General features: G+C 37.2%; 4 protein-coding genes and 1 long non-coding RNA gene across 6 annotated transcripts; 3 read left to right on the top strand and 2 right to left on the bottom strand.

Moving 5' to 3' along the window:
- Nucleotides 1-14709: 14709 nt before the first annotated feature.
- On the top strand, nt 14710-15617 carry LOC128168610 (pyridoxal phosphate phosphatase PHOSPHO2-like). Its single transcript, XM_052834774.1, has one exon. The coding sequence runs from the start codon at nt 14710-14712 to the stop codon at nt 15451-15453; it is 744 nt and encodes a 247-aa protein (XP_052690734.1). The 3' UTR covers nt 15454-15617.
- A 6641-nt stretch (nt 15618-22258) lies between these two features.
- Nucleotides 22259-24973, top strand: LOC128168602 (uncharacterized). The gene has a single exon (XM_052834771.1). It carries the CDS (start codon nt 22259-22261, stop codon nt 24971-24973), a length of 2715 nt encoding a protein of 904 aa, XP_052690731.1.
- Nucleotides 24974-25291: 318 nt separating this feature from the next.
- Nucleotides 25292-26617, top strand: LOC128168601 (uncharacterized). The gene has a single exon (XM_052834770.1). It carries the CDS (start codon nt 25292-25294, stop codon nt 26615-26617), a length of 1326 nt encoding a protein of 441 aa, XP_052690730.1.
- Nucleotides 26618-34840: 8223 nt separating this feature from the next.
- On the bottom strand, nt 34841-38661 carry LOC128168603 (uncharacterized). Its single transcript, XM_052834772.1, has 3 exons — nt 36915-38661; nt 35554-36483; nt 34841-35075 (listed from the first exon to the last, which is right to left on the bottom strand). The coding sequence occupies exons 1-3, from the start codon at nt 38575-38577 to the stop codon at nt 35011-35013; spliced, it is 2658 nt and encodes an 885-aa protein (XP_052690732.1). The 5' UTR covers nt 38578-38661; the 3' UTR covers nt 34841-35010.
- A 22159-nt stretch (nt 38662-60820) lies between these two features.
- Nucleotides 60821-66887, bottom strand: LOC128168606 (uncharacterized). 2 transcript variants are annotated; one of them, XR_008241418.1, is made up of 6 exons: nt 66794-66887; nt 66351-66470; nt 64884-65142; nt 63409-63472; nt 62251-62439; nt 60821-61684 (listed from the first exon to the last, which is right to left on the bottom strand). It is a non-coding gene; the product is annotated as an uncharacterized LOC128168606 (long non-coding RNA). The 2 variants fall into 2 exon arrangements; XR_008241419.1 differs by having other exon boundaries at nt 60821-62439.
- Between the last annotated feature and the right edge of the window lie 5202 nt (nt 66888-72089).

Raw genomic sequence — 72089 nt, 5'->3', positions numbered from 1 at the left:
GGGCGCCTAGCGCCCAAACTAGGAGGTGTACCATCTAGCTGAGACCGGTTCCTTGGGGGTACGGGTGTCCCCTGACGGAATCCGGTTTCAAAAGGGGCGATATAAGCACCGATTTCCGGCGCCAGGGCGCTGAGTTGACCCTATCATACAGGTTCCATACATTATTGTAGGGTCTCTATACAGGGCGCCTAGCGCCCAAACTGGGAGGTGTGCCATCAGGCCGAGACCGGATTCCCGGGGGTACAGGTGTCCCCTGACGGAATCCGGTCTCAAAAGGGGCCCAATTGACACCGATTTCCGGCGCCAGGGTGCTGAGTTGACCCTATCATACAGGTTCCATACATTATTGTAGGGTCTCTATACAGGGCGCCTAGCGCCCAAACTAGGAGGTGTGCCATCTAGCTGAGACCGGTTCCTTGGGGGTACGGGTGTCCCCTGACGGAATCCGGTCTCAAAAGGGGCGATATAAGCACCGACTTCCGGCGCCAGGGTGCTGAGTTGACCCTATCATACAGGTTCCATTCATTATTGTAGGGTCTCTATACAGGGCGCCTAGCGCCCAAACTAGGAGGTGTACCATCAGGCTGAGACCGGTTCCTTGGGGGTACGGGTGTCCCCTGACGGAATCCGGTTTCAAAAGGGGCGATATAAGCACCGATTTCCGGCGCCAGGGCGCTGAGTTGACCCTATCATACAGGTTCCATACATTATTGTAGGGTCTCTATACAGGGCGCCTAGCGCCCAAACTGGGAGGTGTGCCATCAGGCCGAGACCGGATCCCCGGGGGTACAGGTGTCCCCTGACGGAATCCGGTCTCAAAAGGGGCCCAATTGACAGCGATTTCCGGCGCCAGGGTGCTGAGTTGACCCTATCATACAGGTTCCATTCATTATTGTAGGGTCTCTATACAGGGCGCCTAGCGCCCAAACTAGGAGGTGTGCCATCAGGCCGAGACCGGATCCCCGGGGTACAGGTGTCCCCTGACGGAATCCGGTCTCAAAAGGGGCCCAATTGACACCGATTTCCGGCGCCAGGGTGCTGAGTTGACCCTATCATACAGGTTCCATACATTATTGTAGGGTCTCTATACAGGGCGCCTAGCGCCCAAACTAGGAGGTGTGCCATCAGGCTGAGACCGGTTCCTTGGGGGTACGGGTTTCCCCTGACGGAATCCGGTTTCAAAAGGGGCGATATAAGCACCGATTTCCGGCGCCAGGGCGCTGAGTTGACCCTATCATACAGGTTCCATACATTATTGTAGGGTCTCTATACAGGGCGCCTAGCGCCCAAACTAGGAGGTGTGCCATCTAGCTGAGACCGGTTCCTTGGGGGTACGGGTGTCCCCTGACGGAATCCGGTTTCAAAAGGGGCGATATAAGCACCGATTTCCGGCGCCAGGGCGCTGAGTTGACCCTATCATACAGGTTCCATACATTATTGTAGGGTCTCTATACAGGGCGCCTAGCGCCCAAACTGGGAGGTGTGCCATCAGGCTGAGACCGGTTCCTTGGGGGTACGGGTGTCCCCTGACGGAATCCGGTTTCAAAAGGGGCGATATAAGCACCGATTTCCGGCGCCAGGGCGCTGAGTTGACCCTATCATACAGGTTCCATACATTATTGTAGGGTCTCTATACAGGGCGCCTAGCGCCCAAACTGGGAGGTGTGCCATCTAGCTGAGACCGGTTCCTTGGGGGTACGGGTGTCCCCTGACGGAATCCGGTTTCAAAAGGGGCGATATAAGCACCGATTTCCGGCGCCAGGGCGCTGAGTTGACCCTATCATACAGGTTCCATACATTATTGTAGGGTCTCTATACAGGGCGCCTAGCGCCCAAACTAGGAGGTGTGCCATCTAGCTGAGACCGGTTCCTTGGGGGTACGGGTGTCCCCTGACGGAATCCGGTTTCAAAAGGGGCGATATAAGCACCGATTTCCGGCGCCAGGGTGCTGAGTTGACCCTATCATACAGGTTCCATTCATTATTGTAGGGTCTCTATACAGGGCGCCTAGCGCCCAAACTAGGAGGTGTGCCATCTAGCTGAGACCGGTTCCTTGGGGGTACGGGTGTCCCCTGACGGAATCCGGTTTCAAAAGGGGCGATATAAGCACCGATTTCCGGCGCCAGGGCGCTGAGTTGACCCTATCATACAGGTTCCATACATTATTGTAGGGTCTCTATACAGGGCGCCTTGCTGTAGGATTTTTTTAGAGAAAATATAGTACGCAATGTAATGTTTGTTTATTCGGATATTAAATTATTTTTTTTGGTTTGTTTGATTGTATATCAAAGTATAACAGTCATAGTTCTGATTGTTTAACTTCAATTTCTTTGAAATGCTTTTTTACGATTTTTGCGAACTTCTTTGTCCTACCAATTCCAATTTTAGAAAGGGGGTTTCCGATGTTTACAGTTTCCACATGCCTCTTTAGCTAACCACGTCAAATATTGAGCGTATCGAATAGGGATATAATTATATTGAAGAAACAAATTAATTATTCTTATACTAAGAAATGGCTTGTAGTACGAAATTTAGCGATTTGTTTTGTAGTGTGTGAATCTTATTTCGCTATTCAATAATCGTAATAGTTAGTTGAATTTACTCAATATTTTGTACACGATAATTTATATATGTAATGTAATATTATTATTGGTGGACTTAAAATAAAGAGTTCGCAGGAAACCAAGAGGCGCGGTTACAGTAAAATATTTTAAATTCAGATAAATTATTCTTGTTTTTAAGTAAATACATGAAGTAGTTAGGCTTATCTATCAAATCTATCAATTTATAGCTAAGGTTATAATTATATCACCATAGACGATGAAATCTTGGGGGGTGGGGGGGGGGGGGTGGGGGTGGGGGGTTAGCTTCGCCCACCTTCCACCCCACCACCCAATTCCCTCGGTTTAGGATTTGCTTTAATGATTTAATTTCTTTTTCTATTTTTCTTGATTGATTTCGGAAAAGTCTCCTTCTCAAATTTGCTACTATATTACACAATCTGTTTCTAATTGTTTTAATTGAAGGATACGTCGGTCCTATCACACAACAGGCCGTGCAGACAAATTGAACACCGCGCGTATGCGCGGTATAATAATTTGTTTGCTAATTTGTTAACACGGCCTGGTGTGGAATAAAACCGACGATATCCAAAAAAAAAAAAAAACCATTCAATGCTTATATTTATGTTTGTTTGATATGACATTGCTTATTGTATAAGCATTATTAATACGTTTTTTGTCAGGGATATTAATAATTGATAGAACAGCCGTAAAACATGTTACGTGTATTTAGCGCGCTTCCGTGACTGAAAATATGGTGTAAAAAAAATTAGAAAAGATATGATTTAACAATTATATTACAAAATTACATGTACGTATCAAAACAGTAATGTCCATTTAAGTTTCATTTATTGCCCAATAATTAATATTTTCAAAATGCGTGATGACGTTTACTTGTGTTTGTGCATAATTATGTTTATCCGTCGTGTGATTTATTGAAAATTGAACGTCACATACTTTCATTGCTAGCACAAGGGGAAATATACACCGAATTTGGATAAACATGAATGGAGTAAAAATGAAATTTAAAACAAGAACAACCCACTTTTAAAATCGCACTTAAATTGAATTGAATAAAATGCCATGCATGACTGCACAAGAACGTACAGCAGTTGGCATGGCCCAAGTAGGGCATAGTTCAAGATATGTTTGTTTCTTTTAACAATATTATCCAGAAATTCCATGAAACCGGACGTGTTGACGACCTCGTTGCAAGCCAAAACGTCGTGTATTGACACATCAACAGGACCGCTACATTTTGGTAATTCACTTCCGGAATAGAAACTTTACAGCATGCGCAACTGCACGTCGTACTTTTGGAATGCATGAAGTCTCCAATTAAGTAACCAAACAGTGCGGGACAGACTGAGACAGGGAGGATTGCATGCAAGGGGAACTTATGTAGGCTTGTACGTTGTTGTTAGCGGCTTAGCCAGACACAGACAACATTGGTTAGCTTACGCAAGATGTCAAGTGAGGTATACACGTGCTAAGTGGGGTCGATTTCTCTTCACTGATGGGTCCATATTCAATTTGCGGCAATCAGGATGGACAGATTCGTGTGTATTGTACAAGGTGGACGTTAGAACGACGTTAGAGAAAGAGGGCAATTTGCTGGTGGCTTAGTATTGGTATATCATTAAACAGGCCGAGGGAAACTGCCATCTTCACCAAACCTAGATGGTGCGTGGTATCAAAACAAGATTATTCAGCCAGTTCTGATGCAATATAATATCAAACTCCACACTGCCAGAACTACACAGCAGATGATACAGGGACATAACTTCCGCTTACTTGATTGGCCGCCATGAAGTCCTGATTTTAACCTTATGGAGCATGTATGGGACGATATAGACATGAGATTTAGACAGCTTCCCCAGCCACAGAATTCTGCGGAACTTGAGAGAGACTTTATACACTCTTGGAATAACCTTCAGTTTTAATTCAATTACGTATATTCTATGGAAGCAGATGTCTTTGTGTTATTTGTGCGAATGAGGGAGACACACGTGGTATTAGTGCTGTGACTTTTACATTCCATATTACCTACTCGTTTCTTGATTTTGTAATAAAGCCCTTAAATAAAGTCAGATTGAGGTTTTAAAAATTGTTCACTTACTTTTTGGGAGTTGATTTTAATCAACTCTCCTATGCACTTACTCGGGCAAAGCGAAAGTGAAACAGTGTTTGGACCTAAGCACAAATCAATACCGCTGACAACACTTAGTTCTTGAAAATAATCGATAAGTTCGATGCTATGTATTCTGAAGCATTGATTTTCAAGAAAACTTATTTATTAATACCATGAAAATAATAAGATTTTAAATTGTACAAACAGTTTAAATATTTTTTAAAGTCGTATGTATTCCTACGCTAGAGTTTAATGTAGTCTCGTTCAACCAGACGCTTGGCTGTCCCCGTTAATATCCGACAAAACAGTCTCTCTTGCTTGTCGGAGATAAACGGAGACAGCCGAGCGTTTGGTTGAACAAGGCAAGAGTTCAATCTTGCCCGGATCCATACAATTTCTCAGAAATATTTCGATTACTGATACTACTTGCCATGCAAAATCACATATCGTTGATTTTGAATAAATGATAATCGATAAAATCAACTCCTGTCAGTTCTTCAGTACTTTGATTATTTTTTACACTTAATAATAGATATGGTCAAAATAATAAAAAAAAATAAGAATAGTGTACTACAAAAAATTTCGAAAATATTTCTAAATAGGCTTAGTGGTCTATACAATTTAATCATCAAATCTACCTGAAAATTTTAGTAATGATTTGTTTGGTTATAAACTATAATAAAGTAAAAAATTCTACATATTCTAGCTTCTAATTTTGGTTGTGATACTATATCATTTTACAGAGCTCTTCTTCCAAAGGAGATCAATAAGGTAAAAAAATTGGCACGACCATCCAGTTGCAATAAAACGCAAAGTCAAAACTAAACGTATATTGCCTAATGAATTCCACTGTCAACTGCGAATTGCTTACTGTCGACTGCTGGCTGCCAACTGCTTACTCCCAAATGTTTTCTTTAACACTTTACTGGGTTAAGCGCATGTGCAGACATTCATTTGAGGATGGATGGATTGGTAAATTGACTAGGCTAGCGTTTGTTTTATTTTACACATATTAAACACATATTAACAATCACCTGCCAACCCTAAATCACCACATTCCATATCAAATCACAACTAGCGAGCGAGCTAGTGTACTGCATGATCCTACTATTTTTATTATACCTGATCACGTGACCCGAAACCTATTCACGTACGTATGAAAACCCATCACGCACTTAGTTTTTTTAAATACTTTAAAGTACATTAACTCGTGATTACCACTTTTAAAAGACATGAGAGATAATGGAGTTTTTGATTTTTCTGATGCTATCCATATACATGTAGAATGTTTCAGATTTTGTTTCATTCTTCTCATCCAGAATGACCTTGAGAGAGTAATGGACTCATGGAATAATCATAAATATAAAACAAAACACACTTTGTCATTCGGGTCGTCCATCTTTTTTGTATAGAAACCCAGAAGTATTTGGCTTTTCCGATATGAAAAAGGATGTAGACTTAAACATTCTTGATATGTTTGAAAATACTCGGGCAACTGAAAATGATTTTGTAATAGGCTCATCTAACGAGTTTTCAAAAATTGCTCTAGAACCATAACACTGGAGTCGGAAGCAAATTGAAAAAAAAGTGTGGGGGAGGGGCTAGACTAATCCTCAGATATATTGAAGAAAAAACACTAATTCCCCAAATCATGAAAATCCTAATCCTTGGGGGGGGGGGGGGGGGGGGGGGGGGGGGGGCTAGTATAGTATGCCTATGACTCCAGCTTCTCAATCTTTCAAGGTAAATTTAGGAACAATTATCTTTGCTGCGAGAAAAAGTGGGGGGCTGAACCCTCTATGGTGCTATGTCCCTAATGGTTAGGTCTAACTTTGCCAAAAAAGTGGGGGGGCTCAGCCCCCCTAGCCCCCCCCCCCCCCCCGGGTTCCGATGCTTATGCGTAAACGATGCTGCATCTAAATCTATAGCCCCAAACACGTTGCACGAGGCTATGGAACTTTTTTGAACCTTATAACGTTTTAATTTCTGTAAAAATCAAAAAATCAAATTTCTGCCAAAACACTTTTTTAAAGTCATGGATAATATTAATCTCTCATTCCGACCAGCGCAAATTCTTTGCAGGAAGTTGCGCATGGGGATACTAGTGATAATATTGCGTACAGAGCAATGCAAATCAGGATTTCAAATAACAACAAAAACAGTGAGAAAAACTAATTAACGTTTTAATGAATCTCTATCAATCTTAGCACATGTGATATATATTTTTATATCACGATTATCACATTTCTGATACACTGAGATATCGGCTATTTAAATTTCGTTGTATCATTGACCGTCAGAAGGTAAATTTATCGCAATGATCACGTAAATTACGACGCTTTCCAAACGGAGATAACAATCAAAGTACTGAAAGTACTGAAAAGCGCTAACATAGCTCGGTTCTAAAGAAAATTTACTGTGTGCAAGCTTAGTTAGAAATGAGACTTAATGTTAATTAATATTAATGGAAAGTAACTAATGCCAGAAGAGTCGAAATGGCGTTTAAGTTGTACTCATTCAAAATGTATCCTTATTTAATTTAATTTGGTTAAGTTATTAGATCGAAATATAGTCAGAAACATTAATCAAAATGTGGAATTAAATGCCTTTATTTCTGAGACAAGACCATCCACAAGCAATTGTCAGTAAGCAGTTGGCTGAGTAAGCAGTAAGCAGTTGGCAGTAGGCAGCAAGCAGTTGGCAGCTTACAGTTGGCTGTCGTATAAGGAATTCCATAAATATGGACAAAATTGTATACATCAGCCTATTCATTAATCTTACTAAGTAAAATGCAAAGAAACACAATAAAATTTATTTTACTTAATATACGTTTTATTATTATTTTTGTTTCATAATTTGTCTCGAACAAACACTCGCTCTTTTTAAGAAAAGCAAAGCTCCGAAGAAACAGTCACTTTTTACACTTTCATATCGTATAACTGTCGGCCGGTAATGAGAATGATTAATTTGTTCCACATGTTTATACAGTATTGATTTTTTTAAGTTGCTGAATTATAACAAAGTCGAACTAGTAGTACTACACACATGTACCTCAAACACTATGGCAAAACATTCGCATAAATTTCATTTAGAACATACCCTTAATGTAAATACACCAAAGTACAAAGTGTTCACCCAGTATTATGTTTTTACTTTATGAAAAAACCCCATATGTTTGTCTTGGTCTTGATTACGGGTGACTGCATTCCATTTCTTAACTTTCAAATAGTTAATAATGATGTATTGACCTTAAACTTTAGCTGAGATCCGAGACCTTAAACTTTGCTGGATATCACGAACACTTCCGGATTGGATGGATTTTGCTTAGAGCATTCAGAATGTTTCAGGTTGAAGAAAGAAATGAAGATACACTTATGGAAAAGAAGAACTATGTGAAAACAAATTTTTTCTTCGGATTGATTTGTATTCAAAACAATGTCGAGAACAAAATAAAGAGCAGATTTAAATTGAATAAAACCTGTCTTATGAACCATCCAAACACCAACATTCCAACGGCTCTGGCTCTTACCTCTATGATCATTTTGCCCATTTAAAGGAATAAAGACTAATATCAATCTTAAAACGTTGGCAAATTATATTACGAAGGCACAGAAATTAGAATATAATGTACGGTTAGATAGCTTTTATTCATCTTGAAATATATTGACATTTTTTAACTTTGCCTTAAAATCAAATGTTGTATTTCAACAATCACAATCACAACTGATGTGTTATAAAGCTTAAATCAGTGTTAAAAGTTGTAATATACACATATTTAAGCATTTTTTTAAAGATATGGTCTCATAAATGCAACGGTGTGTACATACAAATTGAATAACGCGCGCTAGCGCGTAATGAAAATTTGTTTGCACTCACCGTTGCAGTTATAAGACCACATCTTTCATATACATGTAATAATGATTTAATGCTTATATTTACCTTTTTTTAAATTCATTTCCTTTCGACAACTATAGTTTCTTTTTAAAAACCTCGGCCTTATTTAACGAGCAATGTGCAATTAACGGAAGAGCCATTGGAACAGCCGAATTATGAGGACAAAAATAGTGCAATCGCTTTGAATACAATAATAATACAATCTTGTTTTTCTTTTTGTTATTTGATAAAAATACTTTTGATATACCATGAAATTTATCAATTGAATCCATTTAACAGGTAAAGAAAATATTTACATCAATGAAATATCAATCAGCGTAAGTAAAACATCAGGTTGTGATCCGATTTGAAGTCGCGAGGAGAGTCAGTCATATTCTTTGAGAAATACTAAAGGAAGGTTGAATGTATTCATACGCACAACATTTGGTGATTGGGTCTTCTGTGTTTTGCGTAAATATTACTCAAATTGATCAATGTAATTTATTAGGGGGAAAGAAAGTGAATGTAAATATTTACATATATTGAATATACTCAAATCAAAATATTTTAGACATCGAAAGTTAGAGAAAAATCGGGCTAGGCTATGGAATTTGCAGCTTACAGTTGGCTGTCGTATATGGAATTCCATTATGTCTGCAAGAACTAGATTTTTAAAACTTTCTTGTTCTCCATTTGTTTCCTTTTTTTTGTTCAGAAAACAATTTGGTTTGCGGCCGTTCGTTTGATGCTTGCGTCAGTTTTTTCTACCATCGCCTTCTCACATTTGTTTGGCTGTCCTAGTCAGATTGCATTTTCATAAAAACTGAAATATTATATAGCAAACAATTTTTTGCATGCGTACTATGATTTAAATCTTTTCTCAAATGTGTCCTGTTCCTGTTAATTTTCAATCTATCCAGAGGTAAAAATACTTTAAAATGATATCGAAGATCTACATGTAGCCTTGATGGGGTTTGGATCCGGTTTCAGCTACATAACACCTCCTAGTTTGGGCGCTAGGCGCCATGTATAGAGATTCTATCTTAATGTATGGATGTTGTATGATAGGTTCAACTCAGCGCCCTGGCGCCGGAAATCGGTGGTTATATCGCCCCTTTTGAGATCGGATTCCGTCAGGGGACACCCGTACCCCCAACGATCCGGTCTCAGCTAGATGGCACACCTCCTAGTTTGGGCGCTAGGTGCCCTGTATAGAGACCCTTCAATAACGTATCGATTTTGTATGATAGGGTCAACTTAGCGCCCATGCACCGGGAATCAGTGTCAATGTGGCCCCTTATGAGACTGGATTCCGTCAGGGGACACCCGTCCCCCGGAGGATCCGGTCTCGGCCTGATGGCACACCTCCTAGTTTGGGCGCTAGGCGCCCTTCAGGAGATTCTATCTTAATGAATGGAACCTGTATGATAGGGTAAACTCAGCGCCCTGGCCCTGGAAATCGGTGCTTAAATCGCCGCTTTTGAGACCGAGTTCCGTCAGGGGACACTCGTATCCCCGAGGAACCGGTCTCAGCTAGATGGCACACCTCCTAATTTGGGCGGTAGGCGCCCTCTATAGACACCGTACAATAACGCATTGATTTTTATGATAGAGTCAATTTAGCGCCCTTGCGCCGGGAATCAGAGTAAATATGGTCCCTTATAAGACTGGATTCCGTCAGGGAACAACTGTCCTCCTGAGGATTAGGTCTCGGCCTGATGGCACACCTCCTAGTTTGGGCGCAAGGCGCCCTGTATAGAGATTCTATCTTAATGAATGGAACCTGTATGATAGGGTCAACCCAGCGCCCTGGCACCGGAAATCGGTGCTTATATCGCCCCTTTTGAGACCGAATTCTGTCAGGGGACACACGTTAACCCGAGGATCCGGTCTCAGCTAAATGGGATACCTCCTAGTTTGGGCGCTAGGCGCCCTGTATAGGGACCCTACAATAACGTATCGATTATGTTTGATAGGGTCAACTTAGCGCCCTTGCGCCGGAAATCGGTGTCTATATGGCTCCTAATGAGACTGGACTCCGTCAGGGGACACCCGTCCACCGGAGGATCCAGTCTTGGCCTGATGGCACACCTCCTAGCTTGGGCGCTAGGCGCCCTGTATAGAGATTCTATCTTAATAAATGGAACCTGTATGATAGGGTCAACTCAGCGCCCTGGCCCCGGAAATCAGTGCTTAAATCGCCCCTTTTGAGACCGAATTCCGTCAGGGGACACCCGTACCCCCGAGGATCCGGTCTCGGCCTGTGGCACACCTCCTAGTTTTGGCGCTAGGCGCCCTGTATAGAGACCCTACAATAATGTATGGAACCTGTATGATAGGGTCAACTCAGCGCCCTGGTGCCGGAAATCGGTGCTTATGTCGCCCCTTTTAAGACCGGATTCCATCAGGGGACACCCGTACTCCCGAAGATCCGGTCTCGGCCTGATGGCACACCTCCTAGTTCGGGCGCTAGGCGCCCTGTATAGAGACCCTACAATAATGTATGGAACCTGTTTGATAGAGTCAACTCAGCGCCCCGGCGCCGGAAATCGGTGTCAATTGGGCCCCTTTTGAGACCGGATTCCGTCAGGGGACACCCGTACCCCCGAAGATCCGGTCTCGGCCTGATGGCACACCTCCTAGTTTGGGCGCTAGGCGCCCTGTATAGAGACCCTACAATAATTGTATGGATGTTGTATGAAAGGGTCAACTGAGCGCTCTGGCGCCGGAAATCAGTGCTTATATCGCCCCTTTTGAGACCGGATTCCGTCAGAGGACACCTGTACCCCCGAGGATACGGTCTCGGCCTGATGGCACACCTCCTAGTTTGGGCGCTAGGCGCCCTGTATAGAGACCCTACAATAATTGTATGGATGTTGTATGAAAGGGTCAACTGAGCGATCAGGCGCCGGAAATCAGTGCTTAAATCGCCCCTTTTGAGACCGGATTCCGTCAGAGGACACCTGTACCCCCGAGGATTCGGTCTCGACCTGATGGCACACCTCCTAGTTCGGGCGCTAGGCGCCCTGTATAGAGACCCTACAATAATGTATGGAACCTGTATGATAGAGTCAACTCAGCGCCCTGGCGCCGGAAATAGGTGCCAATATCGCCCCTTTTGAGACCGGATTCCGTCAGGGGACACCCGTACCCCCAGGGATCCGGTCTCGGCCTGATGGCACACCTCCTAGTTTTGGCGCTAGGCGCCCTGTATAGAGACCCTACAATAATGTATGGAACCTGTATGATAGGGTCAACTCAGCGCCCTGGCGCCGGAAATCGGTGCTTATATCGCCCCTTTTAAGACCGGATTCCATCAGGGGACACCCGTACCCCCGAAGATCCGGTCTCGGCCTGATGGCACACCTCCTAGTTCGGGCGCTAGGCGCCCTGTATAGAGACCCTACAATAATGTATGGAACCTGTTTGATAGAGTCAACTCAGCGCCCCGGCGCCGGAAATCGGTGTCAATTGGGCCCCTTTTGAGACCGGATTCCGTCAGGGGACACCCGTACCCCCGGGGATCCGGTCTCGGCCTGATGGCACACCTCCTAGTTTGGGTGCTAGGCGCCCTGTATAGAGACCCTACAATAATGTATGGATGTTGTATGATAGGGTCAACTCAGCGCCCTGGCGCCGGAAATCGGTGCTTATATCGCCCCTTTTGAGACTGGATTCCGTCAGGGGACACCCGTACCCCCGAGGATCCGGTTTCAGCTAGATCGCACCCTTTCTAGTTTGGGTGCTATGAGCCGTTTTTTATTTCTATATAATGCAATCGGGTTCGAAAAGCTTTAATTCATAGTCGATAAAAATACATGAAAATTCGTTATTGGCAGGTAGCTTATTGGCAGCTAGCTTGACTTTAGTAAGTTTTTTCTTTCATCCGAGTTTCCCGCAAAAATTGTAAAAGTTATACCAATTTCGATCAAATCCGGATAATAAGAATATACATGTTATGATATCTCCGAGTATGTACAAATTCCGTCTCCACAATCAGAAAACATCTGCCGTTTCTCCGTAAATTATTTTTTGTGGGGTTTTTTTCGATCACTAATTATAACCTGAAAGATTATAATAAATAGAATTATCAACAAAGATATTTTTATTTTCATTCAAAAAAGCTGACCCCTCATTTTCGGGGGGAGATTTTACAAGTAAAACCTATACCACAGTGACGTCGAAAGCAAATTGAAAGGGGGGGGCTAGACAGATCATCAGAAATCTTGACAAGAAAAAAAATGATAAATTCCAAAATCATGAAAATCCTAATCCGTGTGTGTGTTGGGGGGGGGGGGGGGGTTCCACTGAACGCCAGTAACACGTCACAGAACTGTGTTATCAGAGTGAGTCTTCGGAATTATTTCTTATTTCTTCGTAACTTTCAAGATTTCTTATACAGAATTAATATGTACGCTATTTGGGTTAAAAAAAATATTTCTTATGCATTTCATGCACATGCATACTTGGTGTGTGAACTGATTTATGGATACATAACTATTCTCTTGTCTGAACTTTCTTCCATAATTAGTAAAAAGCCTACAGACCTAGGTACTTTGTAGTTATCTGTAATAAGGTACATACATGTATTAACTTTAGACAAATTGAAACAAGGCATATACATGTAGTAGATAATAAGACCATGATTACAATGTTCCAGTTAAAAATTATATAAGTATTTGATTATATAAATATTTATGACAAGGGTGCTTTAAAGAGCAGTGAGCTACTATTTTCATAGGGCTTTTTTAAAAAGTGATAGGGTAGACCGAACATTCAGAAATAAACTCGAGAGCGCCCCATAGTTTAATCAATGTACAAAAAAATATTCATCCCTATACTTAAACATCAATTTAAAATTATATAAAAGCATCTAAAAGTTTCATAAGGTAAGCTAAATTGTTTAAAAAGGGATGCCTGATCTGAATGAGGGAAGAGTAGGGTTATGGATTTAAAAAAAAATATAATGTTTCAATATTTACTAGTATTTACATTTTTTGGCATTCTTTTCAGTGGCGTCAGAAGCAAATTTAAATGGGGGGGGGGGGGGTAAACTTATCAAAAATCTTGACAAGCAAAAAAAAATTACATTTGGTTATGGTAATGTTTATCTTTGAAAAAAAATAAGGGGGGAACTAAGCCTCCCCTAGCACCCCCGCCCCCCTCCGTTCCGACGCCTACATGTATGCTTTCAGAATAAACCTTGAGGCTTCCCATTTTTCTTGTCTGCCTGCAGTACTTCAATCAAAGTACTGAAGTACTGAAAGCCGGGCTCTTTTGGTGTGCCTATATGCATATTGTATAGTAAAGACTGAAAATCTCTCTCTCTCTCTCTCTCTCTCTCTCTCTCTCTCTCTCTCTCTCTCTCTCTCTCTCTCTCTCATGCTTTTAATGTCGGCAAAGCATGAGAGAGCGACCAAATTTTGTAAGCGGCTATAAACAAAAAATATGTCTGTCCAGTAGAAGTTAAAAAGTTCAACAGTTCCTGCCTTGAATTTTGCAACAAGCATTATATATTCAATCCCCGTTTCTTCATCGCGCAGCAAAGTAGTTCATGGAAATTCATGCGCATTGTATGTGTCCAAAATGCATAGTAATGTTTTAAAAACACGTTATTAATAAGAAAACTATAAAAAGATAGACAATTCATTAGAAATTTTAAAAAAGAAACAAAATGCCAACACTTTTGACAAAACGTGGTTCTTTGTGTAACTACATGTATTTGGTACAGCGGAAGCTTTACCTTGACGCTGTTTGGTTTTTGTTTATTTGTGCTATTTATAGTAACATTGGCGATTTGCCTGCCTATACCCAGGACTCTGCTTTCAGCAGAGCCCGGCTAAAAATAAAAACGTTACACTAACAAGAAGTGATTTTTTCCTTCAATACTGTAGAAAAAATGTTAAAAGTTTGTTGACATATTATGCAGTAGCTAGTACATGTACTTTTGAAAGAAATATTTTCAAATTATTTATATTCAAAATGTTAAAGACTTATTTACTAGGTATTTGAAACTGTTTAAAAAGTGTCATGGCAACCAAAATAAGTGTTACAGAGTGTGTACAGAAATTGAATATTTTAATGGATACCAGTTATTTATAGTGGGTGAAACTATTCTTTATTTTCTTTTCTTTTCATTCTCAGATGACTTCAGAAAAAATCCTGTTTGTGTTTGACTTTGATCACACGGTGATTGATGATAATAGTGATTTGTATTGTAAACGACTGGCCCCCGGCGGAAAGATTCCCCAGGAGATCGAGGAAACCTACAGTGACCTGGGTTGGACCCATTGTATGGGACTTATATTCGATTACCTCCACAAACATGGTGTTACAGAAAAACAGTACCAAGAATGCATGAATAAAATTCCGCTGACGGATGGCATGCGAGAACTCATCGAACACGTAACCGAAAAAGGCCATGAATGTATCATTGTTTCCGATGCGAATTCGGAGTTTATTGATTGTATTTTAACTGAAACTGGTCTTAAAAATGCTTTTTACCGAGTGTATACAAATCCTGCCAAATATGACGCTGAGGGAAGATTGACTATAGAATATTACCACACCCAGGACTGGTGTGATCTAAGTACTGTCAACCTATGTAAGGGTCAAATAGTGGTGGATCATAAAGAAACACGGGAGCGGGAAGGAACACAATATAAGTGTGTCGTACTGGTTGGGGACGGAAATAACGACTTTTGTCCCGCACTCCGACTGTCGGAAAAAGATGTGGTCTGTCCGAGAATTAACTACAGGCTCTGGAAGAAGATCCAAAAGTTGAAGTCTGAATCAGAGGAAGGAAACGATGGACTGAAAATACAAGCTCAGGTCGTAAACTGGACTTCCGGATTGGAAATTCTAGAATTTTTGAAAACATTGAATTGATAGCAACTAATGATTGATGGTTTTGGTGGTTATGGTGCAAGTAATTTTATGTGATTCAAAATTGTAAATACAATGTTATTTCAACAAATTAAAAAGGATGTGTATAATTATTGTTATTAACCTAAATCTCAAAAGTAAAAATTGAAATAAAAAGTTCTCTGCAATAGTATTCATTTGTCTGTCCATGGAAATCATTTACAAAGTATAATTACGAGTATGTACATGTCCTAGCTGTACCTGTAAGGATTGTTGTATTGTTGAGTCTTTCAGCTTCTATAGGGCCTTTTCATCTCTATTAAAGAATGTATATTGGTTATAACAGACATCCCTCTCCCTCTCTCCCCCCCCCCCCTCTCTCTCTCTCTCTCTCTCTCTCTCTCTCTCTCTCTCTGTCTCTCTCTGTGTTTTTCCTAAACTTGAAAGTACAATTTGACATACAATTCTATTTGTCCAGAGAATTACACAAAGGTACATGGTAGTGACAACAAAGTGACAACAAAGTGCATATTCCAAAATATACTTTGTAAGGGGTGGATGGGGGTTCAGGTGGGTATAAGTTTCTTTTTCATGGAGAGGGGTCCAAGATCTGCTCTCATTATATAACATTACTACATGCATGTGAATTTGATAATATTATATTTTTTTTCTGGTGTTGGGGGGGGGGGGGGGGTTTCTGACGCTGCCAAGGTCCTCACATGCTAATACATTGGGATGGTGACAATTTTCTGTTGGTTGACAGTTTTTAAGGATTTATTGGTATATTATATTATAGATTCACATTAAGGATCAAAGATCAAGTTTCATAATTTGATGTGGATTGACATTTTTGTGCTGGCACTTACGATAACCCTGATCATTCAGAGAAATTGAGCCACCTTGAATATCAACGATTTCATCCACATCAGCCATATACAGTTATATGGAATAATTCTTTGAATGACTTGATCACTGAATGTAGTTTCATCTTTATAAACTTCAATTTCAGACACAGTTTTTGAAAGGTAAGGGGCCCTTTATTTGCTTACAATTTTTGTGTTGATGCGCCAAATCCACAATACTTATTCCAGGGGTTATGAGCACAGGCTTATTTCTTTTTATAAATAAAGTATGATAATTTCTTGTGCTGTGATAAAACATATAGAATAGGAAATATTTTGAAGGTACCTCACTACACCTAGACTTATACTTTTTAAGACACTACGTCACAAGATGGATATTTGAGTGTTTTGTTAAACTATTTATATCATTTGATTGGGTTGTATATCATCGTAGGTCAGTGGTTAAAGTATTGGGCTTCTGAACCGCAGATGAGTTCGAATACGCCTGGAGCTTTTGTTCATGAGTACTAAATAAAATTTTCGAAAATGTAATTTTTCATCCAAAATTGCACATTTTTTTGCATTATTAAACACTTCTTATATATTATGATATCTATCATAATCAAGAAATTTTCTGCTGATTCGAGAAAATATTTAAAGGTGTAGTGAGCCACCTTAGTATGAAATATTTTTAATGGTAGGTGCCTCTGGGTTTGATTGATAATTGTGTTTGCTTTGGTTTAGGGGGGGGGGGGTGGATACCAATGCTAAAAATAATTTTACTAACTTTACAATGTGAAATTTACCGTGCCATTCTATATTCTAGAGGTTTGGACATTTTCCCCCTACTTTGCATTATGTCAAATGCTGTTGTATATTAATCAATTGCCATTTAAACCAATCGTGCATCACCACTGCTTACACTACAGCAGAAACAAACTAGTTAACAGTCAGTTTGCTGAATGGCAGAGCTCCATCAGATGATTATCTTGTGTGTGGGGGGTTGTATCAATCGTACTGTTGTACATGTATATCATGGATATGCTTTCGATTACGTTTGTATTATACATTTGCAATCCCTTAACTGTCCTCTCTGAAATACTATAGTATATAAATTACCTTTAGAACACTGGAATTCCTAAAAAAAACCTTTATATTTAGAAATTAAAATGCTTCTAAGGTTCATGGAGGGGTGGGGGGATTATGACAAGTTCTGGACTTCCTAAAGCACTTTATACTGCATTCAATTTAAATATGAGGACAGGAAACGCTGACTTTTAACCCTTATAGTAAGATATTAAGGAACACAACCAATTCTAGATTAAAATTGTATCGCAACAGACAACTTAACTTTTAAAGAAATGGGAGTGCTTTGTTCATTTTTTTTCACAAAATAGAAATGTCTCATATCAACAAAACTTTCATTATATCTACTAACCAAGAACAGCAGCACGTTTGTCTTATTTTTCAAGCCTCTTTAGAACCCCACCACCACTACCACCACCCAGCCTCCCCTCTCAAATTACAAGTTCCTAACTCGATAAATGATGATAATTCGATGTATATATTATTGATATAAACAGATGTGAGAGGATCGATCCAGCACATGTCAGTGTGAGGGTGTGTCGGGTAGTGGTGACCTCACAACAGATGGCCATCAGGAGAGAGACTGTGAGGGGACCAGCACACACCAGAGTCAGTGTGAGGGTGTGCCCAGTAGTGGGGACCTCACTACAGATGGCCATCAGTAGAGGGACTGTGAGGGGACCAGCACACACCAGAGTCAGTGAGAGGGTGTGACCAGTAGTGGGGACCTCACAACAGATGGCCATCAGGAGAGGGACTGTGAGGAGACCAGCACACACCAGAGTCAGTGTGAGGGTGTGACCAGTAGTGGGGACCTCACAACAGATGGCCATCAGTAGAGAGACATTGAATATCGAGATAATGGCAGAGAAACAGGTAAAACACTAGTGTATATATGAGTATATAAATAGAGTGGGACTGAAACTGAGAAAATCAGATGTGGACATCAATATGTTGTGGTCAAACAACCACTGAGTGATCATGGATATTACAAAACATGCCGCTGACAATAGAACCTTGATTCCCTCTGACGTCATCAAGATATAGAGAGAAATCCAGGCAGCGCTTCTCAAAATGACAGTTTCCATGTGTCTGTTATTATGTTCAGGTAAATAACAATATTATACAAGGTTCAGGTAGTCAGGTAAGAGTTTTAATTCGATTTTTTTTTTCTCATCTGCCTCCTCATTGGTAGACAAGATGATGGAACACCATACTAAATGGATAAGTGTGTCGTTTTGTAAATTTTGAATTTACTGGGAGGTAGCAAATTATGGTGTTCCGATGGGGCCACTTCGACCTTCGAACTTACGCCTTTAGGTCAAGGTGAAAGAGTGTGAAGGCGCAACGGCGAAGGAGCGAAAGTCCAACTACAAAGGAGCGAAAGTGCAAAGATGCGAAGGCGAAGAGGCTATACTATTATCGCACCTTTGCCATCGCATTTTCGCACTTTGCCGTCACATCTTCACACTCTCGCTCCTTCGCCATCGCATTCCCGCGCTTTCGCCTTCGCAACTTCGCACTCTCGCATCTTCAACCTAAAGGTAAAAGTGAGAAGGTCGAAGTGGCCCCATCGGAACATCATAGAAAACACAAAATGTACAACATGATTGTGATGTAAATTTTGTATTTACTGCCACCCGGTAAATTCAAAATTTACATGACAAGTGCTACCATAAATAAAATGCTTAAAGAATATGACAGTAATATCAATATGTAACGTGGTTGAGCCAGGCGATCTCCAAATAACACTCAAGACAGTTTCAATTAATGAATTTATTTACAAGAAAACAAATCAATAGAAATATTTACAAATTCTCACCCACTTTCACCCTCACTCACACACTCACTCTCGTTCAAAAACTAAATGCTTAAATCTAAACCCCAAAAATTAAATTCCCTTCTTGACATTTACTAATATAAATACTAAATAATAGACAGCTAAATGGTCTTATTCATAATGTTCAGTTTTCAAACACAATTATATTGTATATTATATTCTATTCTATATGTTGCAAAACGTTCACAAGAACACTTCTTGTCCACTAGTCCTATCGCTATAGGGGTTCACTTATCTCAACCATCGATATACGAACGTCTGCGCTGATGGTTCAATATACACAATCACATGTCCACCCTCATCACAATTTCTGGGGCTGTAGTCCTAGAGCTGGTTGTGGTGTGAGACAGTCCTATGGATCCAATCGTGTGCTACATCATCATCATGCTCATCGACCACTGTCACAACGCTACAAAGTCAACACTAATAAATCAACTGTATCAAAACATACAGTATATAAATCCATGTAGGCAACAACCATAGGCAACATTATTATATTACTATAGTATATGATATCTTATAGCTGTCTATAATGATTAAAATACATATGCATGGTAACATGTAAACAAAGTTTAAACCAATATGGATTCCACTTCCGGGAACTCACTTCCGCCCAACATACTTAATTCATTTTACACAAAAAATATCTCCACAGTAGAAAAATACGTTAAAAAGGAGACGAAAAATACAAATACAAAAGGCGTTTAACGTTATCGATAGAAATAAGAATGGGGTATTTAAACTTTCTCTCCACTGTCACACCTGATTGAACAACACATGTAAGTTTTGTGAATGCTAGCCAAGCTATATTTAGAAATAAGTTAAACGACAAAGTTTTACTTTATATGCAAAAATAACGAGAAAACATATCGAATGCACTGTACAGTACTCACCACGGTCTGTTTTCCGGGCCCGTGTTATGCAGTGATTCATGCAGCTGTATGGATAGACTTGCAAGTAGAAAAAAAAATCGTGCGCCCCTCTTGCAACACGATAGCACACCTGAGAAAAAAATGGCTCAATTATCCTACGTCACACACGATCACGTGTTTTATAGAATTGTGGGTAATACCCAGCCGGGTTTAAATACAGGGCCGTAAAGCTAACCTGATATATGTGATTGTTACATAATACCTTTGATAAAAGTCTCACAGAAATTTTAAAAACAAAGTCCGTATGAATGTATTACCAAGAAAATGTCGAATAACATGTATTATAATATACTTTCATGTTAAATACTGAAATCTGATTGGTTTAGACGCACTTGATAATCCGTTCTATTACATTCAGCGTAAGCAACACACTTGGCAACGGGTAACACAACGAAATGTTACATGCGCGTAAATAATGCGCGTACGGTTCGCCGTAGAATTCACCTCATTTCTATATAGAAAAAGTATTTTTTTTTTAAAAATAAGACATTCAGTATAATAAAATAAATAGTGCCTGTTTGGGAGGGTAACTGTTGAAATGGTCACCCCTCGAGAACCATTGTCAACCTCCGCTTCGCGTCGGTTGACAATAGTTGACAATAGTTTTCTCGGGGTGTGTTGTGAATACATGTATATATATCACAATTTCATGTTTATTTCTAATATGGACATAGATGTTTATGTTTACTTTCATGTTTTTATAAGTTTGATTAATCTCTTAGTAATGTTAATGTATGTCCGTTTTTGTCAGATCAAGGTTTTTTGTTAATGTTTCATCCATTTTCCGTTTTTGTCCGAGTGTTTACTTTTTGTCAATATTGAACGAGAGGAAGTAAGTTTAGCAGAAGACAGTTGGCGAGCAGGAGAGAGAGGAGAAAGGGTTTGAAGGTGTTAAATAGAAATAGAGTATAGTACAGAGAATAAAAGGTATAGTTAGGGAAAGGAAATAAGCATGATAAGTGATAGGGGTTAGATGGGTGGCTTTTACTTTTAGACAGTGCAAGAGAAGAGAGTGTGTTTTGGTGTCAGATTGTGTGAAGTGTGAGCAGAGGTGTATATATGATATGAATGTGTTGTGTGTCAGTTATCTTTAACAATGTGGTAGGCTATTCGTGTGTATTGTTTTCAGTCTAATATTGTGTTGTATTGTTGATTTATTTATATGTGTTTATCAAATGTATAAAAAGGAAAAGGGAGTTTTTATTCCAAGACTTCAAGAATAACTCCCACATTGATTGGTGCCGGAACCCGCTGTGAAGATTCTAGGAGCCTTTAAGTGTTCAAGACTACAGAAGAAAGATGTCAGCAACCTATTTGAAAGGACTTTGTACCAGGTACAGAAATCTTATAGAGACAGAAATTAAAAAAGGCTGATAAACTTTTGTCGATAAATGTATCAGAGGAAGATCCGACAGCTCTACTGAGAAATGCTGAAGCATCAGTGAGACAGATAAAGGAGTTCAGCGCCAAACTTAAAGAAACGATGGAGAAGTGGTCAATGGTGATAGAGGGCCAAGAGACTAAACAAGGTGAACAAGAGAAATTCAGTGAAATCAGTGGAAAGGTGTTCCTTTTATTAAATGAGGCAAATGATCGCTCTGAGCAGCTCATCATTCTTGAGAAAACACTACAAGAAAAACTTACAACTCTGAAGAAACCTCACGATATGTCAGACCCAAGACTAGATCACCTGATTCATTTACAAGCAAAGATGCAGGAACAAATTATTCATTTTCAAGAGCTGTCACTCCAACAACACAACCCAATGGCAGACTCAGTGGCAGTTAAACTTTCAAAGTTAGAACTACCTTCCTACAATGGAGATAAAATTAAGTTCAAGGAATTCTGGGATGGCTTTGAAGCTACTGTTCACAGGAATCATAAGCTCTCCAACATTGAGAAATTTAATTATCTCAGAAGCAAACTTACAGAAACAGCTCGACAAGCCATATCTGGACTTTCAATTTCAAATGAAAACTATGATGTAGCTATTTCTATTCTTAAGGACAAAGTTGGAGACGTGCAATCAGTTATCAACAAACATTATGTTGAACTCATCAATACTAGCTCAGTCAGCTACCAATGACACATCAAGTCTGCGTAAGTTACATGATGACATTGAGAGACACATGCGCAGCTTGGAAGCTTTACATCCGGATGTCAACCAGGATGTGTTCATCTCCATGATTACCTCGAAACTACCAAAAGAAACCCTACTGCAGCTTGAAATACAAAAAGGCTCACAGGAAAAGTGGACGGTGCAGAAACTGAGAGATTTAATGAAAAGTTACATCACAGTGACAGAATCATCAGAACTTCAAACTTCTAGTGTTGTAAGACATGAAGAGAGGCACACCACAGCTGAAGCCTTAGTGATCTCAACTAATAAGGAGTCAGCAATACGACGAAACCGACCAATGAGAGTTCCAGTAAGACCTACAGTGTGCACCTTTTGTGAGGGTTCTCATTGGACTGATGAATGTAGAAAGTACAGAACCATAGAAGATAGAAAAGAGAGACTCAAGGGGAAGTGCTTTGTCTGCTTGAAGCCTGGCCACAGAAGTAAAGAATGCAGAGTTGAGAAGACATGTTATCATTGTAAGCAGCATAGCCACCATAGAAGCTTATGTCCCAAGAAAATACCTTTCCGTCAAAGAGAAAGTTCACACCTGACTGAAGAAATAAGCACAATAGAAGAGACTTCAAAGTTTCAAAAGGATTCGGAGAATAGTTTACTATCATCAGGTGATATTGTTTTGATGCAGACAGCAAAAACAGAGGTTTCAAACCAATATAGAGAAAATTCAGAACCAGCTAGACTTCTTATGGACTCAGGATCTCAGAGAACATACATAACAGAAAACTTAGCTGACAGATTACAGTTGAAAAGCCATGCAACAGAGAGGATATCCTTGATAACCTTTGGTGCTGAAAGGCCTAAAATAGTGAAAACACCTAAAGTTTCCTTGAAACTGAAACTCAAGGATGGACATTATTTAAGTATTGATGCAAATGTTGTACCCACAATTACAGGAACAGTCCAGAGAAAACCAATTCCCAAAGACATTCAAGACAGATGTCAAACCCTGTGGAAAAATTTACAGTTAGCAGATACTCTACCAGTGAAGTTTGAAAACTCGACAGTTGACATCCTGATAGGTAATGACTATTACCTGGATTTGATACTATTAGAAAGAATAGAAATCCAAAAGGGATTTTACCTGCTTGCTTCTAAACTTGGATGGATTCTCACTGGAAGGACCCAAAGACAATATTGCGAAGATGAGGAGCAAGATATGATGATTACCAATGGGAATTTATCTCTCACAGAATATTGCCTCCATTCCAGAGTGGATGAGTGCCTATCGGTGAAACCATCCATTGATGATTTTTGGAATCTGGAGACAATTGGAATTCAAGATTCTCCTTACACTTCAGACGACGGAAAAGCCCTGAGAAATTTCAATAGCACATTGAAGATAGAAAACAACAGATACCAGGTCACATGGCCTTGGAAGGAAGAATTTCCAGATCTTCCAGAAAATAGAGAACTAGCATATGGGAGACTCAAGTCACTAGTCCACAAGCTGCAGAGTAACTCTGAGTTATTACATAAGTATGATGAGATAATTCAGGACCAGTGTAAAAAGGGGATTATAGAGAAAGTTCAGCGCAGCAATGGAGAGACAGGAATTAAACACTACATTCCTCATCATGCAGTAGTAGACTTAACGAAACCCACTACCAAAGTAAGAATTGTGTATGATGCATCAGCAAAGTCGCAGCCTAAAAACACCAGCTTGAATGAGTGCTTACACAGAGGACCAGTGATGCTCCATGACTTATGTGGACTTTTACTGCGCTTTAGACTAAAGAAGATAGCAATAGTCGCTGATATTGAGAAGGCATTTCTGCAAGTTGGTCAACAGGAAAAAGATCGTGATGCCACAAGATTTTTCTGGTTAAAGGATGTAAATAATCCCACGGTAGACAACAACGTACAAGTGTACAAATTTTGCAGAGTTCCCTTTGGGGTGATCTCCAGCCCATTCCTACTAGCAGCAACTGTAGATCATCACCTCAGTACTTATGAAAGCAGGACAGCAGAAAACATCCGGAGTAATATTTATGTTGACAATGTTATTACAGGAGTTGATACACTTGAAGAAGGAGAAACACTGTACGAGGAGGCCAAGGAAATCTTCAATAGCATGTCTATGAACTTGAGAGACTGGGCATCAAACGTTAAGGAGTTCTACAAACTTGTTCCTCCTGAAGATCAATCAACAAGAGAGAAGATGAAGATACTTGGAGTAATCTGGAGTCTTACAGAAGATGTACTCTCAGTCCCAGTTGGGAATTATGAAAACACGCCAGTACCAGTGACCAAACGAGAAGTACTACAAAGAGTTGCATCAATATTTGATCCTCTTGGATTTTTCACTCCAGGTACTTTAAAGGCAAAACTATTTCTTCAAGCGTTGTGGGAGAAAAATCTTGAATGGGATGAACAACTTGGAGAAGAAGATATCCAGCAGTGGAAAGAGATAGCAGCAGATTTAAGAGAAATTCCACAATGCCAGATTCCAAGATACTGTGGGCTCCCAGGAGAAGTTTCCTACAGACTTTTGTGCTTTTGTGATGCGTCAGCGAAAGCATTTGCCACGGCAGTTTACCTGCAGATGACCACTGACACTTCAAGCATCTGTAACCTAGTATTTTCCAAGACTCGTTTAGCACCCAAAAAGAAAATGTCCATGCCTCGTCTTGAACTTCTGGCTGTTCTCATTGGTGTGCGAAGCATAAACTTTGTAGAAATTCAACTGAAACTGGCAATATCTTAGAAAATACTATGAACAGATTCGCAATGTGTTTTACACTGGATTAAGACTAAAAAACCTTTAACAACATTTGTAGAAAACAGAGTTAAAGAAATTGAGAGTTGCAGTGATATTCAATTTCAATACGTTATCTCAAGTGATAATCCAGCAGATATTGCAAGCAGAGGTACGACAGTTGACACTTTAAGGGAAAATACCTATTGGTGGAATGGCCCAGCATGGTTGAAAAAGAACAAAGATGAGTGGCCTTCATGGAAGCCCCCTACCAGTGAAAATGACTTTGACAGTATAATTGGGACTGAGTACAAGAAACCGCGAGTAATGTATGAGACAAAACTATTAGCTGGGGAAGGTCCTCACGGATTCACAGAGACTGTTAGTGCTGAATATAAGAATCCATTTTGCATGGACGACAAGCGTTTCTCATCCTTCATGAAGCTAATAAGAGTATCAGCATGGATTCTGAGATTCATTAAGAGACTAAAGAGAGTGAAGTCATTCTCTGGTCCTTTGACTGAGACAGAGTTGAGCATGACAAAGACACTTTGGATAAAGAGTATCCAAACCCAGAGCTACAGTGATGTAAAACTTGCGTTAACAGAAAAGAAGAGACATAATTTGATTAACCAGTTAGGATTACCATTAGATCAAGATGGAATCATTAGATGTGTTGGCAGACTAGGAGCTGCACACTTGACTGAGGGAGCTAGGACACCAATTTTACTTCCTAAGAAAAGTCATGTAACAGATTTACTGATAGACAGTTACCACAGAAAATCCATGCCTCTTGGAGTATCTCAGACCCTGTCTATGGTTCGTCAGACATACTGGATTCCACAAGGACGTTCTGAAGTGAAAAGAGTTCTGCGGAAATGTACAATCTGCAAGAGACATGAAGGAGGACCATACAGAATGCCTATTATGCCGCCCTTACCTAGAAAGAGAGTAAATGAGTCCTCTCCATTTACCTACACTGGAGTAGACTATTTTGGTCCAATATATGTGAAAACAGACGGCGTCACCAAGAAAGTATGGGTGTGCTTGTTTACCTGTTTAGTGGTTAGAGCCATCCATTTAGAGCTTATGCAAGATATGTCCACAGAAGAGTTCCTTCATGGATTGAGACGATTCATAGCTCGATGGGGAAAGCCGAAGCAACTCATTTCAGATAATGCTTCACAATTCAAGTTGGCCAGTAATATCTTAGAAGAAACTTGGGCCTCAACAGTCAGAGATCCAGATGTTCAGAGCTATATCGCAAATGAAGATATCAAGTGGCAATTCATAGTAGAGCTTGCCCCATGGATGGGTGGTTTCTACGAGCGTCTTATAGGAATAGTAAAGAGATGCCTTCGGAAAACAATTGGGAAGCTGTGTCTTACCAACGAACAATTAAGAACTCTTGTAGCAGAGACAGAAGCAGTGGTAAATTCAAGACCATTAGTTTATGTAGGTGATGCCATCAACTCCAACATAATTCTTACCCCTGCTCACTTCCTGACACTGAATCCTAAAACTGGTATCCCAGATAGTAATGAAGAAGATACAGAGGATCCCGAGTATTTACCCAACATCAGCAGTGCCGAGAAGTTATTGCAGACATGGAAGAAAGGACAGAAACATTTAGATGCTTTTTGGAAAGCTTGACGCGATGAATATCTGCTAAGTCTACGAGAAAGAACAGCATACAGACTAAAAGAAAGAAGAGTCAAGCACAGCGAGGAACCACAGATTGGTGATGTGGTGTTAGTTAAAGATGACCTTCCTTGTGGAAGCTGGAAAATAGGACGCCTTTGTGAACTTACAGTCAGCCGAGATGGAGAGATTCGTTCCGGAAAGGTATTGCTACCTAGCAAGAAGACTCTCAATAGACCGTTGAACCTACTCTATCCGATCGAGTGTTCCAAAGATACAGAGACCAAAAACAGTGAGAACCCAGTGGAAAATCAAAGTACCGCAAGTAACAAGAGTATGACCTATGAAGATCAATCAGTGACCGAATCCAAAAATGAACCTGATGTCAGAGAGCCGCCGCAAATTAGACCCAAACGAAAAACCGCGCAAAAGGCGAGGGAGAAGATCAAAGACTGGTTAAATTCGTGACGACATTGTTGGTCGTGGGAGTGTTGTGAATACATGTATATATATCACAATTTCATGTTTATTTCTAATATGGACATAGATGTTTATGTTTACTTTCATGTTTTTATAAGTTTGATTAATCTCCTAGTAATGTTAATGTATGTCCGTTTTTGTCAGATCAAGGTTTTTTGTTAATGTTTCATCCATTTTCCGTTTTTGTCCGAGTGTTTACTTTTTGTCAATATTGAACGAGAGGAAGTAAGTTTAGCAGAAGACAGTTGGCGAGCAGGAGAGAGAGGAGAAAGGGTTTGAAGGTGTTAAATAGAAATAGAGTATAGTACAGGGAATAAAAGGTATAGTTAGGGAAAGGAAATAAGCATGATAAGTGATAGGGGTTAGATGGGTGACTTTTACTTTTAGACAGTGCAAGAGAAGAGAGTGTGTTTTGGTGTCAGATTGTGTGAAGTGTGAGCAGAGGTGTATATATGATATGAATGTGTTGTGTGTCAGTTATCTTTAACAATGTGGTAGGCTATTCGTGTGTATTGTTTTCAGTCTAATATTGTGTTGTATTGTTGATTTAGTTATATGTGTTTATTAAATGTATAAAAAGGTAAAGGGAGTTTTTATTCCAAGACTTCAAGAATAGCTCGCCACAGGGTGTCAATTTCAACAGTTACCCTCCCAAACAGGCACTATTCATATATTGCGGTGTTCACCGTCTCCCAATAGAGGTTGGTCGGTGGAACAGTTTACACTGGCACAAAAGAGTTTGTAATTTATTTACTGTAAAATTGATCACATTGAAAACGGGTTCCACTACCTTTTAGAATGTAACATATTATCTTCGATTCGAATATCTTAGCACGAAAAGACAATGTTCAATTATATACTCTATAGTTCTTTAATTTGTTGTAGAATCACAACTTTGAAAAACCTATATATTCATAAGTTTTTGAGATTGTCTATTCCTCACGAACATAAGGATTTAGTTTTGTTTACTATTACGGTTTCACCGTTTGTATACAGGTATATGTAAATATGACGGTTTATATGACTTGTACCCATTACTTTTTATTAGGATTGGGAGAGTAAATGAAATGATTTTAAAGAAAGCAAGTTTAATTATTGGAGGAGCCTGGTCCCGCCTCAAGTCTGAGTTTCAAATGTATGTATTTTCTTAAAGGATTTGATCTGAGAACCGAGTGTTCGGGATGTTAAAATGGTTGTATTGTTGATAACTTCTACCATTAATGAGCGTTTTAAAATAAAATTCTACCCCAACGTGGTGAAAAATAATCCTTAATTCAACAACTGTTTAATAAAACGCATTCTTTTTCAAGAAATCTTCATTACGTCCTAGAACGATGAACGAAGGCACGGCAAAGTAGGAAGGATGTTCATGTAGAAACCAGGCGAGTGTAGCAGGCACCAGGGCCCCCATCCACAGCGGCTGTGACGTCTCCGTTAAGTGCCGTGGTGAGCCAAAGCATGACAAGACTGAGAATCCTCGTCAGACCATTCCCTTTTTAAAGCAAAACTCTTCTAGATCTTAAAACGCTGCATGGAATTCCGATAAACTTTGTAGGTGTTAAGAAAACACTGTGAAGATGTTCATTCGACTTCATTAAGTTATATTGAATATAGTACATAATGAACAGTTTCTAAGCGGAACTCCTCGTAAACTGCTGCACGGAATTTCGTAAAGCCTTTGAGCTTTTTAGGACATAATGTGTGAATGTGCATAATACTAGTAATTATTAATTCCATCATATTTTGCGTTTCTGTACATTTCAATTTTTAGCTCACCTGAGCTGAAAGCTCAAGTGAGCTATTCTGATCACATTTTGTCTGTCGTCTGTCTGTCCGTCCGTCTGTCCGTCCGTCTGTCCGTAAACTTTTCACATTTTCAACATCTTCTCAAGAACTACTAGGCCAATTTCAACCAAACTTGGCACAAATTATCCTTAGGCAAAGGGGATTCAAAGTTGTGAAAATTAAGGGCCACAACCATTTTCAAGGGGAGATAATTAGAAATTAATGAAAAATTTCGAGAAATTTTCAAAAATCTTCTTCTCAAGAACCAGAAAGCCAGGAAAGCTGAAACTTGTGTGGAAGCATCCTCAGGTAGTGTAGATTCAAATTTGTGAAATTCATGACCCCCGGGGTAGGATGGGGCCACAATGGGGGGTCGAAGTTTTACATAGGAATATATAGAGTAAATCTTTAAAAATCTTCAGCTCAGAAACTAAACAGCCAGGAAAGCTGAAACTTGTGTGGAAGCATCCTCAGGTAATGTAGATTCAAAGTTGTGAAAATCATGATCCCTGGGGGTAGGGTGGGGCCACAATGGGTGGGGGGGGGTCGAAATTGTACATAGGAATATATAGAGTAAATCTTTTAAAATCTTCTCCTCAGAAAGTAATCAGCCAGTAAAGCTGAAACTTGTGTGGAAGCATCCTCAGGTAGTGTAGATTCAAAGTTGTGAAAATCATGATCCCTGGGGGTAGGGTGAGGCCACATCGGGGGGGGGGGGTGTTAAAATTTTACATAGAAATATATAGAGTAAATCTTTAAAAATCTTCTCAGAAACTAAACAGCCAGGAAAGCTGAAACTTGTGTGGAAGCATCCTCAGGTAATGTAGATTCAAAGTTGTGAAATTCATGATCCCTGGGGGTAGGGTGGGGCCACAATGGGGGGGTCGAAGTTTTACATAGGAATATATAGAGTAAATCTTTAAAAATCTTTTGCTCAGAAACTAAACAGCCAGGAAAGCTGAAACTTGTGTGGAAGCATCCTCAGGTAGTGTAGATTCAAAGTTGTGAAAATCATGATCCCTGGGGGTAGGGTGGGGCCACAATGGGGGGTCAAAATTTTACATAGGAATATATAGAGTAAATCTTTAAAAATCTTCTTCTCAGAAACTAATCAGCCAGGAAAGCTGAAACTTGTGTGGAAGCATCCTCAGGTAGTGTAGATTCAAAGTTGTGAAAATCATGATCCCTGGGGGTAGGGTGAGGCCACATGGGGGGAGGGAGGTGTTAAAGTTTTACATAGGAATATATAAAGTAAATCTTTAAAAATCTTCTTCTCAGAAACTAATCAGCAAGATGATTCTTTATAATTGTTAAAACTTTGGCTCCAGGACAATTCTTCGGCCTCACAAGAAGGTTCAGAGTTTGATGTAGCTAAATATCCCATATATAAACAATTGTAAAGGATCTTTTTAAGAACTGCAATACTCAACATGTGATATGACTATAAAATTGAAGCAGGCAGCTATTTTTTCATTAGAATTTTTTTGTATTACTGTATTGAGTTATTGCCCTTAATTTATTGATTCTTGATTATTTTGATTAATGCATCCACTGTTAACCAATTATTGTGATGATTATTTTTATACAATAATAAATATTCAATGTATATAAGTTGTTCTGCATAAGAAGTTTTGGGTTAGGTCGGATTAGTTTGTTTATTTTTGATTTCCAATTTTTAGATACTATGAATTATTTTAGGCCGGCACATAAATAGGGACAGTGTCTATTGCTTTAAGATGAGCGACTGTTTGGGGTTAAACTTGAACAGGTATGGACAGATTGAGTGTGTGAACATCCCTGCTCTATCTAATCTACGTGTTTTCTAACCTTCGATACAAAGTGTGCGGTCATTCCTGCCCTGTATCGCATTAATACAGGTGTGCAGTCATACCTGCTTGTATTGGTGGTGGTTGCGGCGGAGCACTAATGTATGGTCATCCCTGCTGGTGTTCAGGCCTTTCTAGCGCAAGTGTGCGGCACTCCCTGCTTGCGTTAGGTTGAGCTGTTGGCGCAAGTGTGCGGTCATCCCTGCTTGCGTAAACGTTCGTACCTGTTGAGTTGCGTAGGTGTGCGGTCATCCCTGCCTGCGTAACGTTGAGTCCCTATATATGTGCAGGAGCGGTGATTAAAGTCTGCTCTTGTAAATATTGGCAGCAAATCAGGGCTATCCGAGTTCCAAGGGGGAAAATGGATTTTATTTATACAGGATCTACATGTATTATTGTACATTGTCCAGATTGTTTGTATTATGACTCCATTAAGCTGACTTTATCATACCTATTGTTCCTCAGGTGAGCGATGTGGCCCATGGGCCTCTTGTTTATTTTATTGTCGTTAAAAAAACCCAGCATAGACATGCATGATTGCAGGAAAATTTGATATGATATATTTTTGAGGAGTTATGTCCCTTTTAAAATCAAATTATTTTGTTTATAAAATACATATCCTGCTTTTTATACCTGATAAATCATCATACTGAGGTAGATTTACAATACTTAGATGATTATTTTGATCCATTATTTTCTCGCATTATGACCGGTGTGAGATCGGTTTGTCCGGTGTGAGACAGCAGTGTGAGATTTTTCTGTCTTACACTGTGTATTAATACGCCGTTTTAAAACGTAAACAAACGTTGTCTGCTTTAGGGAAATGCACAATAGTGCATTGATATTATCCATTAAGTAATTGTGTTGCTTAATTAAATACAATTTTTTTATATTTTAATTGAAAAAACTGTTGTATGTTTTCATTTAACTTGCACTATTTGAAGCACGCGGAGGGATAAGCCGAAAGTAATCTTTTGAACGTCATAACAGAAAGTTGTCAAACATCATTTTTTTTAAGCTAATATAATGCGAGAAAAATAATCATTCATTATATACTCTTGTGGGATAGTGAAATTCCACCGAGGGGCCAAGATTCACGGTCTAGGACTCGGCAAAGCCTCGTCCTAGACCGTGAATCTTGAAAGCCTCGTCCTAGACCGTGAATCTTGACCTTTAATATTTAGGATACTTTTAGATAAATAAAACAAACTTTGCCCCAGATGGATTAGATTTTAGCAATGTGCCATTTAACTGACTAAATTAAGGTGGAATATTCTGTATAAATGTACACCATCCCTGATCCCTACATTTCATGTTAACTCAGTTCAATGATCAATATCATTTCTATCAGCTATACAATTGTATTAATTGGGAGTTGATTTTAATCAGCTCTCCTATGCAGTTACTCTGGCAAACCGAAAGTGAAACAGTGTTTGGACCTAAGCACAAATCATCACTGCTGACAAGACGTAGATCTTTAAATAATAAAAGATAAATTCGGTGTACTGTATGCCGTACCATTGTTTTTTAAAAGAAACGTATTTATAAATATCTTGAAAATAGTCATAGTTTATATAGTACGAACAATTCATTTGTTTTTTGTAGTTGCATGTATTCCTACGCCAGAGTTAAATATAGTCTCGTTTAAGCAGACGCTCGGCTGTCTCCGTAAATCTCCGACAAGCAGATAGTCTCTCTTGGTTGTCGGATATTAACAGAGACAGCCGAGCGTTCAATATTGCTTGGATCCAGACGTGTACAATTTTACGAAATATTTCGATTACTGATAAACAGTTTGATGGAATTAATTATATCTTTAAATATTACACAACATGATTCATACGTGGTTTTCTCGAAATTCCTGTCGGAAAAGTTCGAGAATTCATATTATAAAAATGTGCAAAATTCAAATACAGATTAGGAACTACTTGCGGGGCAAAATTACATATTATAAATTGAAATTTATTTAAAATTTTAAAGTTAATTTCAAAATTGATACTAATCAATAAAATCAACTCCCGACAGTACTTCAGTACTTTGATTTTCGATTATTAAAACATTGATCAAACATTTATGCTTGTACAATGGTTTTATGTATTTAAACTTCTCAAAAAATATTTTCAAATACTTCAAGTTGACAGACATAGAGATAAAGTGAAAAAAATGGGTGTACAATATTGAATAATTGTATTAAGAAGACATAAAATTTTGGAATCAACATATAAGTAAAACAAGATACATGTATATTTGATGAGAATTTTCATTTTAAAATCCAGTTGTCTGAGAAATCATTTTCCCAAAACAACAGTTCTGTTACATCACTGAATAAGTTTGCGTAGAGCTATAAACACACGGTCCGTTACATCACTGAATAAGTTTGTGTAGAGCTATAAACACTTGGTCTGTTACATCACTGAATTAGTTTGTGTAGAGCTATAAACATACGGTCCGTTACATCACTGAATAAGTCTGTGTGGAGCTATAAACACATGGACCGTTACATCACTGAATAAGTTTGTGTAGAGCTATGAACACACGGTCCGTTACATCACTGAATAAGTCTGTGTGGAGCTATAAACACATGGTCCGTTACATCACTGAATAAGTCTGTGTGGAGCTATAAACACGTGGTCCGTTATATCACAGAATAAGTCTGTGTAAAGATGTTTGTTACATCACTGAATAAGTTTGCGTCGAACTATAAACACACGGTCCGTTACATCACTGAATAAGTTTGTGTAGAGTTATAAAAACACGGTCTGTTACATCTGATAGTGTTATGCCATTGTCAAGTAATGGAAGTCTCCCTGATTTCTCAAACTTCTCTCTATTTTTCTGTTAGAGAGAATTGAAGTCTCCCAAAAATTTTGCTCTAGGTTGGTCCCTGCTTTGAAATTTCACTTACAAACCAATTCATCCAATGCAAAACAAGAGACTCTCAGACCTAGTGTCTGCATGCAATGCGCACAGTTGGAGTCCTCACAATCGGAGGTCGTAGTAATATATGGCAGCAAGAGTTGCCTCAAAGTACCTGGGCCAGCAGCTGACATGCCTTTTTTTTTCTTTTCTTTTTTCGTCCTCCGACTTGACTTTTCTTGGAAAAAAATCCGTAAAACTAAAAATCAAATTATGATCGCCTCACTGAATAAGTTTGTGTAGAGCTATAAACACACGGTCCGTTACATTACTGAATAAGTCTGTGTGGAGCTATAAAGACACGGTCCGTTACATCACTGAATAGGTTTGTGTATAACTATAAACACACGGTCCATTACATCACTAAATAGGTCTGTGTGGAGCTATAAACACGTGGTCCGTTACATCACTGAATGAGTTTGTGTAGAGCTATAAACACACCGTCCGTTACATCACTGAATAAGTCTGTGTAGAGCTATAAACACACCGTCTGTTACATCACTCAATAAGATACTGGTATTTGTCTCTACAGGAATATTTTGTCTGCTTCCATCAATAACTGTGTTGGATATTTAAATAGAAAATCATGGTCAGGAATCCACCATGTTTGTATTCAATAGCATTCTTCATATCTAATGGTGAAACAGGATATATGTGAGCCATTGCTCACTAGGGATACTCTGCTCTGATGTGAATATGCAAAATAAGCAAAGTCAACATTTAACAGAAAGCTGGCATCCGATTGGTACAGCTATATATCCCACAATATGGCATGCCTTAACAAATAGTGTGTTGAAATTTCAAGCAACTGCGATTAATAAGTGCTAAGAAATCTTTGAGGAAAATTTGTTTGAAAATTTTGGCTAAAATAAACAAAGTACTCATTTAACAGGAAGTTGACGTCCGATTGGTACAGAAATATATCCCATGATATGGCATGCCTTAACAAACACTATGTAAACATGTCAAGCATCTGCGATAAATAGTTGCTGAAATAAATGCGACAGAAATTTTTGTTACGGTCGGACAGACAGACGGACAGACAGACACACACACACACAAGGGTAAAACAGTATACCCGCTCTCCTTCGGAGCAGGGGTATAAAAAACACAAGTATAAATCTAAACACTAAGTATTATGAATTAATTAATATCTTATTTATATCTCCAGTCCATTTCCATTACATTTTATTCCACATATATACATATGTAGCAACAGACAGCCATGTTTGGATGATCACAAAGTGTGAAATAAACAGGAGTCAGTATTACAGTCCATGGGAATTATACACAGGTCAATTTCATCTGCAGATGTTGAACAAAGTGACAAACAACACGTGTGGTTTTGAGAGCAGACCAGATTTGTACAGAAACATTTACAACCTGTCAATATCCAAGCTATCTCCATTCTACGGCTGATGAGCTGAACATGGCCTCCCCATCAGGCCGGGGTCTGTGCTCATCTACAACAAGAGATTAATCTGTTAATTGATGAATCAACATCATACAGTATATATAAAACAGAGCTACATCTACAAATAAGTTTAAACTATTACACTGACACATGCTTTAATAGTTATGTAATTAATTAAATCATTTCAATCGACTTGTACTCGTAACAAAACAAAATGCAATTACATGTGTCACTATATTAACATCTGGTTTATTAATTACGCTGACCTGTTATATTAATTAACTAATTAGAATGACATGTGCACATCTTATTATAAATTACATTCAGTTTTTATTTATTTTAGATAAACAATGAATCCCAATGACTGGTAGATACAGCTAACCCTGTAACAATGAGCTGTTTATATTGACAAACAATCACACAGATTAACATGTCTTACGTGTATCTTATTGACTGATGATTAACACGGACTGTGTGTCTTAGTTATCTATATCTAATTAATGTGAATGATAATGACTCAGACTTACCTGTCAGAGCGTCCTGTCTGGTGATATACCTGTAGACACACACCTTGTTGTCCCACCATGGTCCTGATCCGACCCAGAGACGGTGAGTGTTGACATCATAACTCAGGCTCCATGGTTCAGCCATCTCTTGTGATTTTGTCAGTAGATGTGACAGGAACTGACCGTCCTTGTCCAACATCTGTACTGTTTTGGTTGTACCATCACACACCAGGATGTGTGACAGCGCGTCGGTACAAATTCCATATGGGCTTAGTCCTGATCCTAATGGAGGTCCTGTGTAGGAGAAACGATGTCTTCCTCCACGCTTTGTCACCACTACAGCACCAGACTCATAGTCATAGTCAGACACCACGACATCCCCATTGTTGTTCTCTGTTATATAGTTAGGTTCTCTATACAGTCCCCGTCCTGTGTTGCCGTGTTGTATGGTCTGTGTCAGTTGTCCACTCTGGTTGTACCGGGTTACATTGCCTGTGTTTGTAGGTATATAATGCATCCCGACCAGTAGATCCCCAGTGGACGGGGACCAGTACACACACCGTGGTTTCCATCTAGAGTCTGTTCTCTCTATAAATGTGGTGATTGTTTTCATATCCTTTGACAGTTTGTTGATGTTTTCATTCCTATCTATATAAATCAGTTCACTCTCACTGTTCTCTGTGTGGAATCCATGACCACGACATGAATCCTCCAAACGATGTAGAGGGACACCTGTTGTGTCTGTCAAGATGAGATGGTTTCTATCACTGACCCAGACCTGGTCTGATGTCACACAGGAAATGTGTAAACAATGATCAACACCTGTCACTGTGAGAGAGTGAAGTAACTCGGGGGGAGACATCAGTTTCAGCAGACACTGGTTTCCTTGCTGTGGTTTTTCTGTCCCTGGGGTTGGGATTCCATTCAGTGACTCCATCAAACGACTTTGATCTGCAAACATCAAACATTGAGTTCTTATTCTTTATTGTTACAAGCAGTAGATTAAGTTAATTCATTACATTGATTAAAGTAACTTAAATACTCTGATTAAAGTAATTATCAAACTCATTTAAATACTTTAAATTAATTCCTCTTGTATAACTTGTTTTCATAACCATGGTAATGCTTGCATCTTATTTCAATACGTTTGAGGAATATACTACGTATGGTAACATGTACATACATGTGGTAATGAATAACAATTACATGGATACATAACTAATGTATGAATTACAATCAATGAAATAGATATAAACTGAATTAACAATTTAATATGACTTGTGTGATATAACAAAAATAACTAAGGTATACTAAGACCTCATTGAAACCTGTATGATACCTAACACATATATTCTACATCAATGATAATGACTCAGACTTACCTGTCAGAGCGTCCTGTGTGGTGATATACCTGTAGACACACACCTTGTTGTTGAACCACCCTGATCCGACCCAGAGACGGTGAGTGTTGACATCATAACTCAGGCTCCATGGTTCAGCCATCTCTTGTGATTTTGTCAGTAGATGTGACAGGAACTGACCGTCCTTGTCCAACATCTGTACTGTTTTGGTTGTACCATCACACACCAGGATGTGTGACAGCGCGTCGGTACAAATTCCATATGGCCTTAGTCCTGATCCTAATGGAGGTCCTGTGTAGGAGAAACGATGTCTTCCTCCACGCTCTGTCACCACTACAGCACCAGACTCATAGTCATAGTCAGACACCACGACATCCCCATTGTTGTTCTCTGTTATATAGTTAGGTTCTCTATACAGTCGCCGTCCTGTGTTGTCGTGCTGTATGATTTGTGTGAGTTGTCCGCTCTGGTTGTACCGGGTTACCTTGTCTGTATTTCGACGTAAATACCACATCCCGACCAGTATATCCCCAGTGGACGGGGACCAGTACACACACCGTGGTCTCCATGTAGAGTCTGTTCTCTCTATAAATGTGGTGGTTGTTTTCATATCCTTTGACAGTTTGTTGATGTTTTCATTTCTATCTATGTAAATCAGTTCACTCTCACTGTTCACTGTGTGTAATCCATTACCTACATATAAACCACTACATAAATCCTCCACACGATGTAGAGGGACACCTGTTGTGTCTGTCAAGATGAGATTGTTTTTGTCACTGACCCAGACCTGGTCTGATGTCACACAGGAAATGTGTAAACAACGATCAACACCTGTCACTGTGATAGATTGATGGAACTCAGGACCAGACGTCACTTTCAGCAGACACTGGTTTCCTACGCATCGGTTTCCTCTCTCTGTGATTTGGATTGCACTCAGTGACTCCATTACATCCTCCTTGTTGAGTGACTCAGTCATGGAGAGCTGGCTGGTGTGGAGTGTAGGATGTATCTGGGGGAGGGCTGTCTTTATGGAGGAGAGGAATTGTAGCGGTCTGATTACTCTCCTCTGTTCATATATGTATACATATCTCTGTAGGCTGACAATGTGTATGATCATTTCTTTCTGCTGTTTTAAACATCTGTGTTTGAAATCAAAGTCACAGAACACATTACACATGAAATCGTTTTGAATATAGTCAATGAACTGCTTCAGTGTCTGGGCCTTTGTTAACATCTCTGAATGATAGAGGGATAATTGTGTGCGACAGGTTTTGAAATCAGTTTTGATTCGTGGCAGGAGAACAGGTCTGTAAAAGAGAGCCTCACTTCTGATGGTGTGAATGGTTCCTCTGTGTTGTTGTCGCTTTGCTTGATATAGTCTCGTAAGATTTATCCGCGAATGTGTTTTATGTTCTGAACAATGATAGCAGACAGGGAGTTCACAATTTTCACAGTTCATCTCAAGAAAGATGTAAAGATGTCTCATGCAGATCTCTTGTGTTGGGATGTAGTTGATTTTATCACGGTGTGACACAACATCATGGTCTATTGTTTGGAGATCTTTTACATGGTTCTCTTTACACTGGGGACACAGATCACATGGACACGATACACAATAGTACTCTGTGCCTCCCGGACATTTAGAACACCGATGTACTTTACATTGAGTGCTTGCTGTTTCCATTGTGTGGAGGGACTAAGTCTCAAAATCACAACCTGTTTAATTAAAAATAAAGTGTTTTAAATGAAGTCAACCACATTCTTTCCACATATCAATATCAAATTTTATATGAAATTTTTCCATTTAAAACATGTTTCTTTAATGTAATAATGTATCATTCCTACAAAGATAATAATGATTCACATAAATAATGATTCATCAATATAGCTCTGGTTACAAAAACACTCAACTTGTTAAAAAAATGGCCGAAAATACGATTGACATTAGAGAGAGGGAGAAAAAGAGAGAGGAGAGAGAACGAATTATCTCTCTGACCTTCTCTGTAAAACATGTTATCTTGTTTTCTCTTTCATCTCTATATCCATCATCTATCCTTTTCTCACCCTTTAGAACATTTTCCAGACAGAATTCTCTCTCTCTCTCTCTCTCTCTCTCTCTCTCTCTCTCTCTCTCAGGCTTAAGATGACTTTATACACCCACAGTTTATTTCAATTTTCAATAGAAGACCACAAAACACATACTTATCAAATATTAAAATAATGATACTATAGGTATTTTTAAAGCATTTTTTAATGTTTTTTCATGTTTTTGAAAATATTTTTCAAAAAGACAACTATTAACAAATTGAGAGAAATTTGTTTGTCATATGATGGATATTTCCTTCAGACAGATAAAAAACAAGAGGCCCAGGGGCCACATCGCTCACCTGAGCAACAATTGCCTTAATTCTGATCAAATTAGCATTACAGTATCAAAATATCTTGACAACTAAGTACTCTAAATCTTGCAAAAAAAAAATTGAAAATCTGCGAATTTTTATCCACCTCTTTCTTTTGGTAAATACCAAGCCCGTTTTGTTGTTGTACCTGTAAGAAGATTTTTCTCTATTCCTATATACCCCCCCCCCCCCATTTTGTGGCCCCACTTTTCTCTAGGGTATCATGGTTTCATCAAACTTATATCTGCATAACCTGTGCTTTCACACTAAGTACTGAGTTTTGGACCGACAAACTTTCCCAGAATATTTTTAAAGATTTTCTCTATATATTCCTATGTAAAAATTCAACCGCCATCACGGCCCCGCCCTACCACTAGGGACTGTGATTTTGAATTAACATTACCCGAGGCTGACTCTACACAAGCTAAAGCTTTTCTGGCCAAATGGTCTTTAAAAAGAAGATTTTTAAAGATTTTCTCCATATATTCCTATGTAAAAATTCATTCCCCACTGTTGCCTCACCATACCACTGGACTATTATTATAACAAACTTGAATCTATACGATTTGGAAATGCTTTAACTCAGATTTGGGCTTTCCTGGCCTAATATTTTTGAGATGAAGATTTTTTTTAGAGGTTTTCTCTTTGTATAAAAATGTATCCCCCATTGTGGCCCCGCCCTACCCCAAGGGATAATGATTTGAACAAACTTGAATCTACATTTTCTGAGGATGGGTACCCGCCAATTTGAGCTTTCTTGGTCAAATAGTTTTTGAGAAGAAGATTTTTAAAGATTTTCTCTATATATTCCTATGTAGAACTTTATCCCCCAATTGTGGTCCCACCCTACCCCCGGGGACCATGATTTGAACAAACTTGAATCTACACTATCTGAGGATGCTTCCACTCAAATTTGAGCATTCCTGGCCTTATAGTTTTTGAGAAGAAGATTATCTCTATATATTCCTATGTAAAACTGGATCCCCCAATTGTGGCCCCACCCTACTCCCAGGGACCCTGATTTGAACAAACTTGAATCTACACTACCTGAGGATGCTTCCATTCAAATTTGAGATTTCCTGGCCTAATAGTTTTTGAGAAGAAGATTTTTAATATATATTCCTATGTAAAACTTGATCCCCCCATTTTGGCCCCACCCTACCCCCAGGGACTATGATTTGAACAAACTTGAATCTACACTACCTGAGAATGCTTCCATTTTAATTTGATCTTTTCTGGCCAAATAGTTTTTGAGAAGATTTTTAAAGATTTTCTCTATATATACCTATGTAAAAATTCATCCCTCTATTGTGGCCCCACCCTTCCCCCCGGGGACCATGATTTGAACGAACGTGAATCTACACTATCTGAGAATGCTTCCACTCAAGTTTGAGCTTTCCTGGCCTAATAGTTTTTGAGAAGAAATTTTTTAAAAATGTTCTCTATATATTCCTATGTAAAACTTAATCCCCATATTGTGGCCCCTCCCTACCCCTGGGGACCATGATTTGAACAAATTTGAATCTACACTACCTGAGGATGCTTCCATTTTAATTTGATATTTTCTGGCCCAATAGTTTTTTAGAAGAAGATGTTTAAAGATGTTCTCTATATATTTCTATGTAAAACTTGATCCCCCAATTGTGGCCCCTCCCTACCCCCGGGGACCATGATTTGAACAAAATTGAATCTACACTACCTGGGGATGCCTCCACATAAGTTTTAGCTTTTCAGGCCAAATAGTTTTTGAGAAGAAGATTTTTGAAAAATAACATCAAATTTTCAAGAATTCTCAATTATCTCCCCTTGCAAGAGGGCGTGGCCCTTCATTTGAACAACCGTGAATCACCTTCACCTAGTGGTGCTTTGTGCCAAATATGGTTGAAATCTGCCTAGTGGTTCTTTAGAAGTAGATGTAAATGTGAAAAGTTAACAACGACGACGACGACAACGACAGACAACGGACAAATTGTGATCAGAAAAGCTCACTTGAGCCTTTTGCTCAGGTGAGCTAGAAATATGACACTTCTTATTGCTATTTAGTATTTCCCCAAAACATAATTTTTCATATTTTCTTACTCTGTTGACAATTCATCTGAAAAAGTTGCTTGATGTTATAAGAAATTGTATTTTAATAAATGTGACATAAATAATTGAATGAAAATAATTGCAGATAAACACAAAAAATATTTTGAAATTTTATTTGGTATGAAAGTTCCACAGGTAAGGGTTATCGTTCCTAAGTCCCAAGGCCTAAACACCTTGGGGACTTTTCATTTCTGAGTTGAATAAAATTTCCTAAACATAATGTTAGAATGATAAATACATACATATTTCCTTATAGGCCTGTACATGTATAAGTGAATATATTCGCTTTAATGCAAAACTAAGTCAAATGAATAACGGGGAAAATTGACTAGGTTAATAGGATTTATGTATCCCAACCTGAGAGAAATTCAAAGCAAATCTCCCATCCTTAAGGTGTCAATATTAATGTGCGTTAAAGTATATTATAATTGAAATATTTTCACCGGTTTCAAAATTTCTTTCACCGTATTCAACCAAACAATACGTTTTAGAAAATTTTAGAAAGTTAAAAAATGTTTTGTTATGAATGGGAATCAAACTCATGATCTACAGGTTTGTAGTGAACCCACTAACCCACTGCACTACAGTGTAACATTTCGATGATTGGAAATAAACTATTTAAAAAAATATACTTGATTTTATTGTTTATTTCGATAAACAACGTGAAGGTGTCACATACCATATTACTTGTAAGTAATGAATTTTCCAATTATCAAATTAAATCTATTCATTTAAAAAAAATTTCAAAAGAGCGGTCCCCATACATTTTGCCTCAGTTTAAATCAGACAGTACCGGAATTGCATGCTTTCAGATTTACTTTTTTGCGTACTGCGTCATCAAAAAGTGGTGAATACAGCCACCTTAACATGTACTCTTGTTTCTTTTCTTTCATATTCTATTTCTCTCTTTCTCTCTCTGTATATATCTCAGACTTTTATTGCTTAGCTTATTTCACATTCCTTAGTTCATGAATTCTATACTGGTACTGTACCAGTTATCGGCTATAAATTTACGTTTTCTTTGCGTTTCCTTATTTCTTGATATATTGGAATAAAACTTTCCATACTTTAAATTGTGAACTCTTTATCTATCCATCGGTTATATTACATCATCATTTAGAACCCAAAACATATTGTTTCTGTTCTTTTTAGCACGCCCCGAATTTGCCAAGGTTTTATGATTTACTGTATCAGTTATCGGCTTCGTGATAATAACTTAGTAAAATCCTTGTACATGTTGATTTATATTCTGCAAAGTGTAAATTGAATTATGTCCCTTGCGGGGTCAGCCTACAGGTCGTAGGGGTTATTATACATAAATAAAACTCATAAAATTATTCGTTTATTATCATACGGTAATACATAATTATACAATCAGGCATTCAACTGCGCCATGAATCTCTCGGAATATAGTGAGTTCGTTTTGTTTATAAATGTTATATGTAATGATATTATATGCCAAAATCAAAGAAAGGATATAATTACGTATCACAAAGAGGTCATATTCTATTTTTAACTTATTGCGTCACTTCCCCCACAGCTGAAAATGCAAAGATGTAAATTAGCGGTAAACAATGATCGTTAAAGCTCATGTTTAAAACATATTGAAGAAAGTTTTCAAGCAGACTTACTTTTCGTTATTTGAAACAGACGACTGAATTAAAAAATCTCGGATATTTGCGTGCTATAAACCCGAACCCACAGTTTAGCCAATAACTGGTACAGTATCAGTATCCCTTCTTAATATTTTTCTGCTTTCATACGTGCTTTCTGTTAGTTTACTTAATATGCAATGACAAGAGAAGTAACTCTTGTTTATGTTTTACTTATCTCCCCCTAAGGGAGCTCTTCATTCTGTAAAGTTACTTTTAGTGAACTTGTTGAATAAAGCACATGGTCTAACAATGGTAGCAGAGCGTGGTTAAAAGAAAATGGGCAATTCCTAGTGTTAAAAACAGTGTAAGCGAGGTGTGACATTAATTACTTGTTATTCAGAGTTTGATAAATATGAAAAACAGTGGTGTTAGTGGACTGAGAAAATGTCAACAAAAATCAACCCCCCTTTGTACAATCCTAAAATCAAAAGTTATGAACTCTTCAAGCAAGAACTTTTAGCATGGAAAGAGGTCACTGAGTTAGATAAAAAGAAACAAGGTGTTGCTATAGCATTGTCTCTTACTGAAAATGATGAGTCCCAGATAAGAGAAAAAGTGTTTGATCAGCTGAATTTGGAGGATCTCAAAAAAGAGACAGGTTTGAAAACATTGAAAGAATTTTTGGACAAACATTTGGCCAAAGATGATTTAGCAGATAGCTTAGAGAAATTTGAAGACTTTGAAGATTTTAAAAGGTCTGATGGACAATCTGTCGATGAATACATTTCCATTTTTGATGCTAAATTCAAAAAAATTGAGAAGAAAAATATGAAATTACCTCCAGAGATTTTAGCATTCAAATTACTCAAAAGATCACAAATTAGCAAAGAAGAAAGAATGATTGTGTTGACAGGAATGAATTTTGAAATTAAAGAAACTCTCTATGAGGAAGCTAAGAAATCCCTTAAAAATTCAAAGGTGAAACTTGTGAAGGACATTCTTCTACTACACCAATGTCCATTAAACTTGAACCAGCATTCCTTGCAGAGAACGAAGAAGCGCTGATGGCAGCTGGATATGCTAGAATGAGGAACAACAAATTTTATCGAGGAGGGGGAAGAAGTGAGCAGATGCGGGGCAGAGGATTTCAAAGTGGCCAAAGTAGAGGCTTTTATCGAGGTCAGCATGGGGGACAACCACGAGCAGGCAGTTCAGCAGTTAAAAAGAGTATGAATCCATCAGGACCAGATGGAAATGTGTTGACGTGCAAGTCTTGCGGGTCATATAGACATATCATGGCAGCATGTCCTCATAGTTGGGAAAATATGGCAAAAGTAAATGCATGTTCAACTGAAGAAGAAGAAGTCGTACTGTTTACAGGTTACTAACCAAAGGAAATAAGACACCTGGGAATGGAAGCTAGAAAATGTGCAGTCCTAGACAGTGCCTGCAGTAGGTCTGTGTGTGGTAGTGCATGGATCAACACATACATCGATTCACTCAATGATTTGGACAAAAATAGAGTTAAGAAAACTGAAGGCAGAAAAATGTTTAAGATTGTAGGGTGGACTCGATTGAAATCTGAAGGAGAATTTGCAATTCCAGCTCGTATAGCAGGGAAAGATGTGACCATAATAATTGATGTTGTTGATTCAGACATTCCGTTGCTGTTGTCAAGAACGGCTATGAAAACTGCTGGTGTGAAGTTGAACTTAGAGGATGACACAGCGGAGATTCTAGGGAAAACAATGAACCTTAATGTGACCTCTTCTGGACATTATTGTATTCCCATAGATAAAGCAGGAATGATACCTGTTTAGGAAGTTTGCTCAGTCAGGATTGATGATGTAGACCCAAAAAAGAGATATTCAACTCTGTTAAAACTGCACCGACAGTTTGCGCACCCACCAAAGAAACGACTAGTATCCCTCTTACAGGATGCGGGTGCTTGGCGAGACAACTTTGACGAGGATCTTGAAAAAATAGAAGAGTGATGTGATGTGTGCAAGACCTATGCAAGAACCCCTTCACGGCCTGTTTCCAATGGCGACTTACTTTAATGAGAAGGTGGCCATGGATCTCAAGTACTGGAGAGGAAAGTGGATCTTACATTTGATTGACATGTGGGCCAGATACACAATTTTCATTTTTATCCAGAGGAAAAAGACAACTGATGTCATTGATAAAATCATGTCTCACTAGATAGGGATATTTGGTGTTATGGGTGCAATTATGACAGATAATGGAGGAGAATTTAACTCTGACGATATGCGAGAAGTGGCATCAATTTTGAACGTCAAAGTGTGCACATCTGCAGGTGAAAGCCCATTTCAGAACGGCTTGTGTGAACTAGTGCACTCTGTAACGGATATGATGCTAACAAAATTTGAACAGGACTACAAATATAAATGAGCAGAGCTTGTTGTGCTGGGCTAACATGGCAAGGAATGTATTACAGATGTGGAACGGCTTTAGTAGCCACCAGCTTGTGTTTGGATGGAACCACAATCTACCCAACATTATGACAGACAAGTTACCAGCTTTAGAAGGCCGTACAGTGAGTGAGACTTTTGCTAAACATCTGAATTTACTGCACAGCACCAGACGAGCATACATAGAGACAGAAGCTGATGAGAGAATCAGACGGGCATTACTGAACAAAGTGAGGGCAGCTGAACAATGTTACGAGAATGGAGATTTGGTGTACTACAAACGTGAGGGTAGAGACAGATGGCTTGGACCTGGTAGAGTTGTGTTTCAGGATGGAAACGTTGTTTTTGTTCGAAATGGGGGAGTTTTTGTTCGAGTGTCCCCTAACATATTACAAAAAGCAACTGCAGGCTGTACTCAAGTAGAAGAGAAGATATCAGACACTGAAACTACAAGCAAAAATAAAGAAAGAACACCACACCAAGGAAAAACAAGTGAAAAGCAACTTAAAAAGTGTACAGTTTCTGAATACCTGTCAGAGAACAAAGAGGAAAAGAAGTTACCTTTACCTCCTCAACGCAATTTTGCACTAAAAACAAATGACAACATTCAGTATAAGATGGGATCGGAGGATGAAAATTGGATAAAGGCAACAATTCTTGGCAGAGCAGGCAAAGCTTCTGATAATAACAGAAATTGGTATATTGTAAAAGATGTTGAGAATGAAGAACAAAAGAGCATAGACCTATGTAGGCTCACTTGGGAAAGAATCAGCGATGAATGTGTTAATTCTACAACATGTGAAAATACAAGCTGTGACAATATATCCCTAGCTAAACAAAATGAACTACAGAAGCTCAAAAACTTTGACACATACACTGAAGTTCTGGATGAAGGACAAAATAGACTATCTATAAGATGGACCATCACTTCAAAAGAAGGACAAGTAAGAGCAAGACTTGTAGCACTTGGATTTGAGGAGGAATTTGATATTCCAAGAGACAGTCCGACAGTTGGAAAAGGGAGTCTTAAGATATTTATGACAATAACAGCAAGTAAATTCTGGGATGTCAAAACCACAGACATTAAGTCAGCTTTTTTACAAGGAAAAAAACTTGATAGAGATGTTTATCTTCAACCTCCAAAGGAAAGTATCACTCCTGTAGGAAGAATATGGAAGTTAAAACACTGTCTTTATGGACTTAAAGATGGTGCCAGACAGTTTTACTTAAGTGTTAAAGAAGAACTTGATAAACTCGGCTTTGAACAGTGTAGCGTAGACCCGGCTCTCTTCTGCTATAAAAAAGGATGGAAGGCTTCATGGAATCATCTGCTCTCATGATGATGATTTTCTCCATGCTGGGGACGAAATCTTTGAGGGGCAGATTTGCAGGTTTCGAGAGAGGTTTTCAGCAGGAAAAGTTGCTGAATGCCAATTTCCATATATTGGTTTCTACGTTAAGCAAACTCAGGAAGGGATAGAACTGGATCACACTAGTTACATGGAGAAGTTACAAAGTATAGAGATTGATCCCCTGAGAGCATATCAGTAGGAAAGTCAGCTAAGCACTGAAGAACATAGGGCAGATCAATTGGGCAGTGCAGGGGTCAAAACCAGACCTTGCATTTGAAATGATAGACATGAGCACTAAGCTAAGAAGTGGAACCATAACAGATTTAATCAGAGCAACAAAAACCATGAATAGGCTTAAAGACTTCAAAAGTATTCTGAGATTTCCAGCTTTCGATCTCACTTCAGTGAAGATAATGACATTTACCGATGCATCTCTAGGAAACCTGAATGATGGAGTGGAAAGTACTCAAGGAGTCATTATCTGGATTATGGATAGAAAAGGGAAATGCTGTCCCCTTTTCTGGCAGGCTTAAAAGATAAGAAGAGTTGTCCGCTCCACGCTAGAGCAGAGGCGCTTAGTCTACAAGAAGGACTGGAGGCAAGTTTTTACTATCGACACATGTTAGAGGAAATTTTAGGAGTCCCCAGCTAATCCATTGAAATTTACGCATTTGTAGACAATAAGAGTGTGATCGAATCTGTGCATTCGACAAAACTGGTGGAGGACAGGAGACTTCGTATAGATATCGCTGCATTGACTAAAGCAGTTACTCAAGGAGATGAGAGGAAAATTCAGTGGTGTTCTGGACAAAAACAGCTCGCGAATTGCCTAACAAAAGCAGGAGCAAATGGTTTGTGTGTTTTGTAGATTCTTCAGACAGGACGGATGTTGCCAGACTTTGTGTTTTAAATGGACAGAATTACTGTTATTCCTAAACCAGACACATTCTAATTAATTCTGAACTTTTGTCATTTTTAGTTTTGTTTACTTGTACATTATGCTAAAAAAGAGAAAAGTATAATTAATGTTAGTTTACTTAATATGCAATGACAAGATAAGTAACTCTTGTTTATGTTTTACTTATCTCCCCCTGAGGGAGCTCTTCATCCTGCAAAGTTACTTTTAGTGAACTAGTTGAATAAAGCACATGGTCTAACACTTGCTTTCTCTGAAAAAGAGAGTGAGACAGAGACAATGAGAGAATTATCTCTCTCCCTCTCTCTCTCTGAGACCTTCTCTGCTTGACATGTAATCTTGTTTTCTCTTTCTATCTCCCTATCTATCCTTTTCTTACTCTCCAGACAAGAATTATCTCTCTCTGAGGCTTAACATGTACCCTTGATTCTTTGTTTTCAATCTCTCTCTTTCTCTCTCTCTCTTTATTTCTCTCTCTCTCTCTGTATATCCCTCAGAATTTTCATGCTTAGCTTGATCTCATGTTTCTCATTCCTTCTTTCATTCTTTATCCCTCTTTCTCAAAATGTCTCTGCTTTTTACATGGTTGCTTTCTCTGAGAGAGAAAGAGAGTTTCATAGTTTAACTTTATCTCTCTCTCTCTCTCTCTCTCCTCTCTCTCTCTCTCTCTCTCTCTCTGACTTAACTTATATCCTTGTCTCCTTTTACCAGTACTTTCATTTGCTTTCTCTCTTTTTCTATGTATATATCTCAGAATTGTTTTGCTTAGCTCATTTCTCATTCCTTCTTTCATTCTATATCCTTTTCTCAATATTTCTTTGCTTTCATACATGCTTGTTTTCTATGAGAGAGAAAAGTATTCTCTCTCTCTCTCTCTCTCTCTCTCCCTTAGAAATGCTCTTATTAAGCTAGAACTCATGTTTTTCATTCCATCTTTCATTCTCTATCCCTATATCTCAACATTTCTTTCCCTTTAACACAGTTGCTTACACTAAGAGAGAAAGAGAGTTTAATTGCTAAACTTAATCTCTCTTTCTCTCCCTCTTTCTGACTTAACATAGATCCTTGTCTCCTTTCTTTCATTCTCTCCCTCTCTCTCTTTCTCTCCCTCTCTCTTTCTGTATATATCTCATACTTTTCTTGTTAAGCCTATTGCCCATTCCTTAATTCATTCTATATCCTTTTCTCTGTTTCCATACATGCTTGCTTTCTTTGAAAAGAGAGAGAGAGAGAGAGAGAGAGAGAGAGAGAGAACAAATGGGTAAAGGGATTGGGAGACTGCTAAACATGTACCCACTTTCTATGACACCGGTCTCTCTCTCTCTCTCTCTCTCTCTCTCTCTCTCTCTCTCTCTCTCTCTCTCTCTCTTTTAGACATGGTCACGTGACCCCAATTTATTGGTTTACTGTCAGCCGAAGTCTCAAACCGGAAGGCACGCGTAGAACAGAACACATGAACGCATAAGAAAATAGTGCCGAACCTTTTTTTGCATTTCAGTGAATATATATCATTCAAACACGCATTAAATCGTTTTAAGTCCTCTATGTATAAACCAAGTTCTATAAAGAAAATAATCAAATAGCTTTATCGATCAAAATATTCTTGCTCGGGTTTAATAGTTGTAGTGAATTGTGGAGTGAGTTACGTAACTGAATGCACAATGCCGTTGACGATCCAGTTGGTGGACAAGCTCATTAATCTATAGAAGAGGTTGAATGTTGAATCGAAAGTAAAGTTCCCAAACGCAATGTGCCAGAACAGTTGTGAATTTTATTTTAACAATCTATAACCTGAAAAATACCGAACTTCATGCACGAGCAGAGGCTAACATCTGAACGGGTTATACACAGATCTACATCTTACATATTAAATAGGTGTTTCATTGGCTTCCAGCCTTCTTGCGGTATGATTGCTGTTTATCCCTTAAAGAATTTTGTACATAGAAATAAAAACAAGTCTGAATTTGCCTTCTGGTTCATTGACTCTTAAGTTGAAAAAACTGAATTTAGATTTTGTACAATGCATTGTAAGCAAAATCTATATAACTGATACATTTTGGGTGACCAATAGATCAAATAATATATACAATCTTCTTGATTGAAGAACAAATGTAAATGTTAATGTTCATGTTGTCCGGCTTAGTTGGAATATATAATTATGTATTTTTTATAAATGTAATGAGACATAAGTTTACACTTTTTTCTATTATTTGTAACGGACGAAACCAGTCATATTCATGATTTAAAAGAATTCTTCATCAATATCTTAATGTCTCTCATCAGAAACTTAGCTGATCTTTCTCCTACCGCACCAATATTAGACCTATGAATTCAGAGATAATGCATGGTTGTTATGTTTTAAATTTTTAATTTACCGTGTGGTAGTACATGTAAATAAATACAGGTAGGACTTATCGCAATTTTAAAAAGATAAAAACAATAAGTTTTTATCGTAGTTTTAAATTCTGTTTTACAACTCCTTTATTGTAGCTCTTCAAAAAAATGAAATTAAATCGCTTTCGAAATCAAGTTAATTTTTGTTCCAAGACACGGCTGAAAATGTGCGCTTAATAGATGGGAGTGTATTGAAAGGACACATATCCCTGAAATGACAATGTCCTACAACTTTTGTTAATTTTACTTTTGAAAGCATTAACTTTGCATATATTAGGAATTTTTTAAATAAAAAAAGATTGAATTAATAGCTAAAATCAACAATTTACAATTATCATACAATAATTTTTGCATTATCAATTGTCGGTAAAACATATTACCGCCATGTGAATATTTTTCCTAAAGATGAAAACATCTCTCCTTCATTAGCACTAAGTAACTGATCTGGACATTTTCCTTATCTTTTTTCTAACCAGTCCTTAACTGACATATCTCTGTACATTTATCAATTCATGTCTTTATTATTCTGTTGCTTTATTTTTAACAACATATATAACAGCCAGTCAGGAATGGTCTACCTGAACTTTTTTTATTGTTTTAGTACTTGGAATAATCTTATTGTAAGAAGAAATATTTCTTACGTCAGATGCCTGTATTTGTTATCGGTATACAAATGTTAACTTTGTTGGGTAGTTCAGCAGTTTGAGAGTTTTCGGGTTTTTTCATAAACCTTGTATAACAGATCCGTCTGACTTGTAGATTTTCCCTTGGATCACAAATTTAAAAAAAATCTCATGATTTAAATTATCTACCTAAATATACCTGTAGTTGTTTTGATTTTCCCGGTTAGTTGTAGTTTTTAGAATTTTTCCGTGGAGTCTTATTTTACATTAAATACCGTTGTGTAAATTTCTTACAATTATGAAGAACAGTCCTGGTCGGGATTTAGTAAAATTTAGACGAAGTATCAGGCAATTGCAAAAAAACGAATTTTAACATACTGTAACATTATAGTGCCCTGGTTCCGTTTATCTTAATTCTGTGTGAATGTTTTAGATGTCTTAGTGTTTTGCCTGTGTATCGGTATGATTCCGGTGACGAGTATGACGTAGCATTTGTTACGGCAGGCAGTGGACTTCCTGTAGTTCTTTGTTTTTCCCACACATGCCTTGGTTGTTTACGTTCCCGCCATTTTTCTTATATATCTTTCTATAAATTACCCATAGTTCCGTATTCTATGTTTGTAACAAAGTACCTTTTGGCGGATAAATTTAATTTACTTGTTTTTATCGATTATAAAATGCTTGTAAGCTATTATTTTTGTGTTTAATAATTAACTTTAAATTGTTTTACTTGTTTACTGTACTGTAATATTTTCACTTTAATTGAAACGAGACCGAGATTCGTTTACGGGATGGGGATTTACTATGATTGGATAATCTTTTTAACGGGATGGGATTAACTTATCTTATTGGTTATACTTTATCGTCTGCTTTTGTCACTCTGTAGATATACGGAAACTGAGAAACGGGTGCTCTCTCCTTTTGTTGTGTGCTGGGGAAACGCACACATATTTTGCAGCATATTATAAGGTGCGTACTGTTTCAGTATCTAAGTGACTGAAGTACATTTATAGTAATAGGGTTTAATTAATTATATTTACTAGTTATAGCGCTAGTTTAATTCATATTTACTAGTTCAGTACTAGTTATTTCGATTTATAGAGAGTTAGGGAATATTTTCGCTGTTTACTAGTAGTTGTGACTAATAGCGGAGACATTCATTCATATTTTATCGAGAGCCTTTAAGTTTTAATTTGGTCGGGGGATTTTACGTATAGGATATAATTTTGTGTCGGTAATTGTACCGATTTTGCCATCGTCTCAAGGGTTGAGACTTGTCTGATTTTCTTTTGAACGGCGTTGTTATTTGTGTCATGTTATTTATGCATTATGGTTGAAAAAATTATAAACTTTACATCGTTTTGATCTCAACACAAGGCAAGCGTTCCTAACGTTACAATACTATATTGAAACAAGTAATTCAAACTCATAATTTTTGGAACATATTCGAGGAAAATGTGGACAACTATAAATTCAAACTTTCCCGTCTTTCAGTACTCTCAGTGCTTAATTTTTTCTCTGCTTAACATCATTCTGCCCTTGTCTCTCTTTTCTTTAATCTCTCTTTCTCTTTCTGTATATCTCTCAGACTTTTTCTGCTTATCCTGAACTCATGCTTTCTCATTCTTTTTTTAGTTCTCTTTCACGCAGGGTCGTCTTTAAGACTTGGGAGAGGATCTAAAATAATTACCTTGCAATTATTGCATTTCAAACACAATCTAGCTATAAACTAGACCCCCAGACCCCTTTCAATTTTATTTTTTAATTCTACTTCAATTTTTATAGACAAGCCTGTAATCCCTCTTTCTCAAAATTTCTCTGCTTTCTCTAAGGAGAGAGAGAGAGAGAGAAAGAGAAAGAGAGAGAGAGAGAGAGAGAGAGAGAGAGAGAGGAAAGCAAAAGGAGAGAGAGAGAGAGAAAGCATACATGTTAAACTGAAACATAGGTAATCACAGATTACAAAGCTCACCGGGACGAGACATCACCCTTATGAGACTTCACCTTTATGAGACCACCTTTATCATATTAAATGAAAATCATACTTTATGATCTTGGATATTCATGGATTCTGTTTTGACACAATATCGTATATCATCTGTTAAAAAATTGCATGATAATCATATGTTCATATGTTAATCAATACAATAATATATAATTAAATATTGCATCCTATCATATTTACAACATATATCATATAATACAATAAATTACCAAAATAAACAATAATGAAATATGATATTGTAACGTATGATATGGCATTGTATTGTGTTATATGTTATTGTATTTGATAAAAAAATACAAGATCATAATATATAAAACAATATAGTATTATATTACAATATCATATTACATAATACATCATAACATTGAAAAATATGATATTATATTGTATAATATAGTATGATATTGTATGATACTGTATCATTTTTTATACATGATATGACATTGTATCATATGATACAATATTTTTTGATACAACATTGTATCATATCAAATGATACAATATTATGTGATAAAAAAAATGTTATATAATACAATATTATATTATACATATTGTATCATATGATACAATACTGTATATTTTACAATATCATACAATTTCATGTGATGTGATGATATATCATATTATATAACAATATCATATTATACAATTTCATGTGATATAATTCTATATTACAGAAACTAAAATCATATTATAAACAATCGTAAGATACAATTTTATAGAATATACAATATTATAGTATCATAGGATACAATATTATATTTTGCAATATCTGATGTAATAGTATCATTTGATTAGATAATAAATTAATAATACAAAAAATATTATACAATATTGTATCATAATAAACACTACGATACATAACGATATCATGATACAATATCATATATGTAACATATAATATCAACAAGTTTTATACAATATCATATCGTATCATATAACTTTTTTATAATATTACATATGATATTATATTGTATCATATTAACCATAGTGTTTCATACCATACAATACTATATCATAAGAATCATGTTATATTATTTATCAACAAACACATCTATCTATCGAGCAGGTTTGAGTGAGGTAGGAAATTTCTTTAGCATCCTTGATAATGGAGATCAGGCTGTGCATCTGAAGCAACCTCTGCGCTTCATTTATAATATAGTTAAATCAACTATGCAAGCTATCATCTATAAAACATGTGACCTGTTCAAAAACAAGAGGCCCACGGGCCACATCGCTCACCTGAGGAACAATAGGTATGATAAAGTCAGCTTAATGGAGTCATAATACAAACAATCTGGACAATGTACAATAATACATGTAGATCCTGTATAAATAAAATCCATTTCCCCCCCTGGATATTCTAATGTTTATAATCATTAGTCCATTTTCTAACAGGGTGATTTTGTAACGTGCAATGGGGTCACTGCCTGTGATCCCCGCTGGCCCGTACCGGAGATAGACTGGGATAGCCCTGATTGCTGCCAATATTTACAAGAGCAGACTTTAATCACCGCTCCTGCACATATATAGGGACTCAACGTTATGCAGGCAGGGATGACCGCATACCTACGCAACTCAACAGGTACCAACGTTAAGGCAAGCAGGGAGTGCCGCACACTTACGCTAGAAAGGCCAGAAAACCAGCAGGGATGACCACACACTAGTGTTGTGCCGCAACCACCACCATTACAAGCAGGGATGACCGCACTCTTGTATTAATGCGATACAGGGCAGGGATGACCACATGCTCTGTATCGTATGTTAAAAAACACGAAAATAGATAGAGCAGGGATGTCCACATACTCAATCTATCCCAATATGTTTAAGTTTAACCCAAAATAGTCGCTCAATGTAACTCAATAGACACTGTCCCTATATATGTGCCGGCCTAAAATAATTCATAGTATCTACAAATTGGAAATAAAAAATAAACAAACTAATCCGTCCTAACCCAAAAATACTTATGCAGAACAACTTATATACATTGAATATTTATCATTGTATAAAAATAATCATCACAATAATTGGATAACAGTGGATGCATTTATTAAAATAATCAAGAATCAATAAATCAAGGAAAATATCTCAATACAGTAATACAAAAAGATTCTAATGAAAAAATAACTGCCTGATTCAATTTTATAGTCATATCACATGTTGAGTATTGCAGTTTTCAAAAAGATCCTTTACAACTATTTATATACGGGATATTTAGCTACATCAAATTTTGAACCTTCTTGTGAGGCCAAAGAATTGTCCTGGAGCCAAAGTCTTAACAATTATAAAGAATCATCTGGCTGATTAACTTTGAATCTACACTTCCACACAAGTGTCAGCTTTTCTGGCTGATTAGTTTCTGAGAAGAAGATTTTTAGAGATTTACTCTTTATATTCCTATGTAAAACTTTAACACCCCTCCCCTATTGTGGCCCCACCCTACACCCGGGGGTCATGATTTTCACAACTATGAATCTACACTACCTGATGATGCTTTCACACAAGTTTCAGCTTTCCTGGCTGATAAGTTTCTGAGTAGAAGATTTTTAAGGTTTACTCTATATATTCCTATGTAAAACTTTAACACCACATTGTGGCCCCACCCTACAGCCGCTGATCATGATTTTCACAACTTTGAATCTACACTGCCTGAGGATGCTTCCACACAAGTGTCAGCTTTTCTGGCTGATTAGTTTCTGAGTAAAAGATTCTAAAAGATTTACTCTATATATTCCTTTGTAAAACTTTAACACCCCCCTATTGTGGCCCAATGTGGCCCCACCCTACCCCTAGGGATCATTATTTTCACAACTTTGAATCTACACTATCTGAGGATACTTCCACACAGGTCTAAGTTTTCCTGGCTGATTAGTTTCTGAGGAGAATATTTTTAAAGATTTACTCTATATATTCCTATGTAAAAATTCGACCCCTCATTGTGCCCAACCCTACCCCCAGGGATCATGATTTTCACAACTTTGAATCTACACTGCCTGAGGATGCTTCCACACAAGTTTCAGCTTTCCTGGCTGATTAGTTTCTGAGAAGATTTTTATAGATTTGCTCTATATATTCCTATGTAAAACTTTAACACCCCCTCCCCCTATTGTGGCCCCACCTTACCTCTGGGGATCATGATTTTCACAACTATGACTCTACATTACCAGAGGATGCTTTCACACAAGTTTCAGCTTTCCTGGCTAATTAGTTTCTGAGTAGAAGATTTTTAAAGATTGACTCTATATATTCCTTTGTAAAACTTCGACCCCCCCCCCCATGGTGGCCCCACCCTACCCTTGGGGATCATGATTTTCACAATTTTGAATCTACACTGCCTGAGGATGCTTCCACACAAGTTTCAGCTTTCTTAGCTGATTAGTTTCTGAGAAGAAGATTTTTAAAGATTAACTCTATATATTCCTTTGTAAAACTTCGACCACCCCCATTGTGGCTCCACCCTAATCCCAGGGATCATGATTTTCACAATTTTGAATCTACATTACCTGAGGATGCTTCCACACAAGACTTCGTGTCAGCTTTCCTGGCTGATAAGTTTCTGAGAAGAAGATTTTAAAAGATTTACTCTATATATTCCTTTGTAAAACTTCGACCACCCCATTGTGGCCCCACCCTACCCCTGGGGGTCATGATTTTCACAACTTTAAATCTACACTACCTAAGGATACTTCCACACACGTTTATGCTTTCCTGGCTGATTAGTTTCTGAGAAGAAGATTTTAAAAGATTTACTCTATATATTCCTTTGTAAAACTTTAACACCCCATTGTTGCCCCACCCTCCCCCCGGGGGTCATGATTTTCATAACTTCGAATTTACACTACCTGAGGATACGTCAACACAAGTGTCAGCTTTCCTGGCTGATTAGATTCTGAGAAGAAGATTCTAAAAGATTTACTCTATATATTTCTTTGTAAAACTTTAACACCCCCCCCCCCCATGTGGCCTCACCCTACCCCAAGGGGTCATGATTTTCACAAATGTGAATCTACACTACCTGAAGATACTTCCACACAATTGTCAGCTTTCCTGGCTGATTAGTTTCTGAGGAGAATATTTTAAAAGATTTACTCTATATATTCCTATGTAAAAATTCGTCCCCCAATAGTGCCCCACCCTACCCCCAGGGATCATGATTTTCACAACTTTGAATCAACACTGCCTAAGGATGCTTCCACACAAGTTTCAGCTTTTCTTGCTGATTAGTTTCTGAGAAGAAGATTTAAATCTACACTACCTATGGATACTTCCACACACGTTTATGCTTTCCTGGCTGATTAGTTTCTGAGAAGAAGATTTTAAAAGATTTACTCTATATATTCCTTTGTAAAACTTTAACACCCCATTGTGGCCCCACCCTCCCCCCGGGGGTCATGATTTTCATAACTTCGAATTTACACTACCTGAGGATACGTCAACACAAGTGTCAGCTTTTCTGGCTGATAAGTTTCTGAGAAGAAGATTTTTAAAGATTTACTCTATATATTCCTTTGTAAAACTTCGACCACCCCATTGTGGCCCCACCCTACCCCTGGGGGTCATGATTTTCACAACTTTAAATCAACACTACCTAAGGATACTTCCATACACGTTTCAGCTTTCCTGGCTGATAAGTTTTTGAGAGGAAGACTTTTAAAGATATACTCTATATATTCATATGTTAAATTTCGACCCCCCCATTGTGGCCCAACCCTACCCCTGCGGATCATGATTTTCACAATTTTGAATTTACACTGCCTGAGGATACTTCCACACAAGTGTCAGCTTTCCTGGCTGATTATTTTCTGAGAAGAATATTCTAAAAGATTTACTTTATATATTCCTTTGTAAAACTTTAACACCCCCCTATTGTGGCCCAATGTGGCCCCAGGGATCATGATTTTCACAACTTTGAATCTACACTACCTGAGGATACTTCCACACAAGTCTCAGCTTTCCTGGCTGATTAGTTTCTGAGGAGAATATTTTTAAAGATTGACTCTATATATTCCTATGTAAAAATTCGACCCCCAATAGTGCCCCACCCTACCCCCAGGGATCATGATTTTCACAACTTTGAATCTACACTGCCTGAGGATGCTTCCACACAAGTTTCAGCTTTTCTGGCTGATTAGTTTCTGAGAAGAAGATTTTTAGAGAATTACCTTATACATTCCTATGTAAAACTTTAACAACCCCCCCCCATTGTGGCCCCACCCTACCTCCGGAGATCATGGTTTTCACAACTATGAATCTACACTACCTGAGGATGCTTTCACACAAGTTTCAGCTTTCCTGGTTGATTAGTTTTTGAGAAGAATATTTTTAAAGATTGACTCTATATATTCCTATGTAAAACTTCGACCCCCCATTGTGGCCCCACCCTACCCTTGGGGGTCATGATTTTCACAACTTTGAATCTACACTACCTGAGAATGCTTCCACACTAGTTTCATCTTTCCTGGCTGATTTGTTTCTGAGGAGAAGATTTTTAAAGATTTACTCTATATATTCCTTTGTAAAACTTCGACCCCCTATTGAGGCCCAACCCTACCCCCAGGGATGATGATTTTCACAATTTTGAATCTACACTACCTGAGGATGCTTCCACACAAGTTTCATCTTTCCTGGCCGATTAGTTTTTGAGAAGAAGACTTTTAAAGATATACTCTATATATTCATATGTTAAATTTCGACCCCCCCATTGTGGCCCAACCCTACCCCCGGGGTTCATGATTTTCACAATTTAGTATCTACACTACCTGAGGATGCTCCCACACAAGTTTCAGCTTTCCTGGTCTTATGGTTCATGAGGAGAAGATTTTTGAAACTTTCTCGAAAATTTTCATAAATTCCTAATGATCTACCTTTGCAAAAGGGTGTGGTCCTTAATTTTCACAACTTTGAATCCCCTTAGGCTAAGGATGCTTTGTGCCAAGTCTAGTTGAAATTGGCCCAGTGGTTCTTGAGAAGATGTTGAAAATGTGAAAAAGTTTACAGACAGACGGACAGACAGACACACATTTAGACATATATTGGGTACTTAGTGTCCAAAACTTTATTGGGTACCATTATTGGGTACATGATATGGTTTCACACGAGAATACATTTATTGGGTTAAATTTCTTTGCAGATGTATTGGGTATCAACGAATGTCCATCAACTTCTTGGGTACATAATTCTAGATATTACCATGCATTTTTGATATAAACTAATTAAAATAATCATTTTTATCTAATTCATGAAATTTTTTAAAAAATTCACAAAGCATAATATAGTAATTTTTTTAAGTATATTTTTACAGTACCCCAACAAAGCATGTGTTACAAGATAAGATAAAGTAATACTCAACAGAGAACGAACAGGCATGTGACCTACTTTGTTTTAATCTAGTATAGGAATTTATTTGATTAATAGGAACATTTAAGAAAGGGGGGGGCTACTAGGTCATAGATATGGGGATTACCATATAAAGTGACTTATAGGGTATTACCCAAGTAAGCATTGATCATTGACCATGTTTCGTTGGGTAATACCCTATAAGGCACAGACTTGTCCAAGTTTTGTTGGGTAATACCCTATAAGGCACAGACTTGTCCAAGTTTTGTTGGGTAATACCCTATAAGTCACAGACCTGTCCATGTTTTGTTGGGTAGTACCCTATAAGTCACAGACTTGTCCAAGTTTTGTTGGGTAATACCCTATAAGTCACAGACTTGTCTAAGTTTTGTTGGGTAATACCCTATAAGTCACAGACTTGTCCATGTTTTGTTGGGTAATACCCTATAAGTCACAGACTTGCCCATGCTTTGTTGGGTAATACCCTATAAGTCACAGACTTGTCCATTATTTCTTTGTTTATACCTTATAAGTCTTACACTTCTCCATGCTTTCCTGGGTATTGTTCTTATAACAACCCAATAAGTAAACAGTAAGTAAAACACTCACTGTTTTTGGGGGTAAATACCTATACTAGTATCCATTACCCATTAAGTCAGAGACTTGTCCATGTTTTTTGGGTTTATTCCTTATAACATTCACCCAATAAAGCATGGAAAAGTCTGTGGCTTACTGGGTAATACAGAAATGTGCAATTTTAGCCAACAAAGTAATTCAGGGAAACATCTGAGTTAAAGTACTGTCTTTGCAACATTTTTGCAATGATCTACATGTAATTTTCGCGACCACTTTTATATCTTAATTTTTTAAATTCACAGAAATAATATCCCGTATTCTTTTCTTTTAGAAATTTTTCAAAACGCAAGAAATGACTGACGCAAATTAAAAATATTACATATCTCTCCCATTTTCGCAAATTTGTGACACGTAAAAAAAACCCTTTATGCGGTATTTTAACTTGCAGTTATGTATGCTTTTCCTTCGAGTAATTTTTGTGAGTTGATTTTAATCAACTCTCCTATGCAGTTACTATGGCAAACGGGAATTGAAACAGAGTTTGTACCTTAATGCACACATCATCACTGCTGACAAGACTTAGTACTTGGGAATAATTAATAATTTTGTTGTATTCAGAACCATTGTTTTTCACAGAAACTTATTTATAAATACCTTATAATAATAGTCAGATTTTAAATGGTACGAACAATTTAGATATTTTTTGTAGTCGTATGTATTCCTTCCCCAAAGTTCAATATTGCTGGGATGCAATTTTGAAGATATATTTCAATTACTGATACATAATGCTTGGCAGAGTTTGATGGCGTTAAATCTATTCTTAAATATTACACAACATTATTCACATGGGGTTTTCCGTCTATAGCTCGGAAAAGCCCGATAGTTCATAGTAGAAAAATTGTTTTAATACAGCTATGAAACTACATATTATACTTACCATACAAAATTACACATCGTTGATTTTAAGATAAACAATAATCAATAAAATTAACTCCCGTCATTACTTCAGTACTTTGATTTAAAAAATTTAACACACTCAAGTTTTTGATAACTTCATCTTTAAATGCATCGACTATACTGTGAAATCATTAAAATTCGTGGATTGCTTAAATTTTACAAGTTTGCAGGGACGTAATTTATAACCCTTAATTATTCATCCATGGAGGACGTTAATTTGTGGATAAGAGGCACCCATAAATTCAACGAAAATTGAGCATCATTAATATTTTATTAAGGAAAGTGAAAAACAACAACTTAAAGGAACTTTAAACAACAATTTATGATCATAAACTCAAAATTAATCAATTTACATAACTGTCATAAACTTTGAAAATCTCAACATTATCAACAATTTCAACAATTATCATCAAATATGTAATATACACAAATGCATATGCATGTACACAAATTTATCAAATCTTGCAGAAAGATTGTCAGACATCTTACATGTATGGTTAAGAAGATCAAACAGACCATTTCATAAACCTTAAAACTGGCATAATATTCAGCTCGCATACAAAAATGCAGAGAAAGTTTAAATATTCAACAGTTATTGGCTGACTCATAAAAATACACATCCAAAAATATTCAAAAAATGTTCATATCCACATACTGGTACATTTCGGGGTTTTTTTTTAAAACAGTGACAAAGATTTTTGTATGTGTGGAATTACAATTCACATACCTTAACTCATCATAAACTTTGAAAATCTTAACATGATCAACAATTTCAATACAATATTTACTGGTATTACAATGCATATGCGTGACGTTCTTTTCTATGAGCACACACATATATTATTAACAATTTCATCAAAGTTATATGTACACTAAGACATAACTCAATCAAAAGTGCAAATCTTAGCAAATTTATTACTTTTTAACTCTCTTAAGGTCATTCCATATTTTTTCTTTATGGTCTCCCATATATCCTTTTCCACAATATTCTTCTGCACTTTTAGTTACATTCTGTAAGTCTTGGGCACATTTTCATTCATGGGAGTGTATTTGATGTGCAACAGTCTGAAAAATATTCCCTTACTTCCTTTTCCTCTTGTTTGACCATTTTACTCTTGTTGCTATATATAATATATAAAATAAAAATATCGAATGTTTTTCCTGTATCAACATTCTGTATTGAAGAAAAATGTAAATGTTTATCTTCATAACCACCCTCTAAGGTCATGACCTACACAATGAACAAGAATATTTATTGTTTAGGGGTGAAGATCCCATTTGTTTTTAAGATATTTGGTCATCATTTCAAGTTTATGGGGGTTGAGATTGTACAATTAATCTGCAAAATTAAGATATCCCTATCTTCAAAACTGTTGGGAGGAGTTATTTGCACAAAAGATGTACCCTACATGTATAAGCAAATGACTAGTTCAAAAGTGGGTATTTTTTGCAAAAATTTATAAAGTTAAAATCCTAGCAATAATGCATATCTCGATTATATATACAATTGATCTGCAAAACAAAAAACCTTAATATCTTGAAAACTGTATGAGTTGTCCAGACAAAGGGGTACCCTTTTGGCAACCGCCCGTCATTTCACCACTTCAATTACCAGATTTTTCTGATGGTAAAACCCATTAAACGCTTTCTAACACTAGCTGTGTATTTTTCCTGCAATGCTCTCTACCTTACTATCCACATGAAACGCCTGAGTATAGTCCACTGATGCATTTTCCATAGGCGGTATTGTAAACATTCCGGTTCATAGCTCCGGCCCTATTTTTCGTTCAGCAACGAGGGACCTCTTGAATGAAAGCTCATCAAATTGCCTCTTTCCTGTTAAAATTTTATGGTGTGAAGTCTGTACTGAAAGTCTCTAAAAATGAAAGTAAAAGTAGGGAATTTCACAGTTTTGGACAGGGTGTACGTCAAACAATTTCAATTCTTTCCTTCAAATGATAATTTAATCATGACACTTGCTTTTAAAATTGCAAATCCTTTTTTCTAACATGTATCAAACATTCTGATTTCAAATGTCCCAATAAATGTATATACACTCTGCAATTTAGCAATTTTTTTGCTTAAAGAGGTTCACTCCTTAGGTTTTGGGTAGCCATTTTGGGTCACCTCTAGTCTGAAAATTTTGCATCACATATTAATTCTAGTAGTATATTCATATTTTCAGGTTTTCAAGAAGGAAACTCACTAGTTTTAGAGTAACGGGTACTGTTACTTTAGCTTCCTAATTTTCAGCGCAGACCGAACTTCTAGATAGTATGTGTATTACGATATATTCATAATGTTCTAAAAAACATATTTAAACAATATTTTGATATTCCTATCGGTATATTTTGGCATATTTAGCTTATATTTCATAGAAGTTAAGAAAAAATTAACTCCAATTTTGGCCTAATATTAGCTTATTCAATGCTTTATCTCAAATTTTTGAGATGTGACCCCTACTTGTTTTACTTTTAAATGAGACATTGAATGTATGTCTATTTGTATGCAAAGTCTTGGAAAGATGACAATTAATACTATAACTTTTTAATTTGCGTTATAATTTGATTACTCCAAAATTTTGTAACATCTGTTGTTGTGTTCATTATGTACTGGGCTTTGAAGCCACAGTAAAGCAAGAATTTTTAAACTTTGACTTAGATTTTACTAAAAGAATAAAAATACCCACTAAGTCTGTGAAATATGTATAATCAATATAAAGTTTCCCAGTAATTATCTGCATGTCAAATACTGAATATATAGTTTTTACAGGTTCCTTCTTTCAAACTTGGACAAGTGTAATTACCCGGTAGACATCATTGTTACAAAAATAAATTTTACTTACATCTAGTGTGCCTCATTGTTGTGTTTTAATCTTTGATGAAGTTCCAATCCAATATTCAAGGTATCTAAAATGAAATGTTTTGAATTTAATTCTACATGTATCAAACACTATCCCCAACATTTGTATTTTCATGTCACAATCAGCCATTTATTTAATACTCAGAGAGAGAGAGAGAGAGAGAGAGAGACACAACAAACAACTACTGTAACATCTCCGACACATTTTTACAACCTAAAGACCAACACCAACACTTCCCCCCTTCAAACATTCAATATCAACCCCCACCCCCCAAAATTAATCTATTGTTTTAAAAGTATGAATAGATAAATACAGGTAATTATCTACATAAAATGATTACAGATAATTTCATTCAATATTTGATTATGAGGCCTAACAAAAAAATAGGTTTGTTTCCGCTTTCAGGCTAAAAAAAATAGGGGCGGTAGGTCGGCTTCTTTTTTTCTTTTTCTTTTTTTTCCCCCTCTCCATCTGTTCAATTGTGCATATTAAACAATTTATCTATTAAACTGGGTAAGATAAAAAAAAAAACAACCCAAGTATTTGTTGTCATTGTTTAAATGATCTGATGAACTTTTTCCACGGCTGGTGGGAACATTTCTCGACCTCAACTGGCACGACATGTGCTGTCATTTGTGAATAACAAACCTCTACACAACACTGATGACATCTAAATAAGTTCTATAAGCATTTTTATGACTTAAATTCAGAGGACACAATAAATTTTTAAATCGGATAAAAACGAAATTTTAACAATAAACAGATAAAACGGAAATTTACGAAAAAACTCGAAATTTTTTTTTGGGTCAGTCGGTTTAAGTATGGGTCAGTTTCAAGCAGAAACAAACCTTTTTTTGTTAGGCCTGATTAACAAGGATAGGTTTTATGGATTTAGTACTAAGCAACATGGTAGGCTTTCACATATTAAAGTGTGCATACGTACATCTACATAGTCATGTCACATACATGGCAGATTTGTTTACACAAATTTAATGCACATCTATAATCATAAACATAGAATTGGAACCTACCAGGCATTAAATGCAACTCCCTTACTATGCAAACTAATATTACATGTAGATAGCTAGACACTGCTTAAATGAATTATTTTCCTTCACTAGAAACTTTCTACTTATCTACGTTCACTTTTACTCGCTTGAAATGATCGCACTAAAAACCAAATGCGATATTTTTTATTTTTTTTAATATAAAAACTCAAAATAAATTACATTCAAGTCAAAATCAGAATTTCTTCAATTCATTAAATTGGTTTTCTGAAAATCCCAAAGGGGATGGGGGTGGGGGTGGGGGTTGTGATGGATTTTTTCTTATAGAATGAGTTATTTAAATGATTGAACTTCTTGGAAATTTAGGTTGTTCACATAATTGAGAAGATGTACAACAGAGAAATTCATGTTTATCATAATAATTGTAAATAAACAAGGAATATACCTTACCAGCATGGAGTTCAATATTGGTATAGTCCACTAATGCATTTCCATAGGCGGTAATGTTAACGTTCAGGTTCATAGCTCCAAAGCCTTAATTTTCGTTCAGCAACGAGGGACCTCTTGAATGAAAGCTCATCAAATTGCCTCTCTCTTGTTAAAATTTCATAATGTGAAGTCAGATTCGTTTTCCGGCAAAATGTGTCTGTATTGAAAATGCAATGTAGTGAATTTCACAGTTGTAGGTCAGGTAGACTGCTTGCTATTTCTGCAATTGATAAAAAAATATTTTGATTAAATATTGAAATCAAATTTAATTTCTATTTAAATAACATAGATGATATCCCGCACAAGCACTGGAATTTGTACATTAATATGATACAATGCCTCATGTACTTGACCTTTATTTATTCATTACAAATTGTTTTATTTTGTATCAAATCAGGGAGTGGATGTATACTGTAGTGCATCATATCTCTCTCTTTTCTAATTTTTTTTTTAGGTCAATTTTCACTTTAACTATTATCACTGTCCCAAATAAGAATTTTCAGATAATTCAACTTCCTTGTTTTATGCATAGATCATCTATTTATACAGACAGAGAATTGTTAACACAATCTGTTCATGGTTCACAAATTAACGTACAAGCTTAGAGTACATGTACTACCGATAAAAAGTGGTATAAAAATGTATGTAATTTAAAACTAATTTATATACATACATAATTATTTATTTGCACATCTTAATTCAAAATTTTCAGATCCAAGGTAACTGCCCGACGATTAACCCTAATAATATATATCACAAATCAAATTCATAGGGCCTATCAAAAAAAATTGTTTGTTTCCGCTTTCATGCTGAAAAAAGTAGCGTCGGGTCGGTCGGAATTTTTTTTTATTATTTTCAAATATTTTTTTTTCCTTCAATATTGCAGTATCCATACATGTCGGTTAGATACTGACACTGCTGAATGGTATAAAATGAGAAATACTTTTCATATCATTCCTGACCATTAAGCTGGTCTTAAGAAAACACAAAAATGATATTATATATAACATACTTCCTCTGACAACGATGAGAGCATTATTAAAATCTATAACACATGGAAACATAAAGCCATATTGAAGCAAAACATTTGTGTTACACTGATTTGAGAAGAGTAACTGCTTCAAGCGTTTTTGTGACTAAAATTTTGAGTAATTTTTTTCAAAATCGGATAAAAACGACAATTAACGATTTTCCATCAAAAATCCTTTTAAAAAATTTTGAGTCGGGGGGTAAAAGCAAGGGTCGGTCGGGAAAGCGGACACAAACAATTTTTTTTTTAGGCCTAGGATAAACCTTTGCCCTTCTGAAAGTTAACAAAAACTTGACTGAATGACATATTTTTGCCAGAAACCTTTCAGTTTACAAATAGCAGTTTTCTCTTATGATTATTTTTACACATAGGAACCCATACATATTTAATGCACATACCTTGCCCCTGGCCTCAACAAGGTCTTGCGTATCCAAGGTTTCTTTTCCAGAGTTGAAAGGTCTGCATGCAGTGATTTTTCTATGCTGCTAACCTAAATTCTGTTCACAAAAACTTTCAATCTACAAATTAGAATTAATATTTATGTGTGTGTGTTTCATATGACCGCTAGCATTCTTTTATGATTGTGTACAGCTGACACTTCACAATGAATTAGAAAATTTGTCTTTGTCTCTAATAGAAATAATGCAATATAATAAGTTAACAAATTACAATAAAAGTCTTTTTTTTTAAAGAATGTATTTAGTATGTTTAGAAAATTATTATTTATATTATCCAAGGTTCAACTCTTTTTTCTACAGGATAAAAAAAAAACTTAAATTGTTTGACAGGTACAAGATAATATAATTATAAACATACATAATTATACAAGTGTTGTACATACCTTTAAACTGTGAATCCAGGCCTCGATCCACTTTTGCTCTTTGTCCAGATGTCAGTATAGCTCTGATCATCATCATCATCATCATGTGATTCTAAAACAACAAAGAAATATTTCAGATTTTTTATAAAGTTATAACACAGGCACTTGACCTTATATAATTTTCTTGTAATACAAAAATACTCTAATATTACACAATTAAGGTACACCTCGCCGCCATTTTGGATTTTTCTAGGACAGTCATACCTGCAGGAATTTCGGTGGAGATTCATTGATAAAGTTAATTAATTTGCAATACTCTCCATCTTCAAATGGTCGTTCGACATCTACATAAGCTTTAACGAATTCAACCAAATCAATGCATTTCATCTGTCAACAATGAAAATGACCCCTCATCCTGCATCTACTGCTTTTGATATGGGATGAATGGTTAAACAGAGGACAGAAGTTGACATTTTAATGTCATACTTAGGGTAATCCCTTCCAAATAAAGCAATGATACAGATACCAACAATTCAAGGCTTACTTATTTACTAGACCCCCAATATGTTCCGAAGAAAAATTGGCACACTATATATACAAAAGCCAAAATATCATTGGTCAACACTTTATGATTAACCAATGAAAATCAATGAAACATAACATTACGGCGGGGAAATTGATGTCAATCATGATATCACTTAATAAATCATAAAATCTCTCCCGAACCAGGATATATTAACCAATATAATTATAATTATTTAAGGCAGTTAATGTGAATTTAATAACAACAAAGAGGTTCATGCTGAAAGGAACGCTGATCCAGAACATGATATAAATGGTAGTCGGAACTCGGAAAGGTCTTAGTGACGGCACTTAGCCTGTCTCCTAGTATGGTCATTGAAAAATTGAGTTTAATTAAATGTATATGAAAGACTGCAAAACCAAGAGGATCAAAAATAGTTTTATGATTGAGTTTCAGGCTTAAAGTCGGACTGAAGTGTTAGTTTTAAATAAATTAATCCAAGCTATTAGATGACAGCGATGTGTACCTTGTGTATTTGTGTGTATTGAAGGGCTCAAACGCTAATTTTACCTGATTTATCTAAAAGTGGAGTCATTTTTTTTAACAGCTGAACATAATTGCATGGTATCATTACTTCACACGTTCACACGGCAATATTTACACCTTTCAAAACTATTGTTACCTCAATCATGCGAGACATAGTTTATTAAGATGGCAGCTTGTGTGTTTTGGGCATGTAAGGTGGTGTGGGGCACATCTTTTTTCAAAAGCTTTTTTGGGGTTCAATATTGTAAAATTTGAAAATTCTAAACCGGTGAAAGTATTCTAATTATAATTAATAAATGTACTTGAATCCACAGTAATATCAACAGATGTCCCATCCCATACCACCTTAATACATATCTATAAAATTCATATTAAACACAGCCATGATTATCGCAAATGTGTTTAATAAAACACACGTACTGTATATGGACATATTGAATACACAGCTTGTGAAGTGACTATGATTTATCATACATGTGAAATGTTTCCACTTTTCAATATAATTACTAGATATGAGGACTGATGAGCACAATAAATTAATATAAAATACATTAGCTTCACAGACACAAAAAATACAAAAATATACTGTGTGTATTAGCTAGATAATAAAAATTATATGTGTTATTTGTTTAATTTCAAGCCGTATTTTTCATTTCATAGGTGATAAATTTCAGTAATTACATGGTAATTTTAGGCTTTGTAATGTAAACAAGGATTGTGCAATGATTTTGTTTACATACATTAAAGACCAGTTGTAAAACTGAAATCAATGTGTAAAACGATTGGAAATGAAAATTTATGCCAAAAACAAACTAGCAGATAGAAAAAATCTTCTTGGAGGAAAGTTTTACAATAAAACTTCTTAATAACAAACACAAGAAGCACTGACAAACTTGTTGGGTACTTAGACTAATTCTTCCATATCAGTAGTGTTGTTTATGATTAAAATAGATTTTGTCAATATATCTTTAAAAATATGAAAAGAAAAGAAATATATAAGACTTTAAAATAACTTACATTCTTATCCAGATAGCAATAAGGCCTTGAATGAGTTTTCTCTAGTTCCAGGTGATATTTTCATCAAGCATCTGTTTCAGTAGCCATTGCTACTTTCTGATTGGATAATCTTATCACATGTCATAGTTGTTTGGAACTCTTCTGAATTCTTCATTGTTGATGATAAAACCAAAGGCATTCCGAAAGAATTTGATTTCAACAAACAGTAAAGTCCATTAGATGGACTAGATTTTATAGACAAATCTCAGACAAACATTTATTGGGTTTGTGTTATCCAATACCCAGTAAATGTCTCTGGAACACAATGAAAGCAATTTGATTATTGGGTATACCCAATAAGTCAAAAGTACCCAATAAGTGTTCCAATGACATAAATTGAACCCAATAAATATTCTCTCGTGAACACAGACGGGCAGACAGACAGACGGACGACAGACAAAATGTGATCAGAATAGCTCACTTGAGCTTTCAGCTCAGGTGAGCTAAAAACTAAACCTCATCCAGCATCCGAAAACTATGGCTTAGTTTCAGCATTCAAGCCTGTCAGGTGCATCAGTATACATAAGACGCATCGCCATGCAAGTTTGGTGAAGTTCAGACCAGTAGTAACTAAGATATCATCATCAGAGGGCACTAGAAATGAAAACCTTAACCTGATCCAGCATCCGCAACCTATGGCTCAGATTCAACATCCATGCCTGTCAGGTGCATCTGTATCATAAGACACACCATCCATTCAAGTTTGGTGAAGTTAGGACCTGATATATTTTTTAGCATCCTTGATAATGGAGATCAAGCTCTGCATCTGAAGCTTCCTCTGTGATTCATTCATACTACAGTTTAATCAACTATACACGTTTGAAAAAGTACTATTATCTATTAAACATGTGACCTGTTCCAAAAAACTTAACCATACCCAGCATCTGAACCCTATGGCTCAGACTCAGCCTTCAAACCTGTCAGGTGCATCAGTATCATAAAACGCACGATCCATGGAAGTCTGGTGAAGTTAGGACAAGTAATAACTAAGACATAATCATCAGAGGGCACCTGTTTCAAAAACTTTAGCCAGCTCTAAAAACCTTAACCTCCTTCAGCATCCGAAACGTATGGCTCAGATTCAGCATTCAAGCCTGTCTGGTGCATCAGTATCATAAGACACACCATCCATGGAAGTCTGGTGAAGTACGGACCAGCAGTAACTAAGATATAATCATCCGAAGACACCTGCAACAAAAACTTTAACCAGTCTAAAAACCTTAACCTCCTCCAGCATCCGAAACATATAGCTCAGATTCAGCACCCAAGCCTGCCTGGTACATCAGTATCATAAGACACACCATCCATGCAAGTTTCGTGAAGTACGGACCAGCAGTAACTTAGATATTGCTATCAAAGGGCACCTGCAACAAAAACTTTAACCAGTCTAAAAACCTTAACCTCCTCCAGAATCCGAAACCTATAGCTCAGATTTAGCACTCAAGCCTGTCTGGTGCACCAGTATCATAAGACACACCATCCATGCAAGTTTGGTGAAGTACGGACCTGCAGTAACTTAGATATTGCTATCAAAGGGCATCTGCAACAAAAACTTTAACCAGGTCCAACAACCTTAACCTCCTCCAGCATCTGAAATTTAGGACTCAGATACAGCATCCAAGTCTTTCAAGTCCATAAGTAGGTCCAGATGCATCATCCATGCAAGTTTGGTGAAGATAGGACAAGTAATAGCTTAGATACAGGACCTGCAACAAAAACTCATCTTCGCTAGCCAGGGGTTTTCGGTCCACGTTGCTCCCCATAAACCCTTGGCGGATTTCATTACGAAAACTGGGTGATGTGGTGGCGCTATCTAGCGAGCAACTTGAGTTGCGCCCCTTGCATATTTACATTTAAATCGAATTAAACAAGGGGTTTTATATATACTACGGCATTAATACAACTTGAAAACATGTTGACTACCGAATATAGGAACATAATTAACGATGCTATTAAATACGAAATAAGTTGTAACCATGGGAAAGCACAGAATGTTTTATTCATAGTGTTTTGTAAGGGTCTGTACCGGGAGTGAAAAAGTCGCCGATTTATATGAAAGCTTTCATGCCATTAAAACAGGTATCGTTGTCGTGAATAATGCGAAATAAAATAAAACAGAGCTCATTGAACCTTTAAAAGCAATAACCATAAGCAGGAACGAATATACTAACAGGATAGGCATCTTCTACATTCGCCATGTTTACTTCCCATGCTATCACGCGAGCCTTGAAAAGTTTGCAGAACTATGTATAATCCCAGTAAAATATATAGGTTTTTAAAGCGATCTTGTTAGACCATCGTTGGGGAGGCACTGTACTCGAGAACTTGTGCCTCAACTTGTTAAAAGCACCGAATGTTTTACCAAAGATCACACATGTGTTTTCTTTTAAAGTTTATATTTACAAGCACTGCGATTGGATCAGCTACTCGCAGCTGCAGCCAATCATAAAACGGAGCTTGTCACCGAGTTTTCGTAATGAAATCCGCCAAGGGTTTATGGGGAGCATAGTGGACCGAAAAATCTTGGCTAGCGAAGATGCAAAAACTTTAACCAGGTCCGGACGCCGACACCGACGCCCAGGGTATATCATAAGCTCCCCCTGACTTCGTCTCGGTGAGCTAAAAATTATAGAAGAGGGAATAAGATATATTCTCTGCTAAACATGTAACCAGTGTCTTTCTCCATCTCTCTCTCTCTCTTTCTCTCTCTCTCTCCCTCTCTACTAACATTTTCTCTCTTTTTCTGACATTGCTCTCTCTCTCTATTAATTTATTTCACTTTATAAGACTTTTCTCTGCTATATATCTACTTTTGGTCACTCTCTCCCTCTCTTTGACATTCTCTGCTAAACATGTACCCTTGCTCTCTCATTCTTTTTCTTCCTCTATTTATCTTTCCCATTTTCTTCGACTTAACAGAAACTTTTGCTTTCTAATTGAGAGATGATTTTAAATAACTCTTTGAGTTACTATGGCAAACTGGCAGTGAAACAGTGTTTGGACCTTAGCACATATCATCACTTCTGACAAGACTTAGTACATGTACACTAAAAAAAATCGATAATTTTGTTGTAATGTATTCAGAAGCATTATTTTTCACAAAAACTTATTCTCTCTCTCTCTTACAATATTTACTCTCTAATGCATGTACTGTTCTTCTCCTAATTCTCACCTAATTATCAAATATGTTCA

The sequence above is a fragment of the Crassostrea angulata genome, unplaced genomic scaffold, assembly GCF_025612915.1.
Source record: "Crassostrea angulata isolate pt1a10 unplaced genomic scaffold, ASM2561291v2 HiC_scaffold_18, whole genome shotgun sequence".
Classification (NCBI taxonomy): Eukaryota; Metazoa; Mollusca; class Bivalvia; order Ostreida; family Ostreidae; genus Magallana; species Magallana angulata.
Note: the sequence above shows the minus strand (reverse complement) of the source record. Positions and strands in the feature narration are given on the sequence as shown.

What these genes read in the sequence shown, in the direction of transcription:
- LOC128168610 (XM_052834774.1), top strand. Translation starts at nt 14,710, where the DNA reads ATGACTTCAGAAAAAATCCTGTTTGTGTTTGACTTTGATCACACGGTG.
- LOC128168603 (XM_052834772.1), bottom strand. Translation starts at nt 38,577, where the DNA reads ATGGAAACAGCAAGCACTCAATGTAAAGTACATCGGTGTTCTAAATGT. An exon ending in CACACAGGACGCTCTGACAG is followed by an intron (nt 36,484 to 36,914) that starts GTAAGTCTGAGT and finishes TGATGTTTGCAG; the next exon opens with ATCAAAGTCGTTTGATGGAG. An exon ending in CAGACAGGACGCTCTGACAG is followed by an intron (nt 35,076 to 35,553) that starts GTAAGTCTGAGT and finishes CTCTTGTTGTAG; the next exon opens with ATGAGCACAGACCCCGGCCT.
- LOC128168602 (XM_052834771.1), top strand. Translation starts at nt 22,259, where the DNA reads ATGCGCAGCTTGGAAGCTTTACATCCGGATGTCAACCAGGATGTGTTC.
- LOC128168601 (XM_052834770.1), top strand. Translation starts at nt 25,292, where the DNA reads ATGTATGAGACAAAACTATTAGCTGGGGAAGGTCCTCACGGATTCACA.